This window comes from Camellia sinensis, chromosome 7 (assembly GCF_055761805.1).
Source record: "Camellia sinensis isolate YWXY chromosome 7, ASM5576180v1, whole genome shotgun sequence".
In the NCBI taxonomy this organism is placed as follows: Eukaryota; Viridiplantae; Streptophyta; class Magnoliopsida; order Ericales; family Theaceae; genus Camellia; species Camellia sinensis.
In genome coordinates this window covers 95,711,030-95,783,118 of record NC_138967.1, presented here as the reverse complement: position 1 = coordinate 95,783,118, position 72,089 = coordinate 95,711,030, and the positions used below count along the sequence as shown (strand labels likewise).

General features: G+C 43.6%; 1 protein-coding gene across 1 annotated transcript; it reads left to right on the top strand.

Annotated features, from left to right (window-relative positions):
* Window positions 1-36,550: 36,550 nt before the first annotated feature.
* Window positions 36,551-49,277, top strand: LOC145795963 (uncharacterized). The gene is made up of 5 exons (XM_082880918.1): window positions 36,551-36,852; window positions 46,687-46,732; window positions 48,083-48,217; window positions 48,934-49,021; window positions 49,186-49,277. The coding sequence occupies exons 1-5, from the start codon at window positions 36,551-36,553 to the stop codon at window positions 49,275-49,277; spliced, it is 663 nt and encodes a 220-aa protein (XP_082737044.1).
* Window positions 49,278-72,089: the final 22,812 nt, after the last annotated feature.

The window sequence follows — 72,089 nt, the reverse complement described above, 5'->3', positions numbered from 1 at the left end:
TCCCACTTCGGCCGTGTCCAAGCCTTAGGACGGATGTGCGGGCTTACTTTGCATGACGCTCGGTCATTGGTTCATGACAGAGAGCTGGACATTCCGAGATTGATTCGTCGATTTTTTGATGCCAGTGACCGCGGCGATCATGACTGGCTGGGTTATCGGCGACATGCGTTTTGCTTGTGCATGCTGTCTCATTTCTTGATTGCCCCGGGCTCGGGTGGGTTTAGCACTCGTTTGATTGAAGTTGCCGAAGGCTTAAAAGAGGGCAAGAGCTGCATCGCCATGACACTAGCTGAGACGTTGATGGGTTTGGATGCTTTTTATCGTCGGGAGACGACCAGATTCGTGGGGAGTCCACTACTACTGCAGGTAATGTTTTCCGTCCCATCTCATATATATTTATCACATCACTAGACCCTCGGGCTCGATTTTTCTCTCAAAACCCTTTTCTCACTTTTTCTCTCAACTTACACCTCTATGTTCTATAATCTCTCTTTTTTCATCGCTCCCCAGATATGGTTGATGGATAAGTTGAAGATTGTGGACTCATGCCCAGCATATTCAGCACACAGCTATTTCTTCCGACGACGTCTAGTCGATGCCCCGGATGAGGGATGGTGGTACGAATGGATGCGCAGTTTGTCTACTCTCGACATTGCTTGGCGCTGCCCCTGGCTTAATTTACCGGCGATGAGCTATAGCATGACCCGCCAGCCCGGGATTCAGTTGATTGGCCTGGCACACTGTGTCTTTTAGTTCTCGTTCCGATTCCGACGCCAGTTCGGACGTGATCAGACTTCCCGGGAAGAGGAGATAGAGTACCCTGCTACATTTTCGGTCCGCGGCGCATAGCTAGCTCGGTATGCCACAACATGGAGAACGAGAGAGCTTCTAGCCCCCGCACCCATTTTCAGTTGCACCCTCTTTGATGAGTGCATAACTTGGCTTGATGAGGAGGCGCAGATCGGGCTGACTTTGTCATCAGAGGCTTCGACCAGCTCTGGGAGGGGACGCAGGAACACCTGACTATGCCCCGAATTTATTTGCTTTAATCAGTACTTTCAAGTTCTCTTTATGAATGTAATAAAAAACAATTTCAATTTGTATTCAAGAGTAGGAGAACTCTGTATTGAAATCAATGTAATTGAAGGTTGTGGGTACTGAAAATTTTCCGTTTGGTCCAAGAATGGTCTAAGTTGTAAAAGATTAATTTGAGCAAAATCAACTTTTATTAAAACTTTTCAAAACCATTTTCGATATGGATCAGAACTGGACACGCCCGAGATCTATCACTGAGATGTACAACCTCGGATCCCAGCAACTGGAAAGTTGCTCCTAGTTTGAATAGCACTGCACTGGAGATCCCAACCGAGCTTTTGAATGCAGAGTGGACAAAGATGACCAAACATGATCACATGGACAAAGTCGATCGAGAAAGTGTTTATGGCTGGACTTCAGGATGAAGTTGCCAACGTATCCCAAAGATGGGAATCATGCCTTACGTATTTCGGCTCGGGTTCACTCGTGTATTAACACTCTCCTTTTGCGCTCTAACTTTTTCCAAGGCCGCCCTTTTTGGGTTTTCAACCTTGCGAGCTCAGTTTTTATCATTTCAAATTTGATGTGCTCTAACTTTTGCCTAGGTCGCCCTTTCAGATTTTCGGCCTAGCGAGCCTCTCAGGGATAGTATTTCTTCAACTTGTCCATGTTGATCGGCCGGGAGAACTCTAGGTCATCTAGGTCCATCAAAACGACAGCTCCACCTGACTAGATTGACTTGATGATGTAAGGACCAGTACAATTGGGTCTGAACTTGCCCCTAGGGTCGTAGATGGGAGCTCGGTTGCCTTTGAGCACCAAATCCCCTTCTTTCAAATTTCTGGACTTAACCTTCTTGTTGAAAGCCCTGACAACTCTTCGTTGATAACCCTGAACATGATACAGTGCTTTCAGCCTTCTCTCATCGAACAACATGAGTTCTTTGAACCTACTTTGCTGCCAATCTGCCTCAGCTATCTAACACTCAGCCAATACTCGCAATGGCGGAACCTCAACTTCGATAGGCAGAACTGCCTCCAGCCCATAAACCAAGGAATACGGAGTTGCTCCAGTAGAAGTTCGATAGCCCCATAGAGCAAACGGCAGCTTATCTGGCCAGTCCCGGTAGGTTTCCACCATCTTCTGCAGAATGTGCTTGATGTTCTTATTGGCAGCCTCAACTGCTCCATTGGTTTACGACCGATACGTAGATGACTTGCGAAAAGCCACGTTGTACTATTCCAACAAGTCGATCACTTCCTTCTTGAAGTGGGAACCATTATCTGAAATAATCTCGTTCGGGACCCCGTAGCGACAGATGATGTTGTTCTTGATGAACTTAGCAATGTGCGACGCCTTCAACACCGCGTAAGATTAGGCCTCAACCCACTTCGTGAAATAGTCTATCGTGACCAGAATGAACTCATGCCCATTGGACTCCTTTGGAGTGACATCCCCAATTACATCAATCCCCCAGACTGAAAATGGCCATGGCGAAGTCATGTTGTACAGCTTCGACGGCGGAATGTTCATACGGTTTGCATGGATCTGACATTTGTGGCATCGCCAGACAAAGCTAATACAATCCTCCTCCATGGTGGACCAGTAATAACCCTGTCTAAGGATCTTCTGAGCTAGCATCACCCCGTTCATGTGCGCTCCGCACTCTCTTCCATGGATGGCCTCCATTAGGCTCTTGGACTCTTCAGCATCAACACACAGCCTATGCATCCCGAGATGACCTCTCTTGTACAGTTTTCCCCCGCAGACAATGAACTGAGAAGCCATTCTTCGAATTGCCCTCTTATCTTTGGTATTTGCCCCTGGTGGATACGCCTCTTTTTCCAAGAAATTCCAAACATTGTAATACCGGGGTTCTCATCTTGTACCTCATCTATGGCAGCAATCAGCTCGTAGGCCGGCACAAATTTTTGTTCGATGATGATCGGATACATCCAGACTCCGAAAGGAATGTCTATCAGAGAAGATAGAGTTGCTAATGAATCAGCGAACCTGTTGTTCTCTCTTAACAGATGAGCGAAGTTTAGTTTCTCAAACCGAGAAATCAACACGTCCAAGGTCTGGTGATAGATTCTCATCTTTTCTTCTTTAACTTTCCAATCTCCTTTAGTTTGAGATACAACAAGGTTCGAGTCCCCGATGACGTCCAACCGTTTTGGCCCTAGTTCTAGGGCGACTTCTAAACCAGCAATACATGCCTCATATTCTGCCTCATTGTTTGATACTCTGAAACAGAGTTTGAATGCTAGAGGTATATGGGAATTGTCGAGTGCTATCAGCAACACCCGTATCCCATACCCATATTGGTTTGACGTTCCGTCTACATCGTCCAAGTCTCTTCTTCGACATGTAGAATGGGTTTGTCTGGGAACAAATACTCAACTGCTTCATCCCCTTCAACTGGGTGATCGTCTAGGAACTCCACTACTGCTCTCCTTTTCACTGACTTGCATGTCATATACTTCAGATCGAATTCGGAAAGAAGAAGCAACCAACGGGCTAGCCTATGTGTAAGTGATGGTTTCTCGAAGAGATATTTGATGGGATCTAATCTCGAAACCAATATTACAGAGTGAGCTAACAGGTAGTACCGTAGCTACCTGGTAGCCCATACCAAGGCCAAACAAGCCTTCTCCAGCGGAGTGTAGCGGGTCTCGTAATCCAGCATTTTCTTGCTCAGGTAGTAGATAACTCTCTCCACCTTGTCCTCAGACTCCTGTGCAAGCATGCAGCCTATTGTAGTTTCAGTCACTGAAAGATACAAGATAAACAGTTTCCCCGGCTCAGGCGGTGACAACACAGGTGGGTTCTGTAAATATTGCTTGATCTGTTCAAAAGCAGCTTGGCATCGGCCATCCCATTGGAATTTCTTTCCTTTCTTCAGGAGACCAAAGAGTGGTTCACAAGTCAAGGTTCATTTTGCAATAAACCGTCTTATGAATTGCATTTTACCCAGAAAGCCTCGCACCTCCTATTTAGTCCTCGGTGGTGGCATTTCAAAGATGGCCTTGATTTTGGAAGGATCGACCTCGATACCTCTCTGTGTGATCAAGAACCCCAGCATTTTCCCTACTGTAACACCAAACATACATTTCTGAGGATTCAGCCGCAACCGATACTCTCTGATCTGTTGAAAGAATTTCTGCAAGGCGGTGTAGTGGCCCTCTCTTTCCTTGTACTTGACAATCATGTCGTCCACGTACACCTCAACCTCTTTATGGATCATATCATGCAAAATTGTGGTCGCAGCTCGTTGATATGTAGCCCCAGCATTCTTTATCCCAAACGGCATCACCCTATAACAATAGGTTCCCCACGGGGTGGTAAAAGCAATCTTCTCCCGGTCTTCGGGTGCCATCAATATCTGATTGTAGCCTGAAAACCCATCCATGAATGAGAGCAGCGCATGCCCAGTAGTGAAGTCCACTAATTCGTCGATATGTGATAGAGAAAAGTTATCCTTCAGACTGGCTTTGTTCAAATCTCTGAAGTCCACACATATCCGAATTCTGCCGTCCTTCTTCGGCATTGGAACTATATTGGTCAACCAAGTTAGGTATTTAGATACCAGCAGGAACCCTGCGTCAATTTGCTTGCTGACCTCTTCTTTGATCTTGAGAGCCCAGTCCGGGCGGATCCTCCTGAGCTTCTGCTTAACCAGTCTGGCCTCTGGGTTAAGAGGGATCTGGTGCTGTACAATCTCAGGATCGATTCCAAACATGTCTTCGTAGGACCACGCGAAAACATCTTTGAAATCTTTTAATAAAGCGACTAAGCACTCGTGCTCCTCCGAAGACAACATGGACCCGATCTGGACCAGCCGCGGGTCCTTCTTAGTACCCACATTAATTGTGGTGATTTTATTAACCAGCGGTTTTACAAACCTCTCCTGCTCTTGATCTAGCAAATATTTCAAAATCGGAGGAATTTCTTGCTCGTCGTTTTCATCGAACTTTTGAAAGTCTTGATTAATACAATAAATCAAAGGCACAGAAAAGTACTCAAAGGTCACAACCATTCCATTCTCATTAATCACTTCCAAGTCACCTGATTCCTCAAAGGAAAAAGAAAAAGACGACCTAGACAGGACTGTGGCATCCGGGTTGTCACCCCTAAGAATACCAGACTTAGACTCAGACTAGCTAGAACCTGATTATGACTCCACAAACTCGATGGAATCAGATTCCAGCTCACTACCTGACGCAGTGCTGCTCGATAAGAATCCCTCCTCGTACTGCCAGACGAGGGAGGATCCAATGGACGCATCCAGAATGCTCGAAGATGGGCTCATAGCCGCTTCATTCCCAATCGTGGACACCGAGAAGTTATCACCCAAGCACTCATGTATGATTGGAGGATCTAAAAGTAGACAAGCTAGTGCTACCACCATTTCAATCTCAATGCTCTCGGAATTCTCTTCCTTACACTGCTCAGCCTCAGCTGGTGGGTCTGTCTGCTCTTCGGCAACATTATCCCCGGACAACTGCAAGTCAAAGAAGATCTCAAATCCTGGCAGGCGCCTCTTCTCGACATTCATCCATGGCTCTAGGAAGCCGCAGAATGGAAAGTCATCCCCTTCCCAGACGAAACGTCCGTTCAGGGTGTCCTGGATAGGCCGATGCATTACTTCATAATCCTTCCCGGTTTGCTTGGCTCTGGCTCTTCCAGCCATCTCTTTGCCTTTCCTCACCCAGTTCTCTTTGGTAGGCAGATAACCGATGCCAAAGGTATGCGGGTTGTGTGGCACTTCGGCCAATGTTGTAATGCCCTTCCGGCCACTTTTCCCTAGTCCCATCCCAGGGATGTGCTGACGCTTGTTCATGAGTTACACAGACTCTGCGCTGACATATAACCCCTCATCAATAGCCAAAATGTTCTGTATGACCTGGGCCTCGGCTAGGGTAAATCCTGATAGGAACACATCCTCCGCGCCATGCTCAATTTCCCAAACTGGTGAAGACACCTCTGGCGGCGGATAGATTGACAAATTCCCAAAAACTATAGCCATCCCTTTCCTGTGGGGGTATTTCAACATTTGGTGCAGGGTGGAAGAGACCGCCTTCACCTGGTGCAGCCACAGCCGTCCTACGAGTAAATTAAAGGTTGCGGGAACGTCAAAGACATGAAAGTCAATATCCTGCTCTCCTGGACCAACCTGAGTCCGAATCTTCACGGTCCCCATCACTTTTCTGCTGGAATTGTCGTAGGCCCTTATCACCTGGGCAGTTGGCACAAAATCCACGGGCTTCAACCCGATTACATATCCTGTCCTCGACGGGCACACATTGATAGTAGATCCTGTATCAACAAGAACTACTGGTACCCATTTTTCTCTACACTCGACAGAGATGTAGAGAGGTGTATTATGGTTTGCGCCCTTAGGCGGCAGCTCCTTGTCAGTGAAGGTCAACGTCGGGGAAACTCCTCTTGGAAAGACCAGTCCTACCTGCTGCTCAAGTGTGGTATCTATTGAAAGTTTGGCCTTGTCCATTGCAGAAAGGACAGGCTGTCTATCAACTCTTGAGACCATAAGCAGTCCCCAGATGGAGATGTCTGCTTGTATCTTCTTAAGCTGTTTCAGTACAGCCTCCTCTTCGAGCAGTTTATCTTTCTGCCTCTCTGCTTCCTTGTCCATCCCGGACGCTTCTGGTTGATCTAAGTGCGGGGGCTTGAAATACCGCCCGCTCCTAGTCATGTGGTCAACTTCCCAAACATACCAGGTATCATCCGGCTAGCTTTGCCCCCAGTCTTCATCGGTGTTGGCAAGACATAGGTCGTCATCTTCCCACCACATGCCATCGGCAACCGACAGACACCTGTCCAACTCCGTTACAACTATTCCCGTGCCCACAACACCTTCCGTTCCTGTGCTTGCGACACGCTCCATTCTTGTGCACACAGCACGTTCTGTCCCCGCAGGGGCTTTGGCCTTTCTGGCCCTCTCCAAATCTTCGATCTTTTCCTACTCAAACTGCTTCAGTGCGGCCTGCTGTTCAGTATCTTTCGTACCCAAACTGCCCGTACTCTGAGAAAAATTCTTAAAACCGGTGCTCTCCGGGGTTGCAAACTGATTCCCGGCCCTTCCGGCCGTTGCTGATGTCCCCGTCTCTAACGGACCCCGTTCTGGCTGAGGTTGCTCAACAACATCCAGCTCATCACTGAGCCACCCAGTAGCTTCCGCTAACCCTTCCAGATTAAACCAGTTGACAGTCACGTCCCTTGAGTCTTGTTCCTTAAAAAATTGAAGGTTTGCAATGTCTTTTCCCAGATCCGCTAGGTCATCTAGCCTCTGATTAGGTCCATTCTCCCGGACTACACAAGTCTTTGCCCCCACTGGTAATTCCATTCTCGGCCTAGCCTAGCCTGCTGGTGTGATGTAACCGCTCGGGTTGTACATGAACCTCGTAGACCCCTTAGGCTCTATATCATCATTCTCATCTGCCCCCACAGTCGACCCAATTCTATCTTCGATAGCCATCCTCACCTATTCAGGTTGGGTTTGGGAGTTGTCCAACATGCACAAGTTAGTGCTATCAGGAATGAACACCTCAGGCTTGGGTAGGTGAGAATGGGTGATATATATACTAGGGTCGTATGACACAACCCCAGTTTGGATCAAATTGATGCGTTTGGGAGGTGGAGCTTGGTTGTGTGGTGGGAGAGGGTTGGTGGTGACATTCAGTTTCTCGGGAGGCACGATCACCCTGTTGTCAACGAGATCCTGAATCTCATGACGTAATCTATAGCACTGGTCGGTGTCATGACCGCGCTGTTGGTGAAAGGCGTAGTACTTCGCCGGGTTATCGGAGGGGGGAAGTTTTTCTGGCAATGGCTGCAGCTCTAGGGGCTTCAAGTGCCCTTTCCTGATCAAAACCCCCAAAGCCTTGCACAAAGACATGTATAGTAGGGTGAAGGTTCTCTGGCCTCGGGGTGAAAACTTGGTTGTTTGTGAGCTTCTTCCGAATGCACCGGTGAATGGTGTAGCTGCAAGGGTTCTTGGGGGGGTGGTGGTCACCATACACGCATCTGAAGTCCTGGCAGCTGCAGCACTGCTTGTGCATGCATTCGTACTGCAGTTGAATGCCCTCTTGGGCTGCTCTCTCTCATGATCAATGAGGCCCTGTTTTATAGCATCCTCGATCTGCACCCCAATCTCATGTAGATCTGTAAAGGTGGGGAGGGGGAGGACGATCATCTTCTGCATGAGCTTGGGCTGGAGGTTGTGCACAGCCATCCGTATTTAGTCCTTGTCGACCGGCCTGATGGTCATCATCTGGGCTTTAGCTCTCCGGCAGGTCACAAAATCAGAGAAGCTCTCCTTCGGCTCTTGCCTAGTTGTCTTGAGATCACGAGTTGTGACCTCGATCTGCGTATTATAGGAGTATTGGGCTACAAAGGCCTCAGCCATCTCCTCCCAGTTCCTCTTGACAGAGTCCTCCAGTTTTGCATACCAAATAGCCGCTACACCTGACAGAGTCCGACCAAACAGGGAAAGCTTCTGCAATCTGGAGAGGCCCATCGGCCTTAGTATGTCCGAAAACAACCGCAAATGCACCATAGGATCTCTAGACCCGTCGAAACGGTCTATGTGGGGCATTTTAAACTAGTCTAGCAGAGTCACAGCCGAGTTGGTATACCCGTCCTCTATACCCGGGAGGGATTTCACGCCCTGAGACTTCTTGAAAAGCTTTTCTAGCTTGCACACTTTTAGCGCTGTCGGATCCACTTTGAACTCAAACGGCATATCCCCTAGGTTGGTTTGTGCTTTGGATAACTGGGTAGGATTGGGGGCAGAGCTGGACGTGTGCTGTCTGCCCGAGTATAGGAACTCTTGGTAGGGGTGGAGCTAGGTGCGAAGCAGACGCTTCGACTTGGTGTGGTTTCTACTGTTGCTGAAGTCTAGCAATCAGCTCTGCCTGTTGGGCCATGACCTCGGCTTGGCGTGCGGCAAATTCTGCTTGGCGAGCAACATCCTACTGCATGGCTTGCATATTTTCCTAGAGTTGACGCATCATCTCCTCTATTCCTGCCATATTGTGTTGTTCTAACTAATCAATCGGTATATCTGTCCTTATAGTAGAAGCTGAGACCTCAGCCTGACTGTTCACTGGTGGGGTAGACCACTGATCTGGCGACCGCTGTACCGATACACTACGCCTTTTTGACCTCCGTCTGGTAACCGAGGGTAAAGAAAGGAGCACTGCTTGTCCGTCTATCAGATCCGTGGATCGATTAAGTCTTCGACCTCTAACCCAGAGTGCTTAGGGAATATCTGCCTGGTCGGATGCAATGGTGCTAAACTACCTTGCAAAAAGATAAATAAAGCATAATAAGGAAACGATGAACAGAAAAATGAACAGCATGATAGTTTAAATAAAGACAACAAACAGTTGGCAAATACTAGCTGAAAGAACTGTTCCCAACCACTGATCATTGTTCCCAAATCACTGCCCCAAATCTAAATTTGATACCCGCAGGTAAAACTGATTCCCAAATACTGATGCCCGTAGGCCTGATACCCAGGCTTGCAAACTGATACATGCATTCCTGTAGAGGCCAACTCCAAAAGCACATAATCAAGCAAGTAAGAGCCAAAACACCCCTATGGAGGGGTAGGGTTTCCATATCCTATTGTCAGGAGCTAGGGTTTCACTACGCACACAACAGTTTTCAAACAACCTACAATCGGGTAAGCAACCTGTCCTAGCTTGGAATGGTCACTACAGTTTCCGATATGCACTAGGTCGAATGGTCAAAAAGGGTGCCCCGGTAAAAACCGGGGTTTGTGTTCCCATCGTGGAAGAGCCCGCAACCGGTCAGCCTTATGGCACGCTTCTCAAAGCAAGCCTTCGGCAAACCGTTCAGGAATAGTATACGGCAAACATGGTGTCCTAGGCGCATCAATGCAAATGCAATGCAAAGAGACACATAAGTGTAATCAAAACAAGATATCATGAGTTCAAGTCAAGTTCTCTAAGTCCCCAGCAGAGTCGCCAGAAACTATAGACGTGCCCAAATGTCCCGGCTCCGTGCGCGAAGGCGCGAAAATCCGTTTTGTTCTTTAGCTACTACAGTTCGAACTTAATGTCATGGTTTTGAATCTAATCTTGCAAAGTGCAATGCAAGATTGATAAATCACCAAAGAGTCCAAATCCGACAAATTGTTTTGGAAAACTGATTTTAATAAAGAAGTGCCAAACATGGACCGCTTTGCCAGATACAGAGTCGCCACCTAAATGTTTTTGTTTTGGGGAATTTAGGAAACCCTGACTTGTGCCTAAGGCCACGTGTCCGTCATCACCAAAGTTGCCTCGGCTCGGGAACTTGGGTGTGAGAGGGGAAGGTCATGCAATGAGCACCCCCGCTGGCCCGATCAAAAAGATCGGCCTTTACTAAGCATGATATTTTGTTTTGGAAAACACATGTGTTCTTATTCCGGTTTATTAGCTAGCTTACTACGTGATGCGCACAACATACAAGTATATACTAGATCGCCAAAGTTAGAACAAAATATCTCATTTTTGTTTGTTTGAAAATGGTTTGAAGGTGTTACTCGCAAGTAGGCTAAGGCATGGATTTGCCACCCTCAAGTAGGCTTAGGAAAACATGAATTTGCCACTCTCAAGTGGGCTTAAAACTCGCATTTCAATGAATTGTTCCAATTCAAGCAATCCAACCTTCACCCACAGGCATTCATGCAGTTATATCAATTAAGCAGTTAGCCTCATGGCAAGCATGCTATGATGGCAGTCACTTGCATACACGCAAGATGCTAAAGTATAAAAGCTTACCTAGTACTCTGAGCCAAAACAATAGCTAGTTAGTAATCAATGCATGATCCTAGCTATGTTAACAATGCCTAACGCAACACATGCAAAAATGCATCTAAGATAGGCTCGGCTATTCTAAGATGTCATATGGATGCAACACTCGATACACGTATTCAAGTAGGAATTAAATACAATGCAGTTAATATGATGCGGCGAGCCCGGTGCATGCAAGACAGATGAATGGATACAAACATGCAAACATAAGGATGCTAATTGAAATATGTCCTAAAACTAACCATCGTAAGCGATTAAGTAAAAGGGAGAAAGACGTGGGGTTGGAAGACATTCACACACTCACGCACAGTTATTACAAAATTCGTCCTCTCGATGGAAGGGCCAAATGAATAATACAAGCTAGCTACGCTAAGCTATTCTAACTAATCTAATAAACTAATTAGACTAATTATAACATAACCGAATTGAAAATTAGCTAACACTAAGCTAATTAAGAATTTACAACGATGAATTAAATTAGCTAACACATTAACTAATTAATTACAATTTAACTAACTATAGAAAGCAGTTAAAACGGCCTCGAGAAGAGGGACATATGCATACTCGATCGACTTTGCTCGGAAATCCGTTGCCATGCCTCATGTTGCCTCTGTTTGCACTGTTCTGCACCTCTAAAAATTATGCCAACTTCTGTGATGCTTCTGCCCAACCTCATGGACATCCTGAGAGGTCATCGGCCAAGAGGTAAGGCCATCGGCCAGTGGATAATGGTCATCGACCAGTTTTGAAGCTATCGGCCAAATACTTATAGCCGATCGGGACCCTAGATAGCCGATCGGCCATCTCTTTCTGTAAACTGCTCCTTTTGCTACAACAAAGACAAACAGAGGCACGACAATGTATTTGCATGAAAATGTTGGGCAACTACACTCCTTATCATGTTTAAAGCTCAAAGGAGTATAGTGCTCGACTTTTAAGCCATCAATCACGCATTTCGATGCATGATGGCCAAAGAGACCGAGTTGCACAAATCAATATCACATGAATGCACAAAAACATACAAATGCCTTAAACTCTATCATGTTTGATCAAGAGTGTCGGCGACCGAGGATTGAGACACGTCTCATCACTTCATGTATGAAACATCTCTCGTTCCTCGTGTTTGGTTTAACACCCAAACCAAACACAATGCAATGCATGTGACATGGAGATGCTGTACAGTGCAACATAAGCATGCCAAATGCAATGCAACAAATATGCAACAATGTCATGCAAAGACAACCATGCAACAACATGAAAAGATGGATTTAAACCAAAATGGACAGACCTCAGTCTTGCCCAAATCAGTGGCCAAAATAATGAAATGAAGACATGAAATGCAAGACAAGCATGCATGCCAATTGGCATATCAATTAAGCATAAGAACACAACTCTTAAAAGTGCTCGAAGAGTAACAAATGCAAGTGTATGACCACACCATAAGCTCTGAAATCATGCATGGAATGATGCCAAATCAACCAAACAATGCAAGTATGGCATGCAAGAAAGATCAAAGCTTGAATCCAGCATAGACACTTGCAATAAGGCTATGCAAAACATGAAGCAAATGGCCTAAGCAAACTAAAACAGTCCTAAAGCATACAAAAGTGAGTCTAAAACATGCATGGACCAAAGCCAAAACAAGTCAATATGAAAGGCAGAAGGCACGATGCAAGTAAGGCCAACAAAGGGGATTGCACTACAGCTATCAAAACCAAACATGGCATGACTTTGACAACAAAAATCAAAGATGCATCATGGTAAAACAAGACCAAAAATACATTGAAATGATAGCCCAAAGGCCTAGGCATAGAGGCATGCACAATGACCCACTCCTAAGGCATAAAACACCAACTCTTCAAAGCATTGAAAGAGTGACAAAGGCAAGTGTATGACCATGAAACATGCACTGAAATATTATTTTGAATGACGCCAAATCATGAGAATAGTCTAAGCAATGCATGCTAGTGGACTTGATACACAAAGCTAACAAGCTAGACTGAACCATGGCTATACAAAACAATGCATGCATGACTAAAACAACATCAAACAGAGCTCAAGCATGGTAAAACATGAGGGAAAGCTTCTTTGAGTTGAGCCAAAACATGCAAGAATGATGGTCCAAACACATGATGCATGTTATGTTAGTATGCAAGATTGCTCTACAAGTATGTGAAGCATGCAAGATGCTATCAAACCAACTTAAAGCAGAGTTGAAGCATGCTAAAATAACACCAAAAGGTTGCTGAAATGGAACCAAAACATGCTAGTAGTATGAGCCATTTATACTAGCATACAAGACACAATGAGAGGGGATGACCCTCTCCTATTTGGGACCACAAAACCACCTTTCCACCACTGAAAAATCTTCTGGATTTCAGTGGTGAGAAGGCCCAAACAAGGTGGTCCCAATATCTTAAAAGGATGGTTTAAAACAAAGGCGAAACAATGCCTAAGAGGGGGTAGACTACCCCTAACACAGAAGTGACCTTAAACAAACATCACAAGCATGAAAAATCAGAACTTTTTACAATAGAAAGTTAAGCTTAAATCAGCATGCAAATAGGTCTAAAAGCTTAAGCCAAAACAAGGGATTAAAAGGTTAGTTTCTCACCCTTGAAGAACACCTTCAGGAACACAACTCCAACAGCTTTTCTGAGTTCAAACTAACCCAAAAACTCTAACACCAGCTCCTAAGTACCTCAGCAAGAAAAGGATGGTGTTCTAGTAGGTGTTTGTGTGAAATAGTGTGAAGAATTTACACTTTTGAGCACAAACAAGAGCAAATGGAGAGAGAGAGAGAGAGAGAGAGAGGTAAAATATAGAGAGAGAGTGATATATGTTTTGTATATCAACTTTTCAGACCCTCTGGAAAGGGAAAGGGGCTCTCTTCTTATAGAAAATCAATTCTTAAGCTTGTGGAACAATCTTGAGTCTTGATCCAATCCTTCCATACACATGTATGGAGGATGAGAATTGTGCTCACCACTTGTCACAGCTGGCCCAAAAATATCTGCAAAAGCAGATGGAAAGGTCTCAGCCAAGAAATATGGCCGATTGACCAAAAAGAGTGCCGATCGGCCAACACTTATGGCCGATGGCAAGAAAAGAAGGCCGATGGCACAATGCCTTAGCCGATGGGTTGCAGGGATGGCCAACAAGCCACCCTCTTCCCTCAGAAGCAAAACCACAAGTCCTTGGTCCACAACCAAGCACAAAACAAACAAGTTGAGAGATCTTAAGGCAAGGCGTGCAGCCGAGACCTTCGGGAACTCAAAATGAACACGAGCATGGATGATCATCAAGTGTTCAAACGATGACGTCCAAGTCTTGACGACGGTCAAAAATAGGGTGTCTACACTCGCAAGTAGGCGTAGTCGCGGATTTTGCCACCAAACAAGGTGGGCTTAAAACATGATGATTTGCCACTTCAAGTGGGCTTAAAACGCACATTTTGATGAATTGATCCAATTCAAGCAATGAAGCCTTCATCCACAGGCATTGATGCAGTTAATCACTTAAGCATATGGCCTCATGGAAAACATGCTATCATGGCAGTCACTTACACACTTGCAAGGATGCTAAAGCGTAAAAGCTTACCTAGTACTCCGAGCCAAAAAAGAAGCTAGTTAGTAATCCATGCATGATCCTAGCTATGTTAACAATGCCTAATGCAACACATGCAAAAATGCAACTAAGATAGGCTCGGCTATTCTAAGATGTCATGTAAATGCAACTAGATAACATGTATTCAAATTGGTATTCAAATACAATGCAGTTTGTATGATGCGCCGAGCCCAGTGCATGCAATATGAATGAATGATGCACGCATGCAAGCATAAGGATGCTAATTGAAATATGCCCAAAACTAACCATCAAAAGCTGATAAGTAAAAGGGAGAAAGAAATGGGGTTGGATGACATGCATTATACACACGCACGCTTATTACAACATTGTGCCCTCTCGAAGGAGGGTCTGAATAAATAAGCTAACTAGCTACGCTAATTAAGCTAACTATTACAAATCAATTAATTAACTAACCTAGCTAATTAATTATTACAAAACTAATTGAAACAACTAACTATTCTAAGTTACTTAAGTACAAACCAAATTAATTAATTAAACACTTAACTAATTAATTACAAAATAACTAAGCTAATGAACTAGTTTCGCTAAGCAATTTAAACAATTGGCCTTGGGGAGCGAGAGGGATGTGCATGCTCGGTCGGCTTCGCTCGGAAATCCACCACCTTGCCTCAAGATGCCTCTATTTGCACATTTTTGTAGTTCTAAAAATTATGCCAACTTCCAAAAAGTTTCTGAGCCACCTTAGGAATATGCTGAGGGATGGTCGGCCAAGAGGGATGGCCATCGGCCAAAGTTAATGGCCATCGGCCACTTCTGATAGCCGATCGGCAGCCTTTGTGGCCGGTCGGCTGCCTTGATGGCCGGTCAGCCACTACTTCCTCCAATTTCTCCTTTTGCTACAACAGAGCACAGATAGAGGCATGGCAGTGTATTTGCAAGAAAATGTGTGTACAACTACACTCCTTATCATGTCTCAAGCTCAAAGGAGTGTAGTGCTCGGCTCTCGAGCCATCAATCACGCATCTCAATGCATGATGGCCAAAGAGGCCAAGTTGCACAAGTCAATGTTAATGAATGCACACAAATAACACATAAGGGCCTTCACCTCTATCATGCTTGATCAAGACGGTCGGCGACTGAGAAATGAGGCACGTTTCATCACTTCAAGTATGAAACGTGCGACATTCCTCATGTTTGGATTGACGTCCAATCCAAACCCAATGCAACACACACAACATGCCTATCTAACAATGTTAATGTGGCATGCTCAAGACTTCATCACATAAGCAATGCATGCATGACATGTTTAAAAGCTAAAGCACCAAAGGTAATGAAGCATGTTACACATGAAGCATACACTACAATGCTCAAATGGTCAAACCAACACCAAACAGGCCTCATGTATGTCAAAACAGTGGCCAATATGATATGAAATGATAGCATGAATGGCAAGAGAATGATGCTCATGCATTGACTAACAAACAAGGCATAAAGGTGCAACTCTCAAGAGCACCTAAAGAGTGAAAAACATGGAAGTGTGGCAACACTATATGCTCTGAAATAGCATGTCAAATGATGCCAAAACATGCACATATCATAAATGAGACATGCCAAGAGGCTCAAAGCTTAAGGCTAGCAAAGACACTTGTACCATGGCCATATCAAGCAAGCCCCAAAGGGCCAAGATGACTCAACACAGTCCCAAGGCAGATCAAAACAATGCTAGAAACATGCTTGAACATAGCCAACATATGCTAGAATGGAAGGCATAAAGCATGATGCATGCAAGGCCAATGAGCATGATTACACTACAAGTGTAAGAAGCAAATGAGGGATGCTCCAACCAACCAAAAACAGAGTTGTATCATGGTAAAATAAGACCAAAAACACACTGAGAAGATAGACCAAAAAGCTTAGGCAAGCATGCATGCCAATTGGCTCATGATTGAGGCACAAAGCATAACCTTCCAAAAGCATGAAAGAGTGAAGCATGAGAGAGTATGACCACATTTCATGCACTGAAATCATATATCAAATGATGCTAAATCATGCAAATAGCCCAAGCAATGCATGTTAGTGGACTCAAAACACCAAGCTAGTAAGCAAGATTGCACTATGGCTATACAAAGCAAGGCATGCATGACCAAATATGCTTAAAACATAGCTTAAGCATGGCAAAACATGAGTATAATCTTGCTGGAGTGGAGCCAAAAACATGCTAGAATGATGGTCCAAAGCATAATGCATGTTAAGGCTATAGGGAGGATTGCACTACAAGGGTATGAAGCATGCAAGGGGCAATCAAACCGACCCAAAACAGAGATGTGGCACCAAAAACATGCTGAGATAGAACCAAAATAGGCTAGCATGATGCATCAAAGCAATGAGCACACAAGGCTAAATGGCAAGACTACACTACCAGTGTAGAAAGCATGCATGGGGTAACCAAACCAAGCCAAAAAAGAGTTATGCCATGCTGAAACAGGGCCAAAAATAGGCTGAGAACAAGCCAACATTTACTAGAAAAACATGCTCAAACATGAGGCCAATAAGGCAAGCAACCAGGACACAAGGAGAGGGGATGACCCCCTCCTATTTAGGGCCTCAAAACATACTTTCCACTACTGAAATTCCTTTGGAATTCAGTGGCGAAAAGGCCAAACAAAGGTGATCTCAAAGGCCTAAAGTGATGGCACAAAACAAGGCCAAATAAGGCACAAAAGGGGGTATACCACCCCCAACACCAAGGTGGCCTCAAGCAAACACTTCAAACACTTAAAAACAAGAGTTTTTTTCAGTTGAAGGTTAAGCCAAAGGAAGCATGCAAAGATGGCTAAATAAGAAACTACAACAGAGCTTTAAAGTGGATAAAGACTCACCCTGGAAGAACAACTTTAGAACAACAACTTCAGAGGCAAAAACCAAGCTAAAACCACTCAAATGCAACCTCCAAGAACCTCAGCTCAATATTGAAGGTGTTTCACTAGGTGTTTGTTTGCAAAAGTGTGAAGAAATGACACTTTTGAGCATAAACAAGTGCAAATATAGAGAGAAAGGGAGAAATATATAGAGAGAGAGAGAGTAAACTTCAGCTCTAGAAATTTTGTGAACCCTGGAAAGGGAGAGAGAGCCTCTCTCTTATAGAAATCCAAGCCTCAAGCTTGTTGAACAAGCTAGAGACTTGAAGCAATCTCTCCGTACATGTGTATGGAGGATGCCTTCTATGCCCAATAGATGGCACAACTGGCAAGGAAAATATCTGCAGAAAATGTTGGATGGCCGCCGACCAGTTAAAGTGGTCGGCCGACCACCTCCTCTAGTCGACCGACTAGAAAAAGTCGTCTACAGGGACAAAAACTGGTCGGCAAAGGAGATGGAGGGTCTGCACAGAGAGTAAAAGGTGGTGGCAGGCTGCCGACCACCTTAGGTGGTCCACTGACCACCAACCCTAGCTGGCTGACCACAAAAAGTGGTCTACAGGGACAAAAAGTGGTCTACACCCCTGTTCCACCCTCTAGACAAAGAGTAACAAGGTTTGGTTGAAAAACAAACCAAAAAGGAAGCAAGACAAGAGTCCGCAAGGTGAGGCACACCGCCGGAAGCCTCAAAAGCTAGTCTACGGGTACAAAAGGTGGCCTACGAGAGGAAAAGGTAGTCTACGGCTACAAAAAGTGGCCTACAAGCCTCTGTTTCCCTCTAGGCAAAGGCAACAAGGCATGGTCCAAAAACCATGCCAAGAGGAGAAAGTTAAGAGGTCCCGAGACAAGGCGCTCAGCCGAAGGCTCCGAAAACTCAAAACGAGCACAAACATGCGCAATCACCGAGTGCACAGACGATGACGTATGAGTCTTAAGGTCGATCAAAAATGGGGTGTCTACAGCTACTTTGGCAAAAGGTAAAGCACAAAAAGAGAGTGTCAATACCCGAGTGAGCGTTACCCGTGAACTATATAAGGCCTGATTCCTATCTTTGGAATACGTAGACAACTTCATCTTAAAGTTCGGCCCCAACCATTTTCAATTTGCTTGTCTCATCCATGTTTGATTAGTTTATCCTTATTCAACTCGACTATCCAATCCATGATCAATTAGGTTATCTTCATTCAGTTCGATTATCCTATCTTTTCTTCATGGAAGGTTCAGTTGTATATCTTGCTCGGGTTATCTAATTTGAGTTTGTGCATCTTAAGGGTTGATTCTATGTTGGTTGAGCAGTGGCCATTTGCGAAAACAAGCTTTGATGATTTTTAATAAAGTGGACTAATTTTCTTAACAATTATTTCATTTTTGCAAAACCAAACCATTTTTTGGATCAAAAAGGGAAAATTTTCAGTGCTCGCAACATAACTTACATTATTTTAAAACAGAGAGTGGAACAAGCATGCTAATCAAACTCTCATGTTGGTCAAACTCTTTTTAGTAGAAAACAAAGAAAAAGTCAAAGCAATGAACTAGAGGCACAATCAAGTCAGGAATTTTATCTTCTCTCCAGACTCTCGAGTCTCATGTTACATGTTTCAGCCGGCCAGCTAACAATTCAGTCAGCCGTCCAAGTTTTTAGTTGACTCCAGGTGTGTTTCTTAATTGTTTAGGCAGCTGACCAATTATTCAACTAGTTCATATGTTCATTCAGCCGGTCGACTAATGAATCAGTCGGCCCATCAGTTTTTTCAGTTGGTTGGACAACTAATTAGCCAGTTGGTCAATCAATTAGCCATTCGGCCAATTTGGATATCACTACAGAGTGAAAAACTGTAGAATTTGTATAGGCTCAATGGTTTGTGCTTCAAAATGGTGTGTTGAGTGCCTTTCATTTCAACAAGTGTAAATAGTTGTGTTTAGTTTGTTTTTGCTTTGTTTTTCTTTCATTGAGTCATTTTTTTTATTTTTGGTCATTTGAAGGCTCATTGTCCAATTCATACCTCTTTAAAATTCAATCACTTTCAGATTCAAGTTCAAGAAAAATGTTTTCATGCTCAAGTGTTGTGCCATTCATGCCATGATGTACATAAAACGAAACTCACTTTATTAAAACTTCAGGGTGAAGCCCCCCCAATTACAACATTTCAAAGAAGAAGAAAAAAAAAAGAAATTTTTTTCAAAAAACAATAAAAGAAAAATCTGAAGTTATGCATTAGTGCTCCTTCCTAAACAAAAATAAACAAATTAGAAAATATATACATATATGTATTTGAAAATACAAAAAAAAAAGAGAGAGAGAGGGGGGGGAAGGATTTTCTTAGATTCTGACAACAGCCTAGTGGCGAGTGTCAAGGGCCGACTTCACTTGCAGGCAGCTTCATCACTCAACTCCATTGCCAATTGCCCTGCCTCAAGATGTTCATTCTGAGGAATGCCTCGAAGACCCTACTTCAATATTTGTAGAACTTCCAAAAGAAATTACTCCCTACTGACCATCGAATGAAGAGCACGATGGAACTTTGAATTGGGCCATGGTTCTTGCCCTTCGTTTCAACTCTTTGTTCTATTTTTTCAATTGGCTAATCTCCTTTCGGGCATCTTTGTACATACAATAATAAAGGGAGAGTTGTTCATTTAACCGATGCACCTCATTTGTTCTGCTCTGCAAACGGTGTGACGAGTTAGATACTGCGGTCACGGTCTCCATGTATAATTTCGATGTGTAAGAGTTGGCGTCGATGTCAAACTGCACTACCATTATTTGCTCGACTGGCATCGTAGGGAAACTGAAAATAGGGACATAGGAACTCAACAGAGGCTCAGAGGAGCTATTGTTAACAATCTATATCGAGGAATCATTAAGGCCTGGGAAAAGGAAAAGAGTATGGCTAGAAGAGGCCATGTCAAAAGAGAGTAATGCCAAAAAGAGAGTTTGTAGAGTAATGGCAAAGAGAGATTTGTTTTGCAGCTTTCTGCTCTGTCTCTTACAGGCCTCAGAAGAATAAAATGGAAAAGGAGAAGACAAGGGAAGAAGGTATGAAGTATTCGTGTGATGACCCTAACGTGTACATTTTTTTTATATATTTATTTGTGTGAGTTTAATTTCTTAATTATATGCTTAAGTGTGAATATCTGTTTGTTTATGGAATTCTTGATAGAATTGTCGACTTAGAGACTGAAATTGAGAACCTTAATTGCTTTAGAAATTGAGATTCGCTAGCCCAATAGGCTAATTAGAATATTTAGAATTATATGGCAACTTTAATTGAAATTTGATTCGGATCAAAATAATTAGAATTGATTGGAATTAATCAAAACGAAGTTGGATTAATTATCCCTAAGCAAGCTTAATTAGGCTAAGCACCTATATATATATATATATATATGCCACATAAGCTTAATTGAGCTCAAAATATATACTTGAGATTTTAGAGAGAAAGAGATGGAGAATTAACTTCAGAAAGAGAGGGAGAAGAAAATTGTAAAGAAATTGAAGGAGATTTAAAGATTTGAGCTAGAATACGCTTGAATTCAAGCCTTAGGTTTGATCTTCAACCATATTTCTTGCAAATAATTTAAGTAGGAGTTGAGTTCATGGAGTTCTTAGTGTTAATTTCATGTAATTGAGTAGTGAATGCCATAATTTCTTTGGATTTGTCAAATAAGAGCATAATAAGACATGCATGCATGCATGGATCATCATTTTAAGTTTGAATTCCATGAAACTACAGGCATAAAGTTAAATTCACCATCTTTCGAAGTTTTACATGATATTACACACCTCAATTCATTTGAACTTATTTTGAAAAGAGAAGAGTTCAATTCATGTCAAGCATGGTTTTAACTTTATAGTTTAAGCTTGAATTAGGAAATTTGGAGCATGATTTTGAGTAATTGCTTTCAAATTGACTATGTTTTCCTGTTCTACAATGATTTACCATGTTTTTGTACCAACCATGCAAGGTTTGGGCCTTTGAATGGCAAGTTTAAACTTCAAACAAAATTCTAGAAAATCTAGAATTCAAGCAATTCGCTTGAGTGATGGAAGTGTTGATCGAGCATACATTTCAAGTTCCCAGTAGTTTTGCAGACAATTGCACAGTGGCTCGAGTAACCAACTGTGCGCTCGAGCGAACTCACTTTTACTTAATACTTGGCTTGAGTGACTATCGAGCGACTATCAAGCATGAAAATCGAGCATCTAGTACTGTTGCAGTCTTTACAAATGGCTCGAGTGACAAAAGTGTGGGTTCAAGTGACCCCTTTGCAAATTGATGGACTGCTCAAGCGACAAAGTGTGTGCTCGAAGGAACACCCTATTTTCAGCAACTTTGAAAAAGCTTTCATAAGTGCATCATTGTATCCTCATGCTTATTAGAGCATTCTTAGACATTGATTAAGACATCAATACTAAGGAATAGACATAGAAACATACAAGAAGAGAATTGAATGGAGATTAAACGTTAAATCAAAATGGAACCTCAATGTGTTTTTGTTATGTATTTTGTATAGGTGGATGTCGAGGCCTAGCGTCGATTTAACCCACTATAAGTAGTAGTAACTTTATAAAGACATGTTCAAACTATGTTTACTTTCGAAATTGTTGTATAATTGGTTTATTGAAATGTTTTTTTTCCATTGATGAATGAAGTACTTCTTTGAATTGTGTTCGTGGCATCCAATAGTGAGGCCCTTGCCTGAGGGAAACAATACCATGGCCCATTGATTGATAGGCCCTTGCCTGGGGGAAACAATAACATGGCCCATTGGCCGTCACTCGGGGGAAACAATACCGTGGCCTATTGGATTAATTGAAACACAGAGATCTCTGATGTTAGGCCCTTATGGTCACATTGAATATGGAACTTTAGTGGTCCCATTGATTAACCCTTGTGGTCCCATTGATATCGAAATATTGTTACTCCATTGGATGTATCATTTGAAAAAATTATTGCTGTTGTATTAATAATGGAACATTGTGAACTGAATTCAAATGGGAATTGTATTAAAACATTATCAAACTTCATTCATTTTTCTCCTTTATTTTGTTATTACTCACTGGGCCCTAGCCACTATTTATATGTGTATATAGGTGAGCAAACTGAGCTTCAAGAATAGAGAAAGCCCCGGAGTCTGCCCATGTGTCTTCCATTTTGAGAAGCTCCCTAGTTGGAGTAAGCTTAGGCTTGAGTGGAACAAAGCAAGTCAAACCCCTATAGTGATACACTTTTATTTTGTTCTTTTGTTTTGTTATATAGGGGTTGTTTTGAATTTAAAACTCTGAATGTTTGAATTATGTACTAAGTGCTAAGGACTTACCATGGTGTATGATTGTATATACATAAGAATGGTTACACAACCAATATATGAGGTTTTTTTTTTTTTTTTTTTTTTTTTTTTTTTTTTTTTTTTTTAATGTATGCACAACTCAATAGTCCATCTTTATGTTTCATATTTCTTCTGCTAAGCCCCGTAAATCATATTGAGATTGATTTTATTTATTCAGGCCGTAGGTAATCTCAGGATTACTGGTTGGTCAGAATGCTATACCTATAGGGGTGGGTTTAGGTCGTGACCGAGTGGTAGCACAAGTTATTTCTCCCTCACTTGACCATTGAGCTATAGTACCACTTTTGATTTGGGCTCACTAGCAGGCACGATGTACTTGTTAGGACCGTATGCTCCTATGGATTGGGGTCCAGAACTGCACTACAGAGACTATAATTACTTCTTCAGTAGGAGCTATTTTTCCAAAGACGAAGTCCAACCATTCATCTTCGATAAAGCCTTCACCTTCTTTTGGTAGCCATGGCTGGTTCAACTCTTCTTTCATTATGATTAGTGCTTCTGTTTGCGTGAGGAAAGTCACTATCGGAGCTGACTCATTCACTTGTAGTTCTTTTTGGATGATATCCACTCCCACTTCCTCAAGTATAGGCACCATTGGTTTAGGTAGGTATTGGCTAGGGTTGAAGGTTGTCAAGGTGGTCTATATGGCATTGACATTAGATAGCAGGGGGAAGATTTTTTTTATGTTCAAACAAAGGGTTGGTGGTGACATTTGGATTTTACGGGGGTGCTATGACTTTGTTGTCAATGAGATTTTGGATCTCATAACAAAGTCGGACACAATGGTCGGTTTCATAGTCGTTTTGTTGGAGGAAGGCATGGTATTTTGTAAGGTCATAGGTAGGAGGTAGGGGATCTAAGAAAGTTCTAGGTGCAACAGTTTAACGTGTTCTTTGTCTATGAGCATTTACATGGCTTTAGACAGTCTCATGTGGACTCAATGGATGGTTCTTTGGGTAAGGATAGTTTGGGTAGCTCTAGCAAATTGGTCAGACACAGCTTGGGCTCCTATAGCCTGAATTTCAAGGGCTTGGTATTGGAAAATGTTGTTGGTGTGTTTCTGGTGAAGGGTTTCTTTTGAGGTTGTACAATAGTGGCTTCTACTTTGATGATTCCCTCGTTGATCCTATCTCATATTTGGTTCTCGGTGTCGAACATTTCTCAAAAACTAAATAAGGGCAAAGGCAACATGATGCCAAGCAGAGGTGGATGCAATTTTTTCACGATGGTCCTCACTTGGTCCTTTTTATCAGGCCGGTTGGTCATTCTTGCCACTTTAGTTCTCCATCTCGTGACAAAGTTGCTAAAACATCCATTGGATTCTTGTTTGGTGGTTTCAACTTTCCACACAGTTACCTCTAACTCGGTGTTGTAAGAGTACTGGGTGACAAAAGCCTTGACTAGCTTATTCCACTTTCATTTGATCTCATTATCAAACTTGGCGTACCAGTTGGCTGCCATTCCAGACAAAGTTCGACCAAACAAAGACAAGGTTTGCTAGTAGGTGAGCCCCATGGGCCTCAAAATGTCTACAAAAACTCAGACATGCACCATGGGGTCTCCCGAGCCATCAAACCTATCTATCTGTGGCCTTTTGAACTTCTTAGGAACACAAATGATCACTTCCCATAAACCAACATATAGGTTCAGAATGTAGTCTAGACTTTTAGTCTTCTGCATGGCCTTCTCCAACTTGGCTATTCTATAAACATTAATGTCGACGTTCTGCACTTCAATCTTAGGCTCATCCTTTGGTTATCCAAGGGTGGAATGAGGATAACCAGCACTGCCTCCCTTAAAACTTGTTGTGGCTCCGGCGGTGGTAGTGGTGGTGTAATTGCTTGAGCTTGTAGCTGGTTCAAAGTTTGTGCATGAGCGTCCACAGTCACAGACAGGGTGTCCATAGACCTTTGAAGTGCATGAATCAAATTAGTCAACTCTTAGGCTTAAGCCATCGAGATTTCTGGTTCTGGACTCGGAAACCTGAAGTGCTCTATGGTAGGAGAAGTTGGCAAATGTGGGTTGGCCTATTCTATATCCACTAATTCTAAATCGGACCGAATTGTTCGAAAGGGCTTGAGCTCGCAAATTTTCCTTACTGGTGGCTTAAGTGAGACCAACATTGCTTTCTATCAACTATGTCTTGAGTACGAAACAAACGACTGAGTCTGGCCCACTTAGCTTGGGAAACTTCTTTCCTAGGAGCGATGGCTACAACAAACTTGAGAACAGGTGAATGGGCCCAGTCAAATTATGTTCGAAACTTACCATCGGATCTCAAAATCATCATCATCATCAACTACGTGATAGCATCTCAATCAAGGAAGTTTCAAGACTTTTTAGAATTTTTTACTAGAGTGATCAACCAAACAATCGCCCTTCCATTATTCATTGGTTATCAAAGGAGAATATCCCATTTTGTTCAAAATTTTGTTAAAAAATGCATGATCAAATCACAACTTCCATTTTTATCCCCCTTAAATATAGCTCTCTTTTTTTTTCTAAAAGTTTTTTTGTTCCAAGGAATCAATGAAACAGTTAACCCTTAGCTAAATATCTTATAGAGGAACTAGAATTTTATTCAAAATAGTAGACTTGGTCTCCACTTCCTTACCTACCATTTTTCCAATAGAAATCAGGTTCCTCCAAGGTCAACAATCCAAAGATTTTCATTTAATTGAAAACACTTTCCATAATTTACGGACTTTACTCAAATTTTCTAAGGAATTTTAGATTTCATTCCAAGGGTCCAATCAAACAATTATCTTCTAGTCAAATGTCTTCTAAAGAAATTCAAAATTTATTTCAAAGTGAAAAATTCCGTCACCACCTTCTTACGTAACACTGTTCCATACAATCAAAATTCCCTCTAAAGTAAAAAACTTAAAAATTTTCGTCAAATGAAAAAAAAAATCGTAATTTTCAAAATTCTACTTCGATTTTTTTATTATTATTATAAATTCTTTGCTCCCATGGAGCCTTGGATCTTATTCCACGTATCTAATCAAATAATTATCTTTTAGGGAACTGAAATTTTATTCAAAATGGAAGAGTTGGTCACCACTTTCATATCTACCTTTTTTTCATAAAATTTGAAATTCTCTCCAAAGTCAATAATTTGAAGATTCCCATTCAATAAAACACTTTTCATAATCTCCAAAACTCTACTTAAGTTGGAAAGTTTTTTTTTGTTTTTTTTTAGAAGTTATTTTTTGATCATATATTTTCTTGAGGATTTTTACAAAAAATTGTGGAAAGGCAATCATTTCAATTGATCACTAAAGTAGAAATTATAATTCAAAACCGAAATCATTTAAATTGGAAAACCACTCTTAATTTACCACTAATTGATAGAATCATCATCAAACCAAATCACTGCCTAGATTGAACCCTCAACTTTTGGAATTGAATCACTTCTCAAAATAAACTTAGATTGCCCTAGAATCAACTTCTCAATCAAATCCCCAGATTTTATAACAAAATCACTACCTTTATGATTGATTATCAGAATCAAATCACATCATTTTTATACAAGACAAAATTCTACATAAGCACATAATTTGCATTTTTAACTATTTGGGGGTAGGGTTACCTTGTTCTAATTTGGAAGTAGGATCTAAGATTTACTAAATCACAGAAAAAGGCAACAATATAATCCAAAAAATGGGGTATCTTGTCCTAATGTGGAAGGTGCCAAAGCTTTCTATATGCAAAGGGTAGGTTTGGTCAAGCGGGTACATTAGTTATGGCTATCAATATACCTTTCATACAACCTTAGAGTACAAGGGGATGATTAAACAAAACTAATAGCATAATCTGACTCTCACTTTATTGACATAACATAGCCTGTGAACAGTGTCGGGATATTGTGCAACAAAGTTAGGTTTTCTGAGCCCACAACGGTGTAATGCAATATTATTAATAATTAGCCACTAATCTCATAAAATAATTTTTTTTAAGCCAATCTAAATTAATTCCCAGTAGAGTTACCAACTGTGGGTGCCGTGCCATTTTTGAGTCTAAGGCTCATTTCTCACACGTACTTGTTTTGACAAACAAAGAGTCGATACTTAATTTTTAAAGGGGAATTAATAAACCCTTGACAATGAAAACTAATGTAGCGCCCCACTTTTATTTCATGGATAACATTACCAAAACCATTATTATAAATATAATTTTAGAGATAACGAGTGAAAGTTCTATACATTGACAAGAATGAATAAAAAGAGGTTTCCGCATTCAAATACATAATGGATGCAACAACATGCAACATAATTAAATAAATTGCCCATAGACTTACATAATTACGTATAAAAGGAATGGTTCAAACCTTCTGCATCATGGCGTTCTGTTGACAAACAAAAGGCCCCGTGGCCAACTGATAAAGAAAATCCATGATCTTGAAGCACTTCTCGACATTCACTTGAAAAAGATTTAGCAACGTGGGATGAACGTAGAGTCCAGTAGGGATCCCAACATTATCCTAAATAAGAAAAACATAGAGATAGCTATCATCATATCATATACATAAGGTGTCGGTTTACTCTCGAAAATATACTACATACAAGTATTTTTTTTCTTAAAATCGTTCAGTTTATTCAACAACATAAATAATTTACTTTTCTTTCTTCTTGTTACCTCTTTCTTTTTTTGCATATTCACCTAATGATAACAGGTTTTTGAAAATGAATCCACAAAACCCATTTATGTTTCCCCCAATTTCAGAACTTACACCCATTTCAAATACATTTCCAAAACATCCCAAACGAATAAAAGGTAATACATATATAATGCTCCCAACATAACCATATAAGACAACCCGGCCTCCTCCAAAAATATACCCATTACTATGCATGATACAAATAAATAGAACTGAGATGACATCGTGAAGCCAAATGACACTCCACCTGCCTCAAGCATAGTAAGCCTATGATATATCTTCCCATAACACAAGCCAATTTACTAGTCACTAGCTAGAAGGGAATGGGACCTCTACCAATTTACAAGACACACTGTAGACACCCACTTTTTGACCCCCCTTAAGACTTGGGCGCTTCGTTCCGAACACTCAATGATGAAATGTTGTGTTGCGCAATTTTTCAAATCTACAGCAAAAGAATTCATTTTTGAGCTTTGAACCCAAACCTTGCACCCCATTTTGGACCAAACCCTATTTTTTAACCTGACCACTCAAAAAGCAGTAGGACCAAAAAATGGACAGCATGCCACATTTTGTTGGCCAGGCATACATCCTCTTAGCCGACCGGCTATGTTCAGCAATACAAATATTTTACAGCAGCCACCTGCTCCCATGCACGGGATTTGGCTAGCTACTCTCTTTTGAAGATATTTATGTTGAAAGGTGATGGAAACTCTTTAAAAAAAAACATCGCCTTCCCTCTGAATTTAGGGTTAGAACAATTGCCCAAAGGCTTAGAGGATTACCAAAAACTCTTCTCTACTCTCTTGACTATAGATACACAATAAATACATCATTGATAAATAGAACTGAGATGATATCGAGAAGCCAAATGAAGCTCTACCTGCCTCAAGCATGTTAAGACAAGGATACATCTTTCCATAACATAAGCCAATTTACTAGTCACTAGTTGGAAGGGAATGGGACCACTACCAATTTACGAGACACGCTATAGACACTCCATTTTTTACCACCTTTAAGACATGGGTGCTCCATTCCAAACACTCAATGATAAAATGTTATGCGGTCCAATTTTTTCAAATCTACACCAAAAGAATTCAGTTTTGAGCCTAGAACCCAAACCTTGCACCCTATTTTGGACCAAACCCTATTTTTCTAGCCTGGCCACTCGAAAAGCAGTAGGACCAAAAAATGGGCAGCATGCCACATTTTGTTGGCCAGACGTACATCCTCTTAGTTGGCCGACCATGTTCGGCGAAGCAGATACTTTGCAACCACCAGCTGCTCCCATGTATAGGATTTGGCCAGCTGCTCTCTTTTGAAGATATTTATGTTGAAAGGCGATGGAAACTGTATAAAGAAACATCACCTTCCCTCTGAATTTAGGGTTAGAACAATTACCCAAAGGCTTAGAGGATTACCAATAACTCTTCTCTACCCTCTTGGCTATAGATACACAATACATACACCATTGAAGCTCAAACTTGAAGCTTTTTGCTAAATCTTTGAAAATAATTTCAGATATTTGAGAGTGTTCAGATTGAGGTTTGTGAATCAAGAAACTCTTCCTCTTCTCAAGAGCTTAAACTTTGAACCTTTTTCACCACCTTTTCTCTCTTTTTTTCTTGTATTTACATACTATTTTTCAGAGTATTTTGGGCCTAAAATATGTGATTTAAGGTTACGAAAGTGGAGGGGTTAGCCACACTTCCTTAGGCTTGCTCGCTAGATGTAACCCCTTGGCTTTCTTTCATTTTTGCTCACTTTTTCCACCTCCTAAAATTGATTTTTAGCACAGTTTTTGTGTTGTCTGTGCGCTATTTAATGTGTTAATTTATGCTTTGAATATTATGGTTGTGTTGTTGTAAGTCCTCCCAGATTTGGCGTGTTTAGGACAGAGTGGCCAATCTGTTTGAGTTGATTGTTTTTACTTATGAATTTCTTGCTTTCATATTATTGTTATCCACCTTGAAGCTGGGTAGTAGCTTTCATGATCAAAATGTTGAAAAAACTCTCTTATCGATCATTTTCAAAATATGAAATTGGATGTCTCATCCTTGTTCCATGAAAAAGATGAGTTGCCAACAACTTTGGCAAGTTGTGTGTTTTAGCTTTGATAGATAGCTTGCTTCTTGTTTTTTTTTTTTTTTTCCTTCCTTACTTGTTTTGTTGCTCGTAGAGAGCTTGTTATCGAGAAGTGTTGAAAACTCTCTCCTAGTTCCACTTTGAAGCATGGAAATGGATGTTTCATCCTTATTCCATGAGTAGGGAGAGGAGTTGACTACAATCTTTGAGTTATTCCATATTTTTCATTTTAGTTGCTCTATAATCATCACATACTATCTTGAGAAGTTTGATGATTTATGAAACATGTCTACCTCTTCCTTGAACAATTTCATGATAGGAAGGAGGTAAGAAGAATAAAACTTTTTGGTGTATAGCTAAGTCTTCTCCTATTGCTTTTAATGATCATCATGTAACAAACTTAGAATGGTTGATGATTGGGGAAGCAAACCTACTCCCTCCTTAAAAGCTTCATGACTGGGGGGAGTAGGAAGGATGAACGTCTTTCGGAAACACTCTCTCTTGCTCTGTCCCAATTCTACTGCAGTAGGGTATTCCTTAAAAATAGTGGCTGCCAGCCATTATTTTGTACGGCCGACCATTTGATCAGGCTAGCCGACCAAGTATGTGTATGGTAGTTGTGATTTTACAGTAAAACAGAGCAAATCTTGAGGTCCAAAGAGAACCATTTTCTGACTGTGAACAGAGCAGCTTCTAGCAATGAGCAGAAGGGCTCTCCGGAGGATGTTCTTGCCCGTGTGCACGTGATTCCCCACCTTTTGTTTAATTCCTTTAGATTAGTCGCTTTCATTCAAATACATAATAACTAATTAGTTCATTCATCTGCATTTGTAATAATTAGTTAAATAGGACAGTCGAACCCTCTTGTGTAAGGGCAAATTTGTAATATCACTATATTTTCCAACCCACATTTCTTTCTCCCTTTTATTTACATGCTTACTGTAATTATATAGCATCATATTTTCTTTTATCACTACCATGACTTGCATCCATTTTTGCATGCATTAAGGTTCGGTTCATCATTCCTGAATATCATCATCATTTCCTACTTACTTGAATATGTGCATTACCACATGCTTTGAGTTAATCCATATGACATGTTAATAAGCCAAACCTAGTAGTTGCATTCTTGTATGTATTGCATTAGCCATTTTGCATATAGGATCATGCATTTTTCTAACTATATTATTTTCTTTGGCTTGCCTCGGTTGAGTACTAGGTGAGCATTTTTGCTTTAGCATATTATATCTGTGTTCGTGTTTCCATGACAAGTATGCTACCATGAGGCTATGAGCTTATTTGAAATACCTCTTTGAATGCCTGTGGATGAAGGCTATTTCGCTTAAGTTGGAATAACTTTGATTATTGTACATATGAGCTACATTTTCCTATAAGTTGCACATATTCAAAACTCTTTCAAAAAACGCATGAAATCAAAGCATTCCAAAGTAAGTGACGTAATCTATACTTGTTTGCTTCACATAGTAATGTTAGTATATTAATAATCCGAACATGAGCATATAATGTACATAAAATTCACATCATGATTAGTAGAGGCCGATATTTGATTGGGTGAATGGGGTGCTCAATTCATGACCTTCCTCTCCCATACCTAAGTTCCCGAGCTGAGATGGTTTGGTTATGACGGACAAGTGGCCTTTGGAATGAGTCACAAATTTCCTAAATTGCCAAAAAATATTTCAGTGGCGACTCTGAAATCTGGTAATGCAACCCATTTTTGCCACCCCTGATGATTAATGGATTTTCTAAGATTTGCGGGATTTGGACTCTCATTCTTTTTTCTATTTCACATTGCACTTGTGGAATACGATTTAGAACCACGGGGAGTCAGAACTATAGGGCTATCGTACCCGAGGAGACTAAACCCCTCCGAGGTACACGAAAAACCAGCTACACACCAGTTGGAAGGTAATGGTACCTCTGCCAATTTCTCTAGGCGCTATTTGGAAGGTACTGATACTTCTTATTCTAAGCATAACCAATTTCTCCAAGGAGTAGCTTGAAGGTAATGGTACCTCTCATTCTCAGTGCACATATAGTTCTAACCATCATAATATACCACAAGCATAAATAACCCGAGTGTACTACATACATATAATATGTTCAACGTTACAATGTCATTCTCCACTGACCAAGGACAAAATCTCTAAACATGTGTATTAAATACACGTAGCTTTAAGTCCACAACAATCATAATAATAATATTTAAAGGTTTCAAAATCCAACTTCAAGTTCATTCTTGATTTATGAAAGGTTATAATTTCATTTTCTTTCCAAAACCAATTTCCTTATTTTCCAAATCACAATACTCCAATCATTTTCTTAAAATCCAATTTCTACATTTCATTAAAATCCACATCCATGATGTCAAAGCAAAAGCCCAATTCCACTCAACATAATTAATCCCAATTAATCCCATCATCGTGGTTAACTCTCCCCTTTAACAATTTACATACTTACGCAAGCCATATCAAATAAAGCATAAACATTATTCAATTTGACCGTTTTCCATTTCATTAAGCTAATAATATTAAATTAGGGCTTTTTTCCTTTTTCAACATAAGCACATAAAACTACTCTCCAATTAACCAAAACAACTACCGATTAACTATTAGAAACCCCACATTATCCAATCCTAGATCTCTCTTACATGCTTTTCAAAAATTCACAATAAACATACCTTTTATTCAATAAAATTTACCACATATCTATCTATAGACAAAGTATTAAAATGGAGCAAAGCAATCCCTACCTCAAAGTAGAAGACAGAAAGGAAACAAGGGGTAGAATTTGATGAAGCCAAAAACCATAAATTCACTAATTAAAATGAAGCCCTTAATGTGCTCAACATTTTTCTTCAAAGGACTAGGGTAAGGAAACCATAGAACTGAGAGTATTTAGAGGTAGACGCTAAGAACTTAGAGAGAGAGAGAGAGAGAGAGGATTTAGGGTTTTGAAATATTTCGAGACATAATGAGATGAAAAAATGACTTAAAATGGCCCTTTCTCAGACTGATATACGCACAGACCTCTCAAACGACCAAAACACCACTCAAGCAAACAGGCACGATAAGTGACACCGCTTGAGTGCACAATGACCCCCTCTCAGTAGTTTTGCAGATTGTAAAATACCGTTCGAGCACAAGAAAGACTGCTCGAGTGAACAGACAAAACTTTGAGCAACAACTCATTAAAAAATTGACTTCCTAACCTGTTTCAAATGCAACCAAAACTCCCAATAGCCAACCTCAACAAGCAACAAAATGGAAATGAGATGAACAATAGTTAAGTACATAGATTCTCGAATTTAAAAGAAAGAAAATGGGTTGGGTCTAAACCAAGATCGTTATAACTAAGTTAAGGACCTGTCTGTCACAATCGAGAAAATTTCAAGTTTGAAAATTTAGGTACAAAAGGGGAAGGTCATTGAATGATAGCACCCTTTTTGCCCAATCCAAAAATTAGCCTCTACTCACTTCCTATTTTTTTATTATAGTTATTAGTTATTCATACAAATTCATTTTAAGCTCAAAAGCCCTTAACTAATCTAAAACTATATGATTTGAAGGATAATACCACCTAACTTAGATTTTATGAGTAAAGTCATATCCTTTCCAAAAACAAAGATTTTATTGCCAAGAACAGGTTTTTTCAAAGTACATCACCATACCCATGAACTAAGCCAAGCAGTACTCATGAAAAACATGCAAAACACACAATTTTACATAAAAGAGCATAGAAACTTGCATTATTTAAAAGACAATGCAAATAGCACACAATGCAAAGGATGACAAAAAAACTTACTCGATCACCCACTTTCAATATCTTGCACGCATGCATAAAATAAACATGATCTAAAAATGTGATAACCCTGCTCCGTATTATGCTAATTAATCTTAATTACGAATGTGATTATGTGTTTGATATGATTTTGAGTGCCATTTATATGAATATATATGGTTTTGAATCTCTATCTGTTCACCGTAGGAAAATCTGTTTGATTATGTGCTTTAGAATTTAAATTGAAGGCCTTATCGGCCACAGAAACTGAAATTGACTACGCCATTGTGATTAGCGTAATTTTTAGAGCCTATGGTGAAATGTAATTGAAAATTGATTCGGATCAAATAATTAGATTCAGAACGATTAATTAAGCTTTATTATTTAACTCTAATCAATTTGATTAAGAGAGAGACTATAAAAAGGGCCAATTTACTCTTATTTCATTTTGTTTGAGCTCAAATTGAAGTTTCACTCTAGAGGGAGAGAGAGAAGCTGACTCTAGAGAGAGAAAGAGGGAGAATTGTGTATCTTATCTCAAGTTTGGGAATTTGGAAGCTTAACTTCAAGAATTGACCATAAATTGGGAAGATTGAGCTTCTAGGTGAGTAATTGGTTATGAATTCATGAGTTTAATATTGTAATTTTGTGAATTCAAGGCTTGATGGTGATCAAGAACATGACTTGAGTTGAATGTGAAGTTAGAATGTGCATGCACGCATAGAATTGTCATGAATTGGCAAGAATTGTATAATCTAACATGTAGCTTGTTAATTATGAAAATTTGAGTTGTTGGATCATACATCCAAGCATGATTTGGATGAGTTTTATGTGTAAGCATCACTTGAGCCATTTGAAATGGAATTGGAGTTAAAAGATTACTTGCATGCTTGATTAATGAAGACATGGAGTTAATATGAAGTTGAGTACACATGCTTTTAAATTATGAAGAGAAATGTTGGTTAATTTGAGAATTTGATCATGGTTTTGAACAATTGGTCCCAAATCTCCTATGCTCTCATGCTATGTATGCATTTCTCATGTTTTTGGTACCCAAATTCAAGCTTTGGAGCCTGTGGATATCAAGTTTGAGCCTCAAGAACAATTCAAGATTTTCCAGAATTTGGCATTCTGCTCGAGCGGGTAAAGTGCCGCTCGAGTGGGAAATATGAGCTCCTAGAAGTTTTGCAGACATGGGTGTCCGCTCGAGCGGGGAGCCATGTAGTGAGACTTTTAGCTCAAGCATCCGAATTCACGCTGGAGCGTAAAAATGAGGCAACCAGTACTTTTGCAGACCAAAGGGGGTCCGCTCGAGCAGGGGAACTTGTGCTCGAGCGGGGAACCCTGTTTTTGAAATTTTGTAAAGTTGAATTGAGTTGAGCTCTTAGGCATGCATTAAGCATTGTAAATGAGTTAAAAGGATAAGAACGAAGCCTAAGAGGAATATATGAATTAAGAACAGAATGAATCGTTTGTGACCCATTATGTTCATAAAATGTGTAAGGTCAAGCGCAAGGGCAAATCCACCGGAAGATCACTGTGAGTAATATCTTAAGAAAGATATCTGAAGTATGTTATTTGTCCAATTGCTTACTTTCATATAACTCTTGTAATTTTGTTACATTGAATTGGGGACAAATATTTATTATGCCATATGTTTGGGCCAAAGGCTGTCTGGCATGAATGATAGCCTGACACGAATGATAGTCAGACATGAATGATAGTCTGACATATGAATGATTGGGCCAAAGGCCATCGGACATGAATGATAGTCTGACATGAATGATAGTCTAACATGAATGATAGTCTGACATATAAATGATTGGGCCAAAGGTCGTCTGACACGAATGATAGTCGGATATGAACGAGTGGGCCAAAGGCCGTCGGATATGAATGATTGGGCCGAAGGCCTTCGGATCTGAACAATTGGGCCAAAGGCCATCAGATATGAATGATTGGGCCAAAAGGCCGTTAGGCATGAATGGATGGGCCAAAGACCGTCGGGTATGAGTTAATTGCGCCCAAGGCCGTTTGATACGTCTAGAACTTTAGTCGATTGATACATTAAATAGAAACATGAATTGGGCCCAAGGCCGTCTGATGTAACTATTTCAAAGATTGTTCATGTATCTTCCTTATTTGATATTATTCACTGGGCTTTCGTTCACGCTCATTCATGTCTATGTAGGTGAGCCGAGGGACGTCCAAACCCAGCCTCGGTGAAATACGTGAGAAACAGTCAAGGTTTTGGAGAGTCAGCCCAAATGTCTCACGCACGAGACCTGTCTTCACCTCTTTTGTTCTTTTGATATAGTTTTGTTATGTTGGCGAAAACATCGGATTACCTTTGTTTATAAATCTTTGGTTTGACTGACTTAGACTTGAATGATCCTGTGTATGTACAGAGCTTTGTGTTATTATCCATTTGATGTGAGTTATTAACAGGTATATATATATAGATTGCTATCATGTGCCATGTAAGCACAGCTCTATGGACAAAAGTTTTAAATTTGCTTCCGTTTGGCCCCTTTACCCTGATGAGATATGTCTTGTTTGGCTTGAGGACGTACGTAATCCCTTGATTATTGGCCGGTTATGTCCTTAACCCATAGGGGCAGGTTCAGGTCATGACAGAGTGGTATCAGAGTACAAGTTAATAACTCGCACACTTGTACAAATGAGCAATAAGCATCTAGAAAAGATCTAGGATGCATTCATGCGATAAGTATGAATTTGAAGGCATCGAGAATACGCTTAAATGTTTTAATGTGAACGATTATGTGTTATAAGTTTGTGATTTGTTTGCATTGCAAATTATTTGAATATGTATGCTCTTTAGTAGATGCATACCTGTGAATCTTTTGTGTAAAGTATAATGCAAGTCTAATCAGATGGTGAGAACAAGAGGTGATGAAATAGAGGAGTCCTCTACTGCCAGAATCGATAGAATGGAAAGATTGGTTCAGGAAATGGCAGAGACATCGAGGCAACAACAACAGTGGCAACAATAGTGGCAGCAACCACAACCTCCACCTCCGGCACCACCCGTGCTAGACTTACAGAATGATGACCGAATAATAGCTCTCACAAAAGAGTTTAAGAAGATGAAACCACCACAGTTCCATGGTGGATTAGATCCGTTGATAGCCGAAGCATGGGTCCTCGACATCGAAAAGCTATTTGAAGTGTTCCCTTGTTCGGAGACACTGAAAGTGCTTCTTGCTACCTTTCTGCTAGAATATGAAACAAGAAGATGATGGATGTTAATGCGTGAAAATCATAAAGATGTTAATTGGGCGAAATTCCTAGAAGTCTTCTATGATAAGTACTTCCCTCAGTGTGACCGTGACAGGAAGGTATCGGGGTTCATGGAACTAAAACAAGACAGCATGACAGTGGCTGAGTATGAAGCCAAATTCACTGAATTGGCCAGGTTTGCACCACATGTGATCAATACCGACTACAAGAAAGCGAGACATTTTGAAGGTGGGCTTCGAAGTGACATTCTAGAAAGTGTAAATGTCCTGAAGCTGGAAACCTATATTGGGGTGCTAGATCGGGCCATAATGTCAGAAGCTAACATAGCTAGATAGACTAAACTAAGGACAGACTTGAAAGGTAGTAAGAGATAAGGCTTCTTTTCAAAGAAGAAATTTTTGAAGAAGCAGAATACGGGCTCCTCCAGTACTTCTAATTCTTCCCGAGATACATTCCCAATGTGTAATATTTGTAGTAAAAGGCATCGTGGGGTTTGTTACTGTGGCTCAGGAGCCTGTTTTAAATGTGGTAAACAAGGGCATATAGGCAGAGATTGTAATCAAAATAGTGGAAAATAGCTGCTAGCTCAACGGCATCAATTCCAAAATCGGGAAATACTATGAGATCTACTACCACTAGCGATACCGTGAGGCAAGAGAGAGTTTTCGCGCTTGTTCCGGGCGATACACAGAATGCTAACGCAGTTGTCTCAAGTACTATTTCTATATGTAATCAGGATGCTGTTATGTTAATTGATTCCGGATCAACACACTCTTTCGTAACATGTGCATTTGCATCTAGATTAAGTAGACCTCTAGAATTATTGCCATATCTACTATGTGTATTTGCTCCATCCAGGGAGTCTGTATTATTTGAATCTATATATCGTTTTTGTGACATGCGAATTGGGAATGCTATTCTGTATGTCAATTTGTTATCCTTGAACTTTAGGCACTTTGATATAATTCTAGGCATGGATTGGTTAACTAAATATTGTGCCACCATTGATTGTGTGACAAAACGGGTTGTGTTTAGACCACCAGAGCAAGAAGAAATTGTGTTTGTAGGTAACGGGGTAGTACCTCCACCTTATTTAATATCTGCAATGATGGCATGTAAACTGATCAGGAAAAGGTGCCAGGGTTATTTGTGTTATGTGTTGTCTGAACAATTCGTGAATGTTGAATTGAACAGTATCCCTATTGTTAGAGAATTTCCAGATGTGTTTCCAAATGAATTACCAGGGGAATTGGTGGATAGGGAGATAGAGTTTACGATTGAAATTATGCCAGGCACCCAGCCTATTTCTAAAACTCCCTACAGAATGGCTACTGCTGAAATGAAAAAACTAAAAGAACAGCTGCAAGACCTACTTGATAAAGGGTTTATCCAGCCTAGCCCTTCACCATGGGGTGCACCAGTGTTGTTTGTGAAAAAGAAAGATGGAACCTTGCGTTTGTGCATCGAATATCGACAATTGAACAAGGTAACAATAAAATATAAATACCCCCTATCCTGTATTGATGACCTGTTTGACCAGTTGCAAGGATCACGAGTGTTTTCCAATATTGATTTGAGGTCCGGGTATCATCAGTTGAAAGTGAAAGCAGAAGATGTTGAGAAAATCGTGTTTCGAACAAGGTATGGCCATTACGAATTTCTTGTTATGCCATTCGGGGTAACTAATGCTTCGGCGGCATTTATGGACTTAATGAACCGAATTTTTAAAACCTACCTTGACAAATTTGTTGTGGTTTTTATTGATGACATTTTGATATACTCCAAGAATAGACTTGAACAAGAACATCATTTGAGAACTGTTTTGCAAACACTTAGAGAAAAGAAATTATTTGCTAAACTCAAAAAGTGGGAGTTTTGGTTGGATGAAGTTATTTTCTTAGGGCATGTGATCCACAAAGAGGGGATTTCAGTGGACCCATAAAAAATAGAGGCAATTGTGAATTGGCCTACACTGACAAATGTAATAGAGGTCCGCAGTTTCATGGGCTTAGCCCGGTATTACAGGAGGTTTGTGAAAGACTTTTCAAGGATAGTTGTACCTCTTACCCAATTGACACGCAAAGGGCAACCATTTGAATGGAATGACGAAAGAGAATCTGCCTTTCATGAATTGAAAAACGAAACTGACCACTGCACCAGCATTGACATTGCCCACAGGTACGAAAAATTTTGTAATTTTCAGTGATGCATCTTATAAAGGTTTGGGTTATGTACTAATGCAGAATGAAAGGGTAATTGCCTACGCCTCTCGGCAGGTGAGGCCACATGAGAAGAACTACCTAACACATGATTTCTAATTGGCCGCAGTTGTTTTTGCTTTGAAAATTTGGCAGCACTATTTGTATGGGGAAAAATGTGAAGTCTACACAGATCACAAGAGCTTGAAATACTTCTTTACACAGAAAAAGCTAAATATCCGGCAGAGGAGATGGCTTAAACTGATAAAGGATTATGATCTTGAAATCCAATATCACCCTGGGAAAGCTAATACAGTTGTTGATGCCCTAAGCAGAAAGTCGAAGGGGAGTATGGCTTGTTTGCGTACTGAACAGAAAGAGATCTTGTAAGATTTTGAGAAGTCTGAAATTGAAGTGGTATTGTGTGAGCAGGGCGGTTTGATAGCCGTTATTTCAACGGAACCGGCAATCATTGATGAGATTAAACATAAACAAAAAGAGGATAAATTCCTCAAGAAAGTGATTGATGAATTTGAGACAAGTCCGAAAGCAGACTTCAGCATTGAAAGTGAAGTGTTGAGATTCCAAAACCGAATGTGTATCCCAGATATTCCGGAACTAAAGAAAAGAGTTCTAGATGAAGCCCACAAGTCAGTATTCACTATGCATCCAGGCAATAACAAAATGTATCGGGATTTGAAACAAAGCTATTGGTGGCCTAAAATGAAGAAAGAAATTGCAGAGCATGTGTCCAAATGTCTTCAATGTCAGCAAGTAAAAGCTGAACACCAAAAATCGAGCGGTCTACTTCAACCTCTCCCTATTCCTGAATGGAAGTGGGAGCATGTGACTATGGATTTTGCTGTTGGTCTACCTCGGACTCCTCGAGGTATGGATTCTATTTGGGTTGTAGTTGATAGACTGACTAAATCTGCACATTTTCTACCTGTTAGAACTACAGTTGATGCTTATAGACACGCTACTATATATGTTGATGAGATTGTCCGTTTACACGGAGTTCCAGTATCTATTGTGTCGGATAGAGATCCGAAATTTGTATCTAGATTGTGGAAGAGTTTGCAGAAAGCTATGGGAACAGAACTAAGGTTTAGTACCGCATTCCACCCACAAATAGATGGTCAATCAGAACGGACTATACAGACGTTAGAGGATATGCTGAGAATGTGCACCTTAGATTTTCAGGGGAGTTGGGAAGACTATTTGCCACTAGCAGAATTTGCATACAATAACAGCTTCCACTCCAGCATCGGTATGGCACCATACGAGGCTTTCTATGGTAGAAGGTGTAGATCATCAATTTGTTGGACAGAAGTCGGGGATAGAGCTTTACATGGGCCTGAAATTGTGCAAGACACTTCTAAGAAAATCAAAATTATCCAACAGAGGCTCAAAATAGCTCAGGACCGACAAAAGAGTAATGCAGATGTTCGAAGAAGACCTCTTGAGTATGAGGTTAGTGACCATGTGCTCATCCGTGTGACTCTGATAAAAGGCCAAGTCAGGTTTGGAAAGAAGGGTAAGTTGTCGCCCCGTTACATTGGGTCGTTTCAAATTCTGGAAAGGCTTGGTCCAGTTGCTTATCGAGTTGCTTTGCCATCGAGATTCGAACAAATCCATAATGTGTTTCATGTCTCAATGTTGAGGGGTTATCTTCGAGATCCGTTCCATGTGATTGATTATCACCGGGTAGCTCTTGATGAAAATATGGAGTACGCCGAATGGCCGGAATGAATCATTGACCGGCAAGTAAAACAATTGAGAAGCAAGTCCATCCTAATGGTGAAAGTGGAATGGAAAGAACACTATGGGACAGATGCCACGTGGGAAAAAGAGGATGAAATACGACTATGCTATCCACATTTGTTTCCCGACGAAGGTAAAATAAGTTTGGTGGACCAAACTACCTAAAGAGGGGAAGACTGTGATAACCCTGTGTAGACGCGCCCTTGGGCCTCATGCTACAGTTCGGACTCAAATGTCATGGTTCTGAATCTAGTCTCTCAAAGTGCAATGCAAGACCGATAAATCACCAAAGAGTCCAAATCCGGCAAATCGTTTTGGAACACTGATTTTTGTAAAGAAGTGCCAAACATGGACTGCTTTGCCAGATACAGAGTCGCCACCTAAATATTTTATTTTTTTGGGGAAATTTAGGAAACCCTGGCTTGTGCCTAAGGCCACGTGTCCGTCATCACCAAAGTTGCCTCGCTCGGGAACTTGGGTACGATTGGGGAAGGTCAGCTATGAGCACCCCCACTCGCCCGATCAAAGATCGGCCACTACTAAACATGATATCTAGTTTTTGAAAACACATGTGTTCTTATTCCGCTTAATTAGCTAGAATTACTATGTTATGTGCACAGCAAAACAAGTATAGACTAGATCGGCTAATTTGGAACAAAGCATCGCATATCCGTTTGTTTGGAAAATGGTTTAAAGTTTGCTACTCGTAAGTAGGCTAAAATGCGGATTTGATGAATTGTTCCAATTCAAGTAATCCAACCTTCACCCACAGGCATTCAGGCAGTTATATCAACTAAGCAGTTAGCCTCATGGAAAGCATGCTATCATGGTAGTCACTCACACATAGGCAAGGATGCTAAAGCATAAAAACTTACCGACTACTCCAAGCCAAAACAAAAGATAGTTAGTAATCAATGCATGATCCTAGTTCATGTTAAGATGGCTAATGCAACACATGCAAAATGCAACTAAGATAGGCTCGGCTATTCTAAGATGGCATATGAGATGCTACAGATAACATGTATTCAACTCAGAATTGAAATATAATGCAATTAGTATGATACGCCGAGCCCGGTGCATGCAAGACAGATGAATGGATGCAATCATGCGAGCATAGGGATGCTAATTGAAACATGCCTTAAAACTAACTATCATAAGTTGGTAAATAAAAGGGGGAAAGACGTGGGGTTGGAAGACATGTATCATACACATGCACACTTATTACAACAGTTGGCCCTCTCGACTGAGGGTCCGAATAAATAATACAACACCAACTAGCTAATCTAAGCTAATCTAATTAAGCTAGTTATTACACAACCAAAATGAATAATAAATTACAGCTAATTATTACACAACTCTAATTAATTAACAAACTAAGTAAGCAATTAAACTAGCATGCAAACTACATGAATGTGGACTGCCTCAACTCTGCCTTGAATGATAAAGGATACATGCATGCTCGAGTCGCCTTGTCAGGAAATCCATCGCGATGCCCCGGCTTACCTTTGTTTGCAATTGATTTCAAAAATTTGCACAAAGCTCCAGAGAGATGAAACTCCACCCCGGAAAACTGTGGGAAGGCTGCCGACCAGCTTATAGGCATGCGAGACCAACTACCGACCACCTTTTGTGGTGGAAACTAAAGAAGGTGGTCAGCCTGCCAGAAAACCTGGTCGGCCGACCAGTTTCTTTTCCTGGATTCTGTTTTTCGGCAACAAAGGGAAAGAGAGAGGCACGACAAGGTATTTGCAACACATGTGTGCATGACCACTCTCCCCATCATTGCATAAGCTCTAGGGAGTGTAGTCCTCGACCTTCGGGACACCGGTCATGCATCTCGATGCATGATGGCCGAGGAGTCGAATTGCACGACTCAATGTGAAATGAATGCATATACAAGCACCTAAAGCCAACAACTCTGTCATGGGTAGTCAAGAGTGTCGGTGACCAGGAATCAAGGCACGTTTCGTCACTTTGAGTACGAAACGTCCCTCGTTTCCTGTGTTCGGACTAACTCCTATTCCGAACACAATGCAACAAACAATGGCATGCACAATGCGACTTTAAGTATGCAACTAAGTGATGCAAACATCCAAAGGATGACATGCAAGCATGCAACTAGCATACACAATGCTATGAACAAATAATGGCATACTCAATGCACGTGGTACTTAGCATACACAATGCACCTAAGAACTAACATACACAATGAGATGAACAAGGCATGCACAATGCAATGATCAATCATGCGACAATGTGGCATACTCAATGCTATGGAATAGAATGGCACACATCAATGCAAAAATGGACTTAAACCAAAATGAATGGTCCTCAGCCACACCCAAATCAGTGGCCAAACATGATGAAAACAAGACTCCAAATCTCATGCTAGCATACACAGTGCAAGGACCTAAGCCCAAGGGCACAAAATGCAACTCTATAAAAGCATTGAAAGGATGAAATATGGCATACGATGACACATGTTCCAGCTCTGAAATGACATACAAAATGGCTCTGAATCGTGCTAACAACTCACACAATGCATGTTGAAAGGCTCAAGTACCGAAGCCAGAGGCATGCAAGGCGATGCTCAAATGACAAAACCAACTCCAAATAGACCTTAAGCAGGCCCAAAACAGTGGCAAAATGAGCCAAGATGGTGGCTTGAAAGGCATAAGAATGAAGCTCAACGCAAAGGCTCATAAATGGGGTATAATGATGCAACTCTCAAGCACATTGAAAGAGTGACAAACATAAGAATATGGCCAAGAAATAAACTCTGAAATATCATGCTCAATGATGCTAAAACATGCAAACACCTCAAGTTAAGCATGCAAGGGGATTCAAAACTCAAGGCTAAGCAAGGCTATTACACTACAACCATACATGGAAAGCATCATTCGACCAAGGGACCTCAAAACAGAGCTAAGGCAGCCCAAAATATGAACAAAATCAGTTTGGAGCATGGCCAAAATATGCTAGCATAGAGGGCCAAAACAACATGCATTATAAACTAGTAAACATGATTTACACTACAAGCATGTGAAGCATATGAGAGGCTACCAAATCAGCCAAAAATAGAATCATAGCATGCCAAATGATGGCCAAAAACCCATTGAAACATGACCAATACATGCAAGAATGAGTTGTTACTTTGATTGGCTATGCAAGGGATTGTTCTACACATGCAAGAGGCAAACAAAAGGTGACCAAACCAGCCACAGACAGAGTCTAGGCAGGTCCTAAAAGTCACTAAAAAGGGCCTGAACCAAGGCTAGGAAGTGTGGAAATATACGCTCCTTTGGAAAGCCAAAAATGCAAGCAAACAAGGCCAAAAGAGAGAGGGTCACCCCACTCTGATTTTGGACCTCAAAACCACATGCCAACCACTAAAAATCCGCTGGATTTCAATGGCTAAAGGGCCAAGCAAAGCTCAATACAAAGGTCTCATGGCATGGCTCAAAACAAGGCTAAATAGAGCATACAAGAGGGTAGATGACCCCCAACACCAAAAGAGCCTTAAACAAACATGAAAATCACTTAAATATGAACCCTTTTTCAGTTGAAAACAAAGCTCAAATAAGCATGCAAATGAGGCTAAGAGAAGGATCAAAATAATGCTTAAAAGAGGGAAAAGTGATTACCCTTGAAGCTCATCAAAACCAACAAACTTTGGAACCAAAACCTAGCTCTTTAATCTCTCAAAACAACCTCGAAGAACCTCAAATCAATGGTGGAAGTGTATGGTTATGAGGTGTAGTGTAAAAGGGTCAAGAACAATGCACCTTATGAGCCGAAATATAGAGATATAGAGAGATATGTATTGTTTTGCCTTAGAGAAATTCTGAACCTGGTTCAAGGAGGGGAAGGGCTTCTCTTATACACAAACAAGGCCAAAGCTTCTTCAAGAAGCTAAAAAACAAGGCTCAAGATCCTCCATATGGAGGATACAGTCTGTGCCTTCTAGCTGGTACAGCTGGCACCCACTCAAACAGACAAAACAGAAGGGAGCTGGCCGACCAGAAAATGTGGTCGGCCGACCAGGGTAGGTGGTCTCCCACATAGAAAAGTGCTCGGTGGCTCCATTTGGTGGTCTCCACTTTGAAAGCAAGCTAGTGGTGTGGTGGGAGACTAGCAAATGTGGCCCAAAGACCAAGAAAACCAACTTCCCGACAAGAAAATCGGCTGGCCAAAGTGATCTCCAAGGAGAAAAGGTGGTCTCCCACCCTTGTACACCTCCCAAACACGGAAAACAAGGTTCATGCCAAAAATGAACCAACACGGATGCAAAACGAGAGTTTGGGGGGCAAAACGAGAGTTTGGGGGGCAAAGCACGCGGCCGGGTGCCCCGAAAACTGGCTGTTGAGCACCAAAAGTGGCGTACAGCCACAAAAGTGGTCTCCCGGACCACAGTGTCTCTCTAGATAGAGGAAAGAAGGTGTGTTCCAAAAACCGTGCCAAACGGAGAATGTTAAGCGGGACCGAGCCGAGGCGCGTGGCCGACGGCTCCGAAAGCTGAAAACTAGTCTCCAAACGGGAACAGTGGCCTACGACCATGAAAAGTAGTCTACGACCACTGAGAGATGGTCTACCAGTCCTGTCCCTCCCTTTGGGAAAACAAAACAAAACTTGGTCCACGGACCTAGCCAAAGCACAAAAAACGTTCCGAGGCTTGGAGGCAAGGCTCTTAGCCGAAACTTCGAAACCTCGAAACGAGCACAACATGCACGATCACCGAGCGCTCAATCGATCACGTCTGAGCCTTATGGTTGGTCAAAAATTGGGTGTCTACAGTTGCCCCTCTTTGACAGAACTCGAAAGTCACAAGTGACGGGAGTGAATGTCAAAGCCCAGAGACGACTCATTTTTGACAAGGTCGAAGACTTAGACAAACAGGCAAGATAATCAAAGAGATATGCTCGCAGGCAGGGGCAGAATGCAAAAGACATGCACGAGGCCGAACATAACCTATGATCATGCAAAGAAAATTGTAATGAAGCAAATATGCACAATAAATGCAACAATTTAAGCAAGCGAATACAGACCAAACTACATCTCATGCAGAAAGGATGTAAGAGAATTGTACGATTCTCGCTACGTCTCACACGGAGAATACAATACCGTTCGGTTCGTCTGGTCGCACCAGCTTCAAATGAGCCGTACATACAATATCGTCTGGTTACACCAGCCTTGAATGAACTGTACATACAATATCGTGCCTGCAAAAGAGAGAAACTTAACAAACACAACATAGTTAGCAACATATGTTCAACGCTATATCGAACGCGGATACGTATGACGCGCGATGGAAAAGTGCATAGCAATGCATGCGAAACATGCGTGACGACGCAAGTAAAGTATGGGTGCGTGGTCATACCAGTAAAACATGTACAACGATGCAAATAGTGTGCATAACAATGCAGGACAAGTGCAACTTCAAAGCATGTTTGAAACAAAACGCTGAGTAAAGAAGTGCAAGCCTCGAAGAGAGCAACTCAAATGCGACCTCCGATTTACCTCTCGGAGGGGTCGCAACGTACTCAAAAAGGATACACCTTGCTCTTGGCGAGTGACGGTGAGCCACGCATCGAAGACTTGATTCGAAGTTCCCGCGGAGGTGTTTCACGCCGAAAAGTGCACTTTTCTTGTACTTTCTCGAGAGCCGGGGACTCCCATCATCACCAAAATTCATAGGGAGAACAAAGGGACCTGGGAGACCGCCTAGGAAGGGCACCAACTAGTTTTTGCTCACAGGGTGGTCGGCCAGCCAGAAAACCTGGTCGACCGACCAGTTTTCTAAACTTGGGGCAATTTGGTCCTTTTATGCTCGGTTCGTTAAATACACACATCCCAATCACTTTCGGTCACACCCTTTAGGCCGAAATCAGCCCCCCTTCCTTCCTAGACCATTTTCTCCCTCAGATCTGTGCTTTATACACGTTTTCCAATGACCCACGCAAAGTTGTTTCGCGAAAACTTCTAGTTCTCTTCACTTTGAACCGATTAAAAGTTGATTTCGGAGCTTCTTTCTCCATTTTCACTACTTGAGGTATGTTTTTCTAGAAGTTTGGCACATTTTCTCGGGAGTTCACTTTTGTTGACATTTTCCTTTCCTGAGAGTTGACTTTTGTTGACTTTTTCCTATTTTGGCTTATTTCGCTCATTTTTGCTCATTTTTGCAGACATCATGTCATTGCCTCCGAGGATTCGTCCTTTCGATCCAGAGAGGTACGACCCTTAGGAGCACGTCCTACCTCCTACCACCTTCCATCATTTTACCGACTTTGAGCGACGAGCACCCGCGGACCTACTGCTACGGGAGCCTGAGTCTCGCTTATCTCAACAGGCGCGAGAGGTACGTACTTCCCTTTTACATTCTCCGCAATGTATTCTGTATTTCCTGCACATTTCATGCTTTCGCTATGTATTTTTTATCGGCTCGTTCTGAACACATTCACGCACCATTCGATCAATTTGGCACACAGCTCATATGTAACCATACTTTGCTCATTTTAGCATACAGCTCACAACACAGTATTCTGTCCATTTAGGTACGCAGCTTGTTCTGAACACACGGTTCATTCTTATCACACAATTTGTCTCGAGCACACAGCTCATTTTTTCTGGCACACAGCTCATTCTTCTGGCACGCAGCATACCTTTTGGGCACACAACTTGTCTTTCGGGGACACAGCTCATTCTTTTGGCACACAGCTCATTCTTCTGGCACACAGCATACCTTTTGGGCACACAACTTGTCTTTCGAGGACACAACTCATTCTTTTGGCACATAGTTCACTTTTCAGGCACACACCTCATTTCTCGGGCACACGGCTCACTTTCGAGCATGCAGCTTATTTCTTGGGCACACAGCTCATTTTCGGGCACGCAGCTCATTTCTCGGGCACATAGCTCATTTTTCGGGGACACAGCTCACTTTTCCAGGCACACAGCTCATTTCTTGGGCACACAGCTCATTTTTGAACACGCAGCTCATTTCTTAGGCACACAGCTCATTTTCGGGCACGCGGCTCATTTCTCGGGCACACAGCTCATTTTCGGGCACGTAGCTCATTTCTCGAGCATGCAGCTCAATTTTCGAGCACGGAACTCACTTTTTTGGGCACGCAGCTCACTTTTCCGGGCACGCAGCTCATTTCTCCGGCACACAGCTCATTTTCGGGCACACAGCTCATTTCTCGGGCACACAACTTATTTTCGGGCACACAGCTCATTTCTCGGGCACACAGCTCATTCTTCGCACTGCTCACTTTGAACACACGGCTCATACATTTTCATTTGCACACAGGTCATTGTTAATTCTGAAACACGCAGCTTATAAATTTTCATTTTTGAACACAGAGCCCATTCACTTCATTTTGAACACACAGCTCACACATTTCAATTCTGAACACGCAACTCATACATTTTCATTTGCACGCAGCTCATATTGAACACACAGTCCAGTTACTTCATTTGCACGCGGCTCATGTTGAACACACAGTCCAATTACTTCATTTGCACGCGGCTCATATGTTTCATTCCGAAACTGAATACACCTGTTCGTTTTGAATGCAGGTCTCTTCCCGTTCCACACGGGACTATGGATCGATCCTTGCTAGGGAGTGGTATGCGGAGCTCCCAGATACTATTCGCCATATCGTGGATGAGGCAGGATTTGGACCTTTCTGCGCAGGGCTATCTTGTTATCTGGTGAGCAGGACCCTGATAGGGGCACTTGTGGAGAGATGGTGGGACACCACCAACTCGTTCCACTTTTCAGCTACTGGGGACATGACGATGACCCCATTTGACTTTGCCATGTTGACCGGCCTTGACATGGCCGGCCGACCGGTCCCTTATGACGCAGATATGGGTGAGTGGGAGGCGGCTTGGATATATCAGCTGGGAGTCCGCCCGCCGATCGACAGATCATCGGGTAGAGTTAGATACACCTGGTTTGCCATGCAGTACAGAGGGACTATGCCCGAGACCGTCGAGGAGATAAAGCAGTATCCTCGGGGGTTTTTGATGTTCCTCCTCAGGACCACTTTGTTCTCTGACAGGGGGAACACAGTTGGACTTTATCTGCTCAAGGCTTTAGTAGACCTATCCCAGGTCAGCCAGTATTATTGGGGCGGCACTGGCCTCGCTACCCTTTACTGTTACATGAGTGCGACCTCTCGCTGGCGGGGGAACATAGTCGGTGGCTACTGGAGAGCTTGGGAGGTACTCACTATCCTCTTGATTTACACACCTTCATTTCATTATCTGTACACTGCACACACAACACACTTTTCATTCTATACTCTACATTCTGCACTCAGCATTCTGTATTTTCCGTATATTCTGTATTCACATTATGCACTCAGCACTCTATATTTTGTATACATTCTGTATTCTGATGGCCGTTGTTCTGCTTTTCACAGCTATGGGTTTATGCATACTTCTCGACGTTGGCCCCAGAGCTCGAGATGGAGGCACCTCTTGAGATCCCCTACTCTCGCAGATTCGAGGGTCGGTGCCGGCCGAGTACTCGGGAGACTCTGCCCTTCCTTCGATAGTTCTTTGATACTCTGTGGGCGACCGAGGTAATCTAGAACTCTCAGTTCTTCGACAGTGCTTTGGTTTGTCTTGCATATTTATGACATCTAATCAATTTGTGCACTTGTTATCCGCAGATCACTTGGGAGCCCTGGATACCTTTGGGAGGAGATACCTGTTTCTGATTCCCTGGGGCATGGGCCTCTTCTCGATACCGGATTTTATTTGAGGGGCCAGTGGGCAGGGCCTGGTTTCTGGGGGATCGCTTCATACGTCAAACGATGGGTGTCCCCGATTAGGGTATCCCGACAACACCTCCAGAGGATATGCGGTCCACTGAGACACTCACTCCCCGGGAGGTCGAGGAGGCTATGATGGGCACCGATATAGTTCGGCTCTTGGAGGAGGGGGAGTACGCGACCTACCACCATACATCCTTGATGCCCCCATTGACAGGTATTCGTACTCCCACGAGGAGGGCTGCCGGTGCATCATCGTCGAGCCGAGTCCGGGCTGCAGATACCCCTTCAACTAGTAGGGCCAGCACATCGAGAGGTGGTGCTGGACTGATTTCCCTGACTTACCAGCATGCTGGGTGGCCAGACCTCCCAACCCAGCTGACAGGATGGCGGTACGGGACATCTTACCTGATTCCATTGGAGCTGCCAGTGCCCGATCATCGATATGTAAGTGACCCTGACTCGCCACCGGTATGCTTTACAATTTTGATGTAACATTCAACTTTTTAGACATTCATTCATTCACTGATGACTTGAGCTTGTACTTGCAGCCTCCTAGAGAATATTGTGATGGGTTACTCGGAGTGGTGGCCTCACTCGAGAGCATGGTTTTGCAGAGGGAGACGCAACTGTTCATCGCCGGTGTTTCGGTACTTTCCAATTTTCTTGCATTTATCATACTTCTGATGACATGCTGAATTTGACCATTTCACTGCGTTGGTTGACTGCATATGTAGAGCACATCTAACACACACCACATTCATATAATGTATCCTCATGCGCCCATTCTATGTAGCTTTCCTATCTCTACATCTGATATACATATTGGCTAACGTATTCAAATTGCCCTCTCTTTTTTAGATGCCACCGCTACAGGCTGCATCATCCAGGCCTTCTCGAGGAGATGGGAGAGGGGACTTGACTCGCAGCCGAGGCAAGCGTAGAGAACTGTAGACACCCCATTTTTGACCGACCTTGAGACTCAGACGTCACCAGTTGAGCACTCGGTGATATTGCATATTGTGCTCGTTCTGAAGTTTCAGAGTCTTGGCAGCGAGCCTTGTCTTCGGATTTTCAGACTCTTTCACGCCTTACCTCGGTTTGTGAACCAGGCTCAGTTTTCTCGGTTTCTCTTCCCGAAGGGAGGGAGAGGTCTCGTAGACCATCTCTCAGTGGCCGTAGGCTACGTTTTGTGGTCGTAGGCCATTTTTGCCCGTTTGGAGTCCGGTTTCCGGTTTTTCAGAATCGTCGGCCGTGTGCCTCGGTTCGAGACCGCTTAACCATCTCCGTTTGCTCCGGTTTTTGGCATACTTCTTATTTGCTCCCTTTTGAGGGACACTGAGGTCCGAGAGACCGACTTCGTAGTCGAACACCACTGCCAGTGCCTAACAGTCAGTTTTCGGGGCGCCGAACTACGCGTTTCGGCCCCCGAACCTTCATTTTGCATTAGTTTAAGCTCATTTTTGGCGGGGACCTCTGTTTTATCATTAGAAAGGTAGTAGTGGGGTGGGAGGCTAGTAATTGTTCTGTCAGCCAACTTTATCCCTTCATCGCCCTCCGTCGCCCGATTTTCTTCACTTCAAAGCCAATGTTGAACACCCTTGGGCCATTTTCTTGAACCCTAAACCCCATATTTGTGATGTACACATCTGGGAGGCCACCAATATTTGGGGGCCGGCCAGTAATTGTTGTTGACCCTTTTGAACCCCTTTGAAAAGTGGGTTGTTCTCTCTCCTGGTTCACTTTTTCCAGTGTTTAACCACAGGGTTGTGTTGTGCACACATCAGAGGCTCTCTTTTTGTGGTGGCCGGCCATTAATCACACTTGACCCTTTTGACCCTTGGCCGGCCGGCCATAGGAAGTAGCCGGCCGGCCACTTGAAACCTAGATAACTGGACGGCCAGAATCCTTACATCAGCTACAGTGCAAATATGCATTTGTTTTCCCCCCAGATTCTGTATCCGGGGGGCTGCTTTTTGGAGGGAAACTTGGTTGGTTTTCCCTCCATTTTTTTCCCCTTTTTTCCCCTCATTTTGCCTTTATAACAGGGGCTCCAGCTCTGATTTTAGGGTTACAAAAAATCCCCCTCAAGCCTCTTGTTGTATCTCTCTCCCTCTATACACTCCAAGCCCAAAACCTCTCAAGTCCAATACCCTTCTCTACACCACCACCTAGCACCACCCTTCCATCCTTCATTCCAGCAGCTGGAGGTGATTCTTCAGAGCTTAGGAGTGCTGCAACTCAAGCCAAGAGGCTGTCAAGACTTGGTCTACAAGGGTGAGCTCCTTTTTTCCCTTTTCTACCCTTTTCTTGATTCATATATAAGTCATTCTTGGTTGTTGTTTTGGGCTCCGACCCAAACTGGAACTAGGCTTATTTTGAGCCAGTTTTCATGTTTTTTTAAGGGCCTCTCACTGTTTGAGGCCTCCTTGTTGCACTTGCTTCATTATCCCTCTTGTATGCCTATTCCTTGTGTAGTATTTTTGGCCAACGTGTAGACTGTTTTGAGGCATGTCATAAACTTTAAAGTTTCTTATTTTGAGCCCTTCTTCAACATTGTTGAAGGGCTCATTGCTGTTTGAGGCTTCCATTTGCTACTTGCCATTATATCTCTCTTTTGGCCATATTTTTGCATGATTTGTTAGCCTCTTTTGCTTCTGTTTTTGGGCTGTGGTCCGAACTATAAATGACCTTATCTTGACCCCCTATTCATGTTTCATTAAGGGTCTTTCATTGTTTGAGGCATCCTTTATATACTTTGTGTTATATCTCTCTTTTGGGCCTTATTTTGTGTAGTATCTTAGGCTCGCATGCATACTATTTTGGGTCTGTCCATCAAATGTAAAGTGAAATATTTTGGGTCTCTCTTCAACATTGTTGAAGGGGCCCTTTGTGTTTGAGGCCAGAAACCACCACTTGCTTCTTTGGCCCTCTTTTGGCCCATTTCTTGCATGAGATCTTAGCCATACCTGTGCTGGTTTTTGGGGTTTGTTATAAACTGTAAAACATCATATTTTGGGCCCCTCTTCAACATTGTTGAAGATTCCTCATCTTTTTGGGCCAGCAACTGTGGCTTGCTTCTTTATCTCACATTTAGGGCCATATTTGCATGCTAGTTTTGCCCTATTTTTGTTTGCTGTTTGGCCTTGCTTAAAACTGTAAACATGCTTGTTTTCGAGCTGCCTTGAATCTGTCTTCACATGTCATGAGCAAATAATGCATGCTTGATGTAGCTACAAGTCATTTCATGTGCTTAAATCTTGCATTTCAGGACCATTTCATGCATCGGGTGCTATATTGTCTTGATTCGGGGCTGTTTTGGGTCATGTTTTGCTGCTGAAACTTGCATGTTTGTATGCCATTTTTCATGCCTTGCCATGTCTTGTTAGAGTGGCATTTGGTGCCTTAGGGTCACTCCTCGGTTTGCGTGCATGTGTGCACGCATTTCGAGTGTCTCATTTTCATCTAATGGCCTCTTATGCGAGTGTGGCTGAGGTCCACTCATGTTGGTGTAAGTCCATTGTGCATTGTGTATGCCATTTCATTTCATAGCATTGTGTATGCTAGGTTGTATGTTAGCGCATCGTGTATGTCATGTTACCTCGTGCATCGTGTATGCCATTTCATAGCATTGTGCATGCTAGGTCGTATATTAGTTGCATTCATGCATGTCATGCATATTGCATCGTGCTTGGGATAGGAGTTAGCCCGAGCACGGGAAACGAGGTACACTTTGTACTCCGAGTGACGGAACGTGTCTCGATTCCCAGTCACCGACACTCCGGATTATCCATGATGGAGTCTAGGTTTTGTTTTGTTTTCACGTGCATTCATTCTATATTGAGTTGCACAATTCGACTCCTCGGCCATCATGCATCGATATGCGTGATTGGTGGCACGAGGATCGAAACATGCATACATTTGTGAAAATACATTGTCATGCCCTTTTCCTGCTCTCTGTTGCAGCAAATCAAGAATCAACAGTCTTCAGGGGCTTGGCGCGCTTTCCAAGAATAAATTGCAAACAGAGGCTAATCAGGGCATCGCCGTGGATTTCCGCGCAAGGCAGCCCAAACATACATCATTCAGAAGAGTCAAGGCAGTCCTTGGCTTGCATGCCAGTTTACAGCTTTCTTAGTTAATTTGTAAATTAATTAGGAATTTGTATATATTTGGACTGTATTATTTGGACTATACTATTCATTTGGACCCTCTGCGCGAGGGCAATACTGTAATAAGTGTGCGTGTGTGTGATGTATGTCTTCTAACCCCACGTCTTTCTCCCTTTTATTTACCCACTTATGATGGTTAGATTAGGGCATGTTTCAATTAGCATACAGTATGATAGCATGTTTGCATTCATTCATCTGTTTTGCATGCACCGGGCTCGGCGCATCATACTAACTGCATTGTATTTCAATTTCAAAGTTGAATACTTGTTAGCTGTTGCATCTCATATGCCATGTTTAGAATAGTCGAGCCTGCTATAGTTGCATTTTGCATGTGTTGCATTAGGCATTTCCGTATAATTACGATCATGCATGGATTTCTAATAAGTTTCTGTTTTGGCTTGGAGTACTCGGTAAGTTTTATGCTTTAGCATTCTTGCATGCGTGTGAGTGACTGCCATGAATAGCATGATTACCATGAGGCTTTATGCTTATGTGATATAACTGCCTGAATGCCTGTGGGTGAATGTTGGGTTATTTGAATTGGAACAATTCATCAAATGTGTGTTTTAAGCCCACTAGATAGTGGCAAAATCATGTTTTCTAAGCCCACCCGAGGGTGGCAAATCCACGTCTTAGCCTACTTGCGAGTAGCACCATCAAACCATTTTCAAACAAACAAACATGAAATGTTTTGTTCCAATTTAGGCGATCCAGTCTATACTTGTATGTTGTGCGCATCACATAGTAAATCTAGGCTAATAACTGGAATAAGAACGCATAATGTTTTCAAAAATAGATATCATGGTTGTAGAGGCCGATCTTTGATCGGGCGAGCGGGGGTGCTCACGAAGTGACCTTCCCCAATCGTACCCAAGTTCCCGAGCCGAGGCAACTTTGGTGATGACGGACACGTGGCCTTAGGCAAACGAGTCAGGGTTTCCTAAATTTCTCCAAAATAAAATATTTAGGTGGCGACTCTGTATCTGGCAAAGCAGTCCATGTTTGGCACTTCTTTCAAAATCTGTTTTCTTAAAACGATTTGCCGGATTTGGACTCTTTGGTTCAGACTTAGAACCGTGACAATTTGAAGAGTCCTGAGCTGTAGTGACCCCAATATCGAACAGAACAGGAGCTCACCCTCCCAGGGCGTTCGGGGGACGTCTACAGTTTCTGGCGAGTCTGCTGGGGATTTAGAGAACTTGACTCGAACTCATGATATCTATTTTTGACTACACTTGTGTGTTTCTTTGCATTGCATTTGCATTGGTGCGCCTAGGACACCGTGTTTGCCATCTGCTATTCCTGAACGGTTTGCCGGAGGCTTGTCTTGTCAAGGCATGACCATAAGGCTGACCGGTTGTGGGCTCTGCCAGTATGGGAACACAAACCCAGGTTTTACCAGGGCACCCTTTTTGACCATTTGACCTAGTGCATATTCGGATCCGTAGTGACCATTCCAAACTAGGACAGGTTGCTTACCTGTTTATTGGTTGTTTGAAACTGCTGCGTGCGTAGTGAAACTCTAGCTCCTGACAAAAAAGGACAGGGAAACCCTACCCCAACATAGGGGTGTTTTGGCTCTCACTTACTTGTTATGTGCTTTGGGGTGCGTCTCCATACGAATGCATATATCAGTTTACAAGGTTCGAGCATCAGGCCTGCGGGCGTCAGTTCAGTATTGTGGGTATCAGGCCTGCGGGCATCAGTCAGTGTTTGAGAATCAGTTATCTGTGGATATCAGATTCATTTTTGGGGGCAGTGATTCAGGGATAATAATTAGTGTTGGAGGGCAGTGTGTATTCAGCTTGTTGACCGTGTGTTGTTATGTACGGCTGTGTGTCATGCATTTATTTTAAGCTGTTATGCTGTCCGTTTATCTGTTTATTTATTTCCTTATTGCTTTATTTATCTTTTTACTAGGGCAGTTCTAGCACAATTGCTTCCGACCCAGTAGATATTCCCCAAGCACTTTGGACACGAGGTTGTCGACTCAATCGATCCGAGGATCTAATTGACGGACAGACAGTGTTTTATTCTCTACCCCACGTTGTCAGAAGAAAGCCGAGAAAGCGCAGTGTATCAGCACAGAGGTTTCCAGAACAGTGGGTTATTCCATCAGAGGACAGTAGGACCGAGGTCTCGATTGTTGCTTTAGAAATAGATATACCAGTTAGTCGGATGGATCAGCAAAATACAACAGGGACGGAAGCCCTGATGCGCCAAATGCAGGAGAACATGAGACAAATGCAGGAGGACACCGCCCGTCAAGCGGAATTCTCCAAACAGCAGGCCGCGATTATGGCCCAGCAGGCCGAGCTAATTACCAGACTGCAACAGCAGAATGCGGCATCTGCTTCACATCAAGTTCCTCCTCCGCCAGGGGCTCCCTTACCCGAGCAAGCACCTACTGTCCAGAACGCTCTGCCAAACACCCAGAACACTGTGCCAAATATCCAGAACATACAAGAGGACACGAACCTCCCAACGGGGCCAGCTCCGCCCCCGCTTCCGCCTCAACTGTCCAAGACCCATACACCCAACCACCCGGACTCTCCCTTCGAGTTCGAAGTAGACCATACGGCTCTGAAACTGAGCAAGCTTGAGAAGCTCTTCAAGAAATCGCAAGGGGTAAAGGCTATTCCGGATATCGAGGACGGATATACCGATGTGGCCGTGACATTGCCCGATAGGTTCAAGATGCCGCAAATTGACCGTTTTGACGGGTCCGGAGACCCCATGGTCCATCTTCGGCTATTCTCAGACATCTTGCGGCCAATGGGCCTAACCCGACCACAAAAGCTTTCGCTGTTCGACCGAACCCTGTCGGGTGTGGCCGCCATCTGGTACGCGAAGTTAGAAGATGAGGTAAAAAGAAGCTGGGATGAAATGGCTGAGGCCTTTGTCGCACAATACTCGTACAACACCCAGATCGAGATTACAAGTCGTGATCTCGAAACGACAAGGCAAGAGCCCAAGGAAACTTTCTCAGACTTTGTGACTCGGCGGAGGGCAAAGGCGTCGATAATGACGTTGAGGCCCACTGATAAGGACCAAATCCGGATGATTGTGCGCAATCTCCAACCAAAATTGATGCAGAAGATGATTGTACTCCCCTTTCCCACCTTCTCAGATTTACACGAGATGGGGGTACAAATCGAAGACGCGATGAAGCAAGGTCTGATTGACCAGGATAGGGAGCAGCCCCGGAGAACATTCAACCGTAACAACAATGCAGGCCCGAGTGGCGCTGCAAACGCAAGACCTTCGGAGGTCAACATGGTCACCACCATTCCCCCTCCCCTTCCAAGGCCCATGGCAGCCACACCCTTCTCCGGTGCATCCGGAAGCAATACTCAAACCTCTAAATACCAGCCCAGAGGCCAAAGAACCTTTACCCCACCATACATGCCTTTGTCTAAGGCTCTGGGGGTCTTGATCAGAAAGGGGCATCTAAAACCCCAAGAGCCGAGGCCATTGCCGAATCCACTCCCTCCCTCTCACAACCCAGCCAAGTACTGTGTATATCACTAGCAGCACGGCCATGATACTAACCAATGTTTCAGGCTGCGTCACGAGATTCAAGACCTCGTTGACAAAAATGTGATTTTGCCGCCAGAAAAACCCAACGTCACAACCAATCCTCTCCCACCACATAACCAAGCCCCACCTCTCAAAAGAGTCAACCTTATCCAGACTGGGGTCGTCTCTTATGATCCTAGCATCTATATTACTCCTACCCATCTACCGAAGCAGGAGGTGCTCCTTCCCGACTACACTAACCTTTTGTGCATGTTGGACATCTCTGCAACCCAACCTGAACCAGCGGTGGTGACTGTGGAAGATAGCGCAGCAGGGGTTGCAGAGGGGGATAGAATGGTCGAGCCTGGGTTTGAACAGTCTAGAAATTTTGCTGGGGAAGCCTACGACCCAAGTGAGTACATCCTATCGATGGGCCAATCTGAGCTGAGTGTAGGGTTGCCAGAAAGTGCAGAACTGTGTATGATCCGAGGGGGCAGATTTGAGCTAAGATCAGATGACTCGACAGCAGTGGAAGAGGACTTAGCCAACCTCCAGTTCTTCAACGACCAAGAATCAGGGGACGCAGCAGTCAACTGGTTTGAATATGAGGAGTCGGCAGAGGCCACTGGATGGCTTGATGATCAACTAGATGTAGTGGGGGAATCCCAACCAGAACGGGGCCCGACAGGGGCGGGAGTATCAGTTGTGGCCGGAAGGGCCAGAAGTCAAAGTACATTGCCGGAGAGCGCCGGTACAAAGAATTTCGCTCAGGACGGAAGCTTTGTGAAGGTTGAACAACAAACTGCACTGACGCAGGTGGAACGACAGGGTTCTGAGAGAACTGGGAAAGTCAAAATCCATGAATGGATCGAAAGTGCTACGGGCACGAGAACAGAGGATGCTGTAAGCATGCGGGCTGAAAGTGCTATGAGCACAAACATGTCCGAACCAGACAGGTGCCTTGTGAATGCTAGCAGAATGTGGTGGGAAGACAATGACTTATGTCTTGCCCACACAGACGAAGACTGGGGAAGTAATCAACTGGATAACACTTGGTACCTCGATGAGGTTGATCACATGACGAGAAGTGGGCGGTACTTCAAACCCCCACACCTAGACCAACCCGAGGCATCCGGGAAGGATAGAGAAGCTGAGAAATAGAAGGAGAAGCAGATCAAAGAGGAAGCTGTGCTGAAGCAGCTAAAGAAGATACAAGCAGACATCTCCATCTGGGGACTGCTTATGGTGTCGCGAGTACATAGGCAAGCTGTCTTATCTGCTATGGACAAGTCCAAACTCTCCATAGATACTACACCAGAACAGCTGGTTGGCCTGGTTTTTCCGGGAGGAGGTTCCCTGGCATTAACCTTTTCAGACAAGGAACTACCACCTGAGGGCACAAATCATAACAAACCCCTCTATATATTCCGTGGAATGTAGAGACAAGTGGATACCGGTGGTACTTGTTGATACCGGGTCCGCCATCAATGTTTGCCCAGCCAGAACAGCATATGCAATCGGGTTGAAACCCGCGGACTTCGCGCCAACTACTCAAGTGATCAGAGCATACGATAACACTAGTAGGGAAGTGATGGGGACTGTCAAAATTCAAACCCAGGTTGGTCCATGACAACACAACATTGAATTCCATGTCTTGGACGTTCCCGCAACCTTCAACCTACTTTTGGGGCGACCATGGTTGCACCAGGTCAGGGCAGTCTCTTCCACTCTACATCAGATGTTGAAGTACCCTCATGGGAAGGGGGTAGCTATTGTCTTCGGGAATTCATCAATCCATCCGCCACCGGAAGTGTCCACACCAGTATTGGAAATCGAGCATGGCACAGAGGATGTGTTCTTATCGGGGTTCACTTTGGCTGAGGCTCGAGTGGTACAGAATGTTATGGCTGTGAATGAGGGGGTGTACGTCAGTGCTCAATCTGTCTACCTCATGAACAAGTTACAACACATCCCCGGAATGGGATTGGGAAAAAGCGGCCGGAAAGGCGTCGCGGTGTTGGCCGAAGTGCCACACAACCCTCACACCTTTGGATTGGGTTATCTGCCCACCAAAGAGGACTGGGTGGGGAAGGGGAAAGAGATGGCCGGAAGAGCCAGAGCAAAGAAGGCTGGGAAACCTTTTGAATTAATGCATCGGCCCATTCAGGGTACCCTAAACGAACGCTTCGTCCGGGAAGGGGAGGACTTTCCATTTTGCGGCTTCCCAGAACCATGGCTGAACGCAGAGAGGAAGCGCGTGCCTGGTTTCGAGATCTTCTTCGACTTGCAACTACCCGGGGATGACGTTGCCGAAGAGCAGACAGACCCATCAGCTGAGGTTGAGCAGTGTAAGGCAGTGAATTCCGAGAGCATCGAACTTGAGATGGGGGTAGCGCTGGCGTGTCTACTTTCAGATCCTTCGATCGACCAAAAATGCTTGGGGGATAACTCCTCGATTTCCATGATTGAGGATGAAACGGCTGCGGGCCTTCCAGCGACTATTTTGGATGCATCTATCGCAACCTCTCTCACTTGGCCGTATGAGGAGGGATTTTTGTCCAGCAACACCGGTCAGGTAGTGAGCCTGAATCTGATTCCACCGAGTCCTGTGAGTCGGAATCAGGGTCCAGCTCGACTGAGTCTGAGTCTGGTAATCCTGGGGATGATAACCCGGATGCCACAGTTATGTCCAGGTCGTCCATTTCTTTCTCGTTTGAGTCTGTTGTAACCGAGAATTCGGACGATTTGGATGTGCTTAATGAGAATCAAGTAACTGTGGTTTCTGAGTACTTTTATGTGCCCTTAATTTATTGCATAAACTCAGACTTTCAAAATTTTGATGAAAACGACGAGGACGAAATTCCTCCGGTTTTGCAACGTTTAATTGAGCAGGAGCAGGAGAGATTTGTCAAACCCTTAACGGATGAAATCATTACCGTGAACATTGGTATTGAGGAGGACCCCCAGCTGGTCCAGATCGGGTCCACGTTGTCTTCGGAGGAACGCGAGCGCTTAGTCGCTTTACTAAATGATTTCAAAGATGTTTTCGCGTGGTCCTACGAAGACATGCCTGGGATCGATCTTGAGATTGTAGAGCACCGGATCCCCCTTGACCCCGAAGCTCGACCTGTTAAGCAGAAACTCAGAAGGATCCACCCGGACTGGGCTCTCAAGATTAAGGAAGAGGTTACCAAGCAGATCGATGCAGGCTTCCTGCTGGTATCCGAATACCCGACTTGGTTGGCCAACATTGTTCCAGTGCCGAAGAAGGATGGCAGGATCCGGGTATGCGTGGATTTCAGGGATTTGAACAGAGCTAGTCCGAAGGACGACTTTCCCTTACCGCATATTGATGAGTTGGTGGACTTCACAGCAGGGCATGCTTTGCTCTCATTCATGGATGGCTTCTTAGGGCACAATCAGATAGTAATGGCACCAGAAGACAGAGAAAAGACTGCATTCACCACCCCGTGGGGAACATACTGCTACAGAGTAATGCCGTTTGGGTTGAAGAATGCCAGAGCTACTTATCAACGAGCCGCGACCACAATATTGCACGACATGATCCACAAAGAGGTTGAGGTGTACGTGGACGACATGATTGTCAAGTCCAAGGAAAGAGAAGGCTACTACACCGCCTTGCAAAAGTTCTTTCAAAGGATCAGGGAATTCCGGTTGCGGCTAAATCCTCAGAAGTGTACGTTTGGTGTTACAGCAGGAAAAATGCTGGGGTTTCTGATTACATAAAGGGGCATCGAGGTCGACCCTTCAAAAATCAAGGCCATCTTAGAAATGCCGCGACCAAGGACTGAAAAGAAGGTGCGAGCCTTTCTGGGTAAAGTGCAATTCATAAGACGGTTTATCTCAAAATTAACCTTGACTTGTGAACCAGTTTTTGGTCTCTTGAAGAAAGGCAAGAAGTTCCAATGAGACGGCCGATGCCAAGTTGCTTTTGAACAGATCAAAGAATATTTACAGAACCCGCCCGTGTTGTCGCCACCAAAGCCGGGGAAACCGTTGATATTGTACCTTTCAGTGACTGAGACTACAATGGGCTGCATGCTCGCACAAGAATCGGAGGATAAGATGGAGAGGGCCATCTACTATCTGAGTAAGAAGATGTTGAACTACGAGACCCGCTACACTCCGCTCGAGAAGGCTTGCTTAGCTTTGGTATGGGCTACCAGGAAACTGCGGCACTACTTGTTAGCCCACTCCGTATTGTTGGTTTCACGACTGGATCCCATCAAATACCTTTTCGAGAAACCGGCACTTACAGGTAGGCTAGCTCGTTGGCTGCTGTTGCTCTCCGAATTCAATCTGAAATATGTGACACGCAAGTCAGTCAAAGGAAGAGCGGTGGCAGAGTTCTTGGCTGATCATCTGGTCGAAGAAGGTGAAGCAGTGGAGTACTTATTCCTAGATGAAGCCATTTTGCACATCGACGACGAATATTGGACGATGTACTTTGATGGAGCTTCAAATCAGTACGGATATGGGATAGGGGTGTTGCTGATAGCACCCGACAATTCCCGTATCCCTCTAGCCTTCAAACTTCGGTTCAAAGTCTTGAACAACGAAGCAGAATATGAGGCATGCATTGCCGGCCTAGAAGCGGCCTTGGAACTAGGGGCAAGACGTTTGGATGTCATCGGGGATTCGAACCTTGTTGTTTCTCAAGCAAACGGAGACTGGAAAGTCAAAGAAGAAAAGATGATGATGTATTATCAGACCTTGGACTTGCTAATTCCTCGGTTTGAAAAACTAAACTTTGCTCATCTTCCAAGAGAGAACAACAGGTTCGCAGATTCTCTAGCAACTCTATCTTCCATGATGGACATCCCATTGGGAATTCAGATGCGTCCAGTCGTCATTGACCAGAAATTTGCGCCAGCCTATGAGTCGATCGCTGCTATAGATGAGGTTCAGGACGAAAACCCCTGGTATTACGACATTTGGAATTTCTTGGAAAAGGAAGCATACCCGCCAGGGATAAATGCCAAGGATAAGAGGGCAATCAGAAGAATGGCCGTCCTGTTCATCATCTGAGGGGGTAAGCTGTATAAGAGAGGTCATTTGCGAATGCACAAGCTGTGTGTTGAAGCCGAAGAATCGAAGCGCCTGATGGAGGCCATCCATGGAGGAGAATGCGGCGCGCATATGAACGGAGGAATGCTAGCACGAAAGATCCTCAGACAAGGTTACTACTGGTCCACCATGGAGGAGGATTGTATTAGTTTTGTTCGGCGATGCCACAAATGTCAGATTCATGCAAACCGCATGAACATCCCGCCGTCGAAGCTGTACAACATGACTTCGCCATGGCCATTTTCAGTTTGGGGAATCGATGTGATCGGGGATGTCACTCCGAAGGGGTCGAATGGGCATGAGTTCATCCTGGTTACGATAGATTATTTCACGAAGTGGGTCGAGGCCCAATTGTATGCAGTGCTGAAGGCGTCACACGTTGCGAAGTTTATCAGAAACAACATCATTTGTCGCTACGGGGTCCCGAACGAGATCGTTTCAGATAATGGTTCCCACTTCAAGAAGGAAGTGATTGACTTGTTGGAAAAATACAACGTGGCTTTCCATAAGTCATCTACATACCGACCGCAGACCAACGGAGCGGTCGAGGCCGCCAACAAGAATATCAAACACATACTGCAGAAGATGGTGGAAACCTACCGGGATTGGCCAGATAAGCTGCTATTTGCTCTGTGGGGCTACAGGACTTCAATCAGAACTTCTACCGAAGCGACTCCGTATTCATTGGTTTATGGGATGGAGGTCGTTCTACCTATCGAGATTGAGGTTCCGTCGTTACGAGTATTGGCTGAGTGTCAAATAACCGAAGCAGATTGGCAGCAGAGCAGATTTGAGGAACTCATGCTTTTTGACGAGAGATGACTGAAAGCACTGTACCATGTTCAAGGCTATCAGCGCAGAATTGCCTGGGCTTTTAACAAGAAAGTGAAGTCCAGGAATCTAAAGGAAGGAGATTTGGTGCTCAAGGACAACCGAGCTTCCATCCACGACCCAAGGGGCAAGTTCAAACCCAATTGGACTGGTCCCTACATCATCAAAGCTATCTGGTCAGGTGGAGGTGTGGTTCTGATGGATCTAGATGGCCTAGAGTTCTCCCAACCGATCAACATGGACAAGTTGAAGAAATATTACCCCTGAGAGGCTCGCTAGGCCGAAAACCCGAAAGGGCGACCTAGGCAAAAGTTAGAGCACAAAAAATTGGAAAATATAAAAACTGAGCTCGCAAGGTTGAAAACCCGTAAAGGGCGACCTTGGCAAAAGTTAGAGCGTAAAAGGAGAGTGAAAATACCCGAGTGAACCTAAGCCTGAACTACGTAAGGCTTGATTCCCATCTTTGGGATACGTCGGCAACTTCACCCTGAAGTTCAGCCATAAACTTTTCCCCGATCAACTTTGTCCATTTTGACCATCTCGGTCATCTTTGTCCATCAGCTTTTATCGCGATCTCCGGTGCAGTGCTATTCAGACTAGGGGCAACTTTCTGTTGCCACAACGGTGCAGCGCGATTCAGACTAGGCATAACTTTCCGTTGCCATAAAGTGCCGCAGTACTCTTCAAACTAGGGGCAACTTTCCAGTTGCAGGGATCTGGGGTTGTGCATCTCAGTGACAGATCTTAGGCGTGTCCAGTTCTGATCCATATCGAAAATGGTTTTGAAAAGTTTTAATAAAAGTTGACTTTGTTCAAATTAATCTCTTTACAACTAAGACCATTTTTGGACCAAAGCGGAAAATTTTCAGTACCACAACCTTCAATTTCATTGATTTCAAAACAGAGTTCTCCTGCTCTTGCATACAATCGAAGTTGCTTTTTATTACATTCATAAAGAAAACTTGAAAGTACTAGTAAAGCAATAAATTAGGGGCATAGTCAAGTCAAGTATCCCTGCGCCCCCTCCCAGAGCTGGTCGAAGCCTCTGACGCCAAGCTAGGCCCAACCTGTGCCTCTTCATTGAGCCAGTCCAAGCACTCGTCAGACAAAGTGCAATTGAAAGTGGGAGTAGGAGCCAGGAGCTCTCTAGTCCTGCATTCTGTGGCATATCGGGCGAGCTGTGCACCTCTGACAGGGAAAGCAGCCGGGTACTCAATTCCCTCTGGTGGACAAATCTGATCATGACCGAACTGGCGCAGGAACTGGAACGAAAAGTAGAACACACAGTGGGTTAGGCCAATCAACTGGATTCCGATCAGCCGGGACATGCTATAGCTCATTGTCGGGAGATTGAGCCAAGGACAACGCCAAGCAATGCGATCTGCGGGCAAATTGCACATCCAGTCAAACCACCATCTTTCATCAGGAGCCTCGATTAGGCGCTGTCGAAAGAAATAGCCTCGAGCTGAGTAGGCTGGGCAAGAGTCCACAACCTGCAATTTGTCCATTAACCATACCTGGGGAGGGATGAAAAATGAGAGAATAAAGAATAGAGAGATGTACATTGAGAGAAAAGCGAGAAAAGGGTTTTCGTGAGAAAAACAGAGCCTGAGGGCCGAGTGATGTGAGCGAATACATATGTGAGATTAAGTGGGAAACACTACCTGCAGCAGCAGTGGACTCCCAGCAAATCTAATCGTCTCCCGGCGATAGACAGAATCCAAACCCATCAGCGTCTCAGCCAAGGTCATGGCGATGCAGCTCTTTCCTTCTTTCAAGCCTTGAGCAACTTCAATCTGACGAATGCTACATCTGCCAAAGCCCGGGGAAAGCAGAAAGTGAGACAGCAGGGACAAGCAAAGGGCGTGTTGCCGGAAACCTTGCCAATAATGGTTGCTGCGGTCACCGGCGTCAGAAAACCGATGAATCAAACCAAGGATATCCAGTTCCCCATTACAGATCAGAGACCGAGCATCATGCGCGCTGAGTCCACACATCCGCCCTAAAGCCTGGGCGTGGCCAAAGCGAAACTGGGGCAAGATCTCTTCATAGCATTTAGACTCCATCAAAACCTGAAAATCTTCAAAAGTTGGACATACCTCTTGACCGCCGAAGCTAAAGACGTGCGTCACCGGGTTCCAAAACCTCGCCACGGCATGGAGGAAAGGGAGATGTAGCTGAGTGCGACTCAGCGTGAATAGTGCATTCAAGTCGAAACCCCGAAAGTTCAACTTTTCCGAGCCATCTAGAGAAGCGAACCAAGCTGTGAGATTTTCAACGAGAAACGCCTCCATCCTTGTGCAAAACTAAGATGAATTGAATAAAAACACGGAGCCAAGACTTTTAAAGAGGAAAAGACACTATTCAGGGGGACAAGTGTCAAAAATTGGGCGGCTGCAAAATTAAGTAGCCGGCCGGCCATATTTTCTGGCAGGCCGGCCATTTCTTGTTTCAAAACTGGCCGGTCACCCCCCCTCTGCAATAAATCTGGCCGGCCGGCTCCCAAAAGTGGCCAGCCATGCCCCAATGTGTGTCTTTGGCCTTGTTTTACCCTCCGAGGGAAAGTTTCAAGCATTCCCATGCAACGGATGTGTCGAAGCCGCTATTTCCCTTTGTTTCGGATACATTCCATTGCCCAGATCGTCCGAAGTACACTTCGTTTTGTTACGTCTTGTTTTTCGAGTTGTTGTTTTGTTTATCGAGTTGTCGTTTTGCTTATCGAGTTGTTTGTCGAGCTGTCGTATTTCGTGTTTTTGAGTTGTTACTCTTCGTTTAACTTTTTGTTTGAGTCTTGTTTATCGAGTTGTCAACATTATTGTGTTTTGCTTATCGAGTTGTAAACATGCTAAGGTTTTGTTATATCTTAGAAAGTTAAGTTATTGCGTCGGTTCACTACCTGACTGGGCAAAATGCACAATACACATTTCCAATCAATCTCATTATGATGCAAAATGGTGCGATATGATGCTAAGTGTTTAAAATACAATACTTTTTTCAAAAGCTGTTTCATCCCATCATGCCTTGCTTGTTACAACATCTTACAGACTAAGGCACAAGTTTTACAGAAAATAAAACTGCCCGATAATGTACAATGTGCTACAACTACTAGCAAAAAAAGATAAATACAACAGGAAACAGCTACATCTGTGCTCTCAAGAGCAGGAATAAGAGGCCCTCTTCGTCCTCTTCTGCGGAACGGACTCTCCGCCACCATCGCCATCGCCATCATCTAAGTCGGAGTCGTTATCCTCGGGGTCCCCCTCTGCCTCGCCTCCACTCCCAGAACCAAGACCAGAGCCGTCCTCTCCATCATCAGATGTCTCCGACTGACGGTCTGTAACCTCCTCCTCCTCATCCTCACCAGGCTCCTCCTCCGCAATATGTGCTCTGCGTCTGTGGGACGAACCCTCCCCTCGAGAGGGCCTGGATGGCCCAGCTCCTCGGAAAGGCCTGGATGGCCCAGCTCCGTGAAAAGGCCTAGATGGCCCAGCTCCATGAAAGGGCCCAGATGGACCAGCTCCCCGAGAAGGCCCAGGTGGCCCAGCCTGCGACTAAGCATATACAGGAGGCATCTGAGAACAAAGAGTTCAAATTAAATACATCAGTCCAAATATGTACATCAGATGCAGATACAAGCAAAAACTACATGAAGTGGGTACATGTAAACACAGTGTACAAGCGGGGTGTGTGTCAGATGTGCTCTACACAAATAGCCTATCAATGTAGTAGAAATCAGCATGTCATCAGAAGTATGATAAAAGCCAGAAAACTAAAGGGTACCTGGAAGCCCATGATAGACAACTGTGCCTCCCTCCGCAGGACCATCCCCTCAAGTGAGGCTACCATCTCGAGTACCTGATCCATATACTCAACAGGGGGCTGCAGATGCGATGGGAAGGGTATCAGTAAAGGAATGAACATCCAAGTATCTGAGTAATGAATCAAAGCTGTGAAACATACCGGTGGCGAGTCAGGGTCTCTGGTATATCGATGACCGGGCATCGGAGGCTCTATCGGGATCGGGATCGGAGAGGTAGTCCCATACTGCCACCCCATCAGCTCAGTCGGCATATCCGGCCACCCAGAATAAGGAAAAGTCGGAGGAATCGGAGGAACCGACCTACCCCCACCTCTAGATGTACCAGCCCGGCTGGTGGAAGGAGCGTCTGCAGCCCGAGCCCGGGCCTGGCTCGAAGATGGCATACCAGCAGGCCTCATCATCGGAGTGCGAACTCCCGTCAATGGAGGCATCAGGTATGTGTGCCGGTAAGTGGCGTAGTCCCCCTCCTCAATATATAGCAAAGCATCAGTGCACAACATAGCATTGACAACATCCCGGGAAATGAGCACATCAGCGATCCGCATATCGGCTGGGGGTGCTGAGGGAGGGTCCTGAGAAGTATACCCCCAGACCTGACGTAAGAAACGCTCCCCCAGGAAAAAGGCCCTGGCAACCGGCCCTTCAAACAGGAGCCTATACCGGGAGGCACCCCACCCTCCGGCAAACTGGAATCGGAGACCCTCACCTAAGGGCGCCCACGGCTGCCATGTAATCTACAGATAACAGGTGCATAAACCAAGCAGAAATCGAAGATGTACAAGACAAATCAAAGATGAAAACAGAAAGAACTAAGAGTTTTGAAGTACTTCCGATGAGCGCACTGTGTCAAAATACTGTGGCAGGAAAAGGAGAGACTCCCGAGGTCTTGGCCAGTGCCGGCTTTCAAACACAAGTGAGTACGGGGTCATGAGAGGTCCCGCTACCATCATCTCCGGGGCCAATGTCGGGAAATATACATAGACCCACAACTGTAAAAAACAAAGCAGAATGTGAAATGCTGAGGGCAAAATGCACGATACAGAATATAAAGTGCACCGTGTCTGCGGTGTGCAGGTAATGAGGAGCAGAAATGTGAAAGGTCAGAAAGTACCTCCCAGGCTCTCCAGTAGCCACCGAGTAAGTCCCCCCGTCCGCGTGTGGTCGCGCTTATGTAGTAATAAAGGATGGCCAACCCGGCACCACCCCAGTCATACCGCCTAACCTGTGATTGGTCCACCAAGGCACTCAATAGATAGAGCCCAACAGTGTTCCCTCTATCAGCAAACAGAGTGGTCTCGAAGAGGAACATCAAAAAGCCGCGAGCATACTGTGCCGCCTCATCAGGAGTCCCGGGCTCCATCTCCACCCGCCGAAAATGGGAAGAGAACCAAGTATATCGGACTCTCCCCGAAGCTCTGTCAACAGGCGGGCGACTCCCCAGCAGATATATCCAAGCGGCCTCCCACTCGCCCATGTCATCATCATATGGGATCGCCCAGCCTCCAACATCAAGGCCGGTCAATATAGTGAAGTCAAAAGGGGTCATAGTCATGTCCCCAGTGGTAGAGAAATGGAAAGAGTTTGTGGTGTCCCACCATCTCTCCACCAAGGCGGCCATCAGTGTCCTCCTGGTAGGACAACGAGATAGCCCAGCACAGAAGGGCCTGAACCCCGCTAAGTCGACCAAATCCCGAACGGCCTCCGGGAGCTCAACAAACCAGTCTCTAGCCGCGGTGGAGCCATACCCTCGCATGTTACGAGAAGTCACCTGCATTCAGAATGAACACATGTTTCAGCATGAAATGAATAAAGCTGCGTGCGAATAAAATGAATAGGCTGCATGCAAAGTAAAGTAAGTGGGCTGCGTGTTCACCATCAATTGGGCTGTGCGCTCAGAATATCAGTGTTTTGGGCTGTGTGTTCGAAATATCAATGTCTGGGCAGTGTGTTCAGAAAATCAATCTGGGCTGTGTGGTCAGAAAATCAATTTGGGCTGCGTGTTCAAATCTCAATCAGTGTGTGCTGCGTGTTCACCTTCAATTTGGGGTGTGTGTTCAGAAAATCAATTTGGGCTGCGTGTTCAAATCTCTATCAGTGTGTGCTGCGTGTTCACCTTCAATTTGGGCTGTGTGTTCAGAAAATCAATTTGCGCTGTGTGTTCAGAAAATCGATGTTTGGGCTGCATGTTCAAACCTCAATTAGTGTGTGCTGCGTGTTCACCTTCAATTTGGGCTTTGTGTTCAGAAAATCAATCAGTTTGGGCTGCGTGTTCAAACCTCAATTAATGTGTGCTGCGTGTTCACCTTCAATTTGGGCTGTGTGCTTTGAAAATCAATCAGTTTGGGCTACGTGTTCAAATCTCAATCAGTGTGTGCTGCGTGTTCACCTTCAATTTGCGCTGTGTGTTCACCTTCAATTGGGGCTGTGTGTTCAGAAAATCGATGTTTGGGCTGCGTGTTCAAACCTTAATTAGTGTGTGCTGCGTGTTCACCTTCAATTTGGGCTGTGTGCTTTGAAAATCAATCAGTTTGGGCTGCGTGTTCAAATCTCAATCAGTGTGTGCTGCGTGTTCACCTTCAATTTGTGCTACGTGTTCACCTTCAATTTGGGCTGTGTGTTCAGAAAATCAATCAGTTTGGGCTGCGTGTTCAAATCTTAATTAGTGTGTGCTGCGTGTTCACCATCAGTTTGGGCTGCGTGCTCAAATCTCAATCAGTGTGTGCTGCGTGTTCACCATCAGTTTGGGCTGTGTGCTTTGAAAATCTGTGTTTGGGCTGCGTGTTCAACTCTCAATCAGTGTGTGCTGTGTGCTCACCTTCAAATTGGACTGTGCGTTCAGAAAATCAGTGTGTGAGCTGCATGTTCAACCCTCAACCAGTGTGTGCTGCGTGTTCACAATCAATTTACGGGCTGAGTGTTCAGAAATTCAAGTGATTGAACCGTGTGTTCAGAGTGCAAGCAGAATGCAAGAAAAATTGGTAATACGTTACAGAAAAGGTAAAAACGAAGTAAAATACCTCTCGTGCCTCATGGGAGAGATGATACTCAGGCTTCTGCAGGAGGAGATCCCCGGGTGCTCGGTCGTCGAACTCGGTAAAATGATGAAAAACGGCCCGCGGAAGAACGTGTACTGGTGGATCATACCTCTCGGGGATGAAGGGGCGGACCCTCGGAGGCAGAGACATGATGTCAGGATCGCCTCCGGCACCTGGAGAACCTCTACCGTGGGGAAATTGACCCGCCATTTCAAGAAATCTGCAAAAAGGGGCAAAAATGAGCAAAAATGAGCCAAAATTGGAAAAAGTCAACAAAAGTCAACTCTCGGGAAACGAAAAAGTCAACAAAAGTCAACTCCTGAGAAAATCTTCCAAATATTGAGACAAACTCACCTCAAGTGGCGAAAATGAGAAAAGAAGCCCCGAAACCAAAATTTAATCGGTTCAAAGTGCTTGAAACTGAAAGATTTCGCGAAAACAACTTGCGTAGGACCTTGGAAAGCGCGTATAGGGCACAAATCTGAGGGAGAAAATGGCTTGGGAAGATAGAGAGGAGGATTTCGGAGCTGCAAAAGTGAGCTCAAAGTGTTTGGGTGGATGTATTTAAAGAAAAGAGGCTAAAAGGACAAAATTGCCCCCGGATTAGGCAAAGTGGCCGGCCGGCCACTTTTTCTGGCAGGCCGGCCATTTACTTTTCAAGAACTTGCCGGCCACATCCCCCTCCCCATAAAATTGGCCGATGGTGTTCCCCACATGCCCTCCAAGGTCTCTGCAAATTTTGAGGAAGATTGGAGTCCCCGAGACCTGAAAAAGTACAAGGGAAGTGCACTTTCTGTCGCGAAATTGCTCCGCCGGAACTTCAGCTTCAACTTCCGATACATGTCTCATTGTTTACTCATCGAAAGTGAGGTATATCCTTCTGAACATGTTGTAACCTCTCCGGGAGGTGAACCGGAGGCCGCGATCGAGTCGCCCTCGCTGAGATACGCATTTCCTCGCTCATTGTTTTGTGACGAACATACATCCTGGTTTACGCTTGTTCTGCATTATCATGCGCATAACTTGCATTCTCATGCATATACTTGCATTGTTATGCACTCCTCTTTGACATCACCGAGCCTCCGTGCTTAAACCCGCGTTGTCACGTGAGTTTCTTCCCGCATTGCGATGCACTTTTTCCATCGACACCGCGATTGTCTGCATACGATATCGCATTGAACGTATGTTGTTAGATATGTTATGCTTGTTGAGTTTCTTTTGCAGGCACGATATTGTATGTACGGTTCATTTGAGGCTGGTGCGACCAGACGAATCGCGCAGGTATCGTATCTTCTCCGTGTGAGGCGCGACGAGAATTGAATAATTCTCCGGATTCTTAACTGCATGAAATGTAGTTTGTTGCTTTCCATTCTTGCTTAAAACTGTTGCATCTATTTGCGCAATACTTGCTTCATTACAGTTTGCTGCATTTGCATGATCATTAAGTTACGTTCAGCTTCTTGCATTTTCTGTTGCATTTTGCCCCTGCCTACAGGCATGCCTGCGGGCACATCTGTGTTATTTTGTATGTTTGTCTAAGTCTTCGGCCTTGTCAAAAATGGGTCGTCTCTGGGCTTTGACATTCACTCCCGTCACTTATGACTTTCGAGTTCTGTCAAAGAGGGGCAACTATAGACACCCCATTTTTGACCGACCTCGAGACTCAGACGTCACCAGTTGAGCACTCGGTGATATTGCATATTGTGCTCGTTCAGAAGTTTCAGAGTCTTGGCTACGAGCCTTGTCTTCGGACTTTCGGACTCTTTCACGCCTTACCTCGGTTTACGAACCAGGATCAGTTTTCTCTATTTCTCTTCCCAAAGGGAGGGAGAGGTCTCGTAGACCATCTCTCAGTGGCCGTAGGCTACGTTTTGTGGTCGTAGGCCATTTTTGCCCGTTTGGAGTCCGGTTTCCGATTTTTCGGAATCGTTGGCCGTGTGCCTCGGTTCGGGACTGCCTAACCATCTCCGTTTGCTCCGGTTTTTGGCATACTTCTTATTTGCTCCCTTTTGAGGGACACTAAGGTCCGAGAAACCGACTTCGTAGTCGAACACCACTGCCGGTGCCTAACAGTCAGTTTTCGGGGCCCCGAACTACGCGTTTCGGCCCCCGAACCTTCATTCTGCATCGGTTTGAGCTCATTTTTGGCGGGGACCTCTGTTTTTTCATTAGAAAGGTCGTAGTGGGGTGGGAGGCCAGTAATTGTTCTGTCAGCCAACTTTATCCATTCATCGCCCTCCGTCGCCCGATTTTCTTCACTTCAAAGCCAATGTTGAACACCCTTGGGCCATTTTCTTGAACCCTAAGCCCCATATTTGTGATGTACACATCTGGGAG

Excerpts from the sequence above, each read along its gene's own strand:
- LOC145795963 (XM_082880918.1), top strand. The coding sequence starts at position 36,551 with ATGCGTGAAAATCATAAAGATGTTAATTGGGCGAAATTCCTAGAAGTC. Across the intron at positions 36,853-46,686 it reads GTGCTAGATCGGGCCATAAT|ACATCATGTCATTGCCTCCG; the intron begins GTCAGAAGCTAA and ends TCATTTTTGCAG. Across the intron at positions 48,218-48,933 it reads CAGGGCTATCTTGTTATCTG|CTATGGGTTTATGCATACTT; the intron begins GTGAGCAGGACC and ends TGCTTTTCACAG.